The sequence below is a fragment of the Phoxinus phoxinus genome (assembly GCF_949152265.1).
Source record: "Phoxinus phoxinus genome assembly, chromosome: 10".
Taxonomy (NCBI): domain Eukaryota; kingdom Metazoa; phylum Chordata; class Actinopteri; order Cypriniformes; family Leuciscidae; genus Phoxinus; species Phoxinus phoxinus.
Window position 1 is genome coordinate 2,808,882 of NC_136885.1, and position 72,089 is coordinate 2,880,970.

General features: G+C 38.0%; 2 protein-coding genes across 2 annotated transcripts; one reads left to right on the forward strand and one right to left on the reverse strand.

The window, feature by feature from the left end:
• The first annotated feature begins 1,016 nt into the window (after nt 1–1,016).
• On the forward strand, nt 1,017–19,235 carry LOC307005398 (uncharacterized protein). The gene is made up of 8 exons (XM_079625523.1): nt 1,017–1,188; nt 1,349–1,443; nt 2,403–2,478; nt 2,982–3,202; nt 9,132–9,264; nt 10,210–10,324; nt 11,011–11,250; nt 15,406–19,235. Exons 2-8 carry the CDS (start codon nt 1,372–1,374, stop codon nt 15,461–15,463), a joined length of 915 nt encoding a protein of 304 aa, XP_079481649.1. The 5' UTR covers nt 1,017–1,188; nt 1,349–1,371; the 3' UTR covers nt 15,464–19,235.
• A 1,098-nt stretch (nt 19,236–20,333) lies between these two features.
• zc3h12aa (zinc finger CCCH-type containing 12Aa) lies at nt 20,334–33,633 on the reverse strand. Its single transcript, XM_079625517.1, has 6 exons — nt 33,523–33,633; nt 31,604–32,037; nt 28,048–28,187; nt 26,244–26,478; nt 26,041–26,147; nt 20,334–23,508 (listed from the first exon to the last, which is right to left on the reverse strand). Exons 2-6 carry the CDS (start codon nt 31,945–31,947, stop codon nt 22,601–22,603), a joined length of 1,734 nt encoding a protein of 577 aa, XP_079481643.1. The 5' UTR covers nt 31,948–32,037; nt 33,523–33,633; the 3' UTR covers nt 20,334–22,600.
• Nucleotides 33,634–72,089: the final 38,456 nt, after the last annotated feature.

The following is a 72,089-nucleotide window of genomic DNA, read 5'->3' on the forward strand; positions in this document are numbered from 1 at the left end:
GTAAAAACGAAACTAACGAACGGTCAGTCAGTACACAAACACAGTGTCCCCGGTGTTATAAATGTGCCCGCCACCAAGCGCCCACGCTTATTCACAAATATGCCCCGCGCGCTCTCTCTCAACTCAGAGAGCCGAGCGCGCGCGGGATGCATACTGTGTTAAACATGCCCCCCGCCTCACACGCCACGGCGTCCATGTTACAGCACACGGTTGCTCTCGTGTCGCCGCCATTTCGCGACCAGGGCCCAGATTACATTCAACCCCTAGTCACACGTGCAGATGCATGGGAAAGACTTCCCGGGGTCTCAGAATGGGTGCTAGAGACTATAAAAAGAGGCTATTCGCTACAGTTTCATCGACGCCCTCCCCGTTTCACGGAGAAAGTCGAAACCACGGTAAAAACAGAAGTAGCACATCTACTTCGAGCCGAAATAGCGAAGCTATTGAGCAAAGGGGCCATAGAGCCTTTATCTCAAGCTCAAAGCGAAGGGGGTTGGTACAGCAGATATTTCCTGGTACCCAAGAAAGACGGGGGTCTCAGACCCATTTTGGATCTAAGACGTCTGAACAAATACTTTCCCGTAGCGTTCTTCGACGCAGTACTCGTTCCTCTCCTAGAGAGAACCGAGGTTACGTTAGTAACCGAGTACGTTTTCCCACAGACTGTGGATGGCATAATAAGCATCCGTTTGCTTTATCATCGTGTTTGTGACACCTGCAATTTGATCTTTTAATATCACTGTCATAGTACAGATGAAAAACATACAGGCCTGTGCTGCAGTTCTATGGATGTTTTGCCCTCCATGACACTGGATACATCAGGGTTTTAAAGCTTATTTAAGTCAAGCAGAAGCATCTTGTTAGATTAGGGCTTGATTTAGAGAAATCTGAGGGTTTCGCTGCTTCCTGATCATTACCACTGCAATACACAAATATATGGACTTGGGAAAAATAGGATCAGGAACCAAAATTAGTTTGATGGGATGCAAGAGGAGAACGTAACCCCGTCACTAATCAGATTACACAGGATTATGTCTCTGGGCTCGGTGTGTCTGCTGAAGTCTTGGTCTGTGAACATGCCATCGGACGACCAGCTGAAGAGAAACAAACCAACACACACTTTTATATCCACTGAAGTTCAACAGGGATCTTTATTCAGACACTGAATCGTTCAACTGTTGTATCAAGGTATTTACCTGCTTCAATGTTTTTACAGAAGTAAAGCTGAATAGATTCCTCTCCACAGCGGTTGGCAGTCACTTTGGTTATGAGTCTTAAAACCTGAGTCAGAATTTAAGGACGTAATATACAGAATTATGCTTGAATTAATTTCATGTGTGTATTGCAGGCACCATGTGAAATCTCCATAAAATGGCTACGTGTGTGTGGTCAGCAGTCGCCTGGACTCTCAAGGGCCTGTTGTGCACATGGAGGTTTTTCTGGGTGATTGTGTACTCTTCAGTTAAAGAAGACCTATTATGCCCTTCTTCAAAGTCTTGATGTAGTTTTCAGGCTCTACTAGAACAGGTTTTCATGATTGAATATTGATTATTTTCCTCATATTATCCATTGTTTAAACTTCTCTCTTCCCAGTCTGTCCAACCCGATCTCACGGCAATTCGTACGAATTTTACGAGGTGGCTAATTCGTACCAATTCATACGACCTCACTCGTACGAATTTGTACGTTTTTTGCTAAATCGTACATATTTTACGATTTGCCAAAATCGTATGAATTCATACGAATGACCTACTCCTGACCCCACCCCTAAACCCAACCGTCACGTGGGTTTAGACAAATCGTACAAATTCGTACGAGTGAGGTCGTACAAATTCGTACGAATTAGCCACCTTTTAATCACTCGTACAAATTCGTACGAATTGGTCGTGAGATAGCGTTGGTCTGTCAGTAACACTCCATTTACTTCCTGTCTCTATGAAGCCCCTCCTACTGAAAAGCACACTGTGCTCTGATTGGTCGGCTGGAGTAGTGTGTTGTGATTGGTCGAGCGCTTCGAGTGTGTTTGGGAAATGTCCCTTACTAACTAACTCAACCAGACCCCGCCCCTTTATTCTGCATATTAATGATTTAAATGAGGAATATTGTGACATGTTCGTTCCCAGAAAAAAACTCAAGACTACAACTGAAGCGTTTCAGAAACAGTGAGAATAACTAAAAAATATTAGAGATATATATAAGAGAAAATAAAATATATCCGCTGGAGGAACTTTGTAACTTTGTAGAGCTTTTTAATGCTCAAACAGCAACATTACACACTAAAGAAAACACGGAGAAAAGCAGTATAGGTCCTCTTTAATGCTAATGTAAATGCATTGTATAAGTTTAGCCTATTCCAGTTATTACTGGTAAATTGAATCAAATGTTATTTGTTTGTACTGTAGGTCAGCCCATATTGTGCTCTAAAGTCTGCCCCCTGGACGGAGCATGCCGCTGAGACCGACCACAAACTGACCACAGGTAAATCCAAACATCAAGTCATGATCATGCTGATTTAACTCTACCAATACATCATAACATGTGGATAAGGTATCTGTAAATGTTAAATTATGTATATGCAAGAAACATGTGATGTGCATACCTGTCCAATAGATGGCAGGCTAGTTTTGTATGAAAAATAGTCTGAGAAAATCACATTGCAGAACTCATAAATGAAGGGCCTTAAAGGGAAAATGAACATGCATTCCTTGGACCTTATCTTTTACAAAACCTCTTTGACTTTCTTTCTTCTGTGGAACATTATTGTGAAGAATGTTTTTGTCCTTCCAAAACAACACTGACATTCATTGTATATTGAGGCGTTTAAAACAAAAAAAACTGATTTTTGTGTTCCACAAGAAAACCATAGAGGTTTCACACGACATGCAAGTGAGAAAATTATCATACATTTTTTTTAGGTGAACTATCCTATTAAGCGTTTGATTTGCATTTGTCAAAATATTAAGCCTTTCATAAATCTGTAGTTGTCCAAGGTGTCAAGCATCCCGCAGGGTCAGATGTGAATCCAGCCTCTGAGAAGAAGGCCAGAGCAGAAAACTGTGTTCAGCGTGAACGCCTGCACCAGAGACTGTTGAAGGCTGAGGGCGAGATCCAGGAGCTGAAGATCGAGATCGCAAACCAGAGAGCATCATGGGAGATGCGGTTTGTGGAGCTGCGAAGGAGACAGTATGATCTGAGAGACCAGGTGTGTGCGTCTAACAATGTTTCACAAATTAATCTAACTCACAAATCCATCATAACGAACCACCTGTGACTCCTGATTGCTGCTTTGATCGCCTGGCCCTTCGTTTAAATGCAAAATGTAGTATGCACGTTTTTTTGATAATGAGTATAACTGCTTCATTAGGTAATTGATGGGGTTGGCAACTGGAACTACAGATGGTACTCAACCAGAATGCCTATTACCGCCGCGACAGGCACCGCGGCAAAACTACCGCGGTAAAAATAATCCAGTCGCATTTCAAAGTCATTCGCGAAATGACCGCCAGGTGGCGCAGAGGGACATTGTGCAAAACAGCAGCTATTGCCGTATTTTGAAATGTAAGCGGGGTTAATGTCAATTAACAGATGAAATAGGCTACTATAGAACATTTGTTTAGGACAGAAAAATAGAATCATAATTTAAAAATAGAGACGAGAACAATATAGCCTTTATTTCATATTGTAGCCTAGACGTCGGTGGGCGACATAAGCATTGCCCGTTGGGAGCAGCGTGATAAAATAATAATAATAACAAAAATAACGAACAAAAATAAATTAGGTGCAAAGAAGCTGATTATTTGTTTACTAGGCTACTCTATTGAGGAATAAGACGAATGATGAGCGCTTCTGTGGAACAGATTGGATAAACCGGGCATTTCTAAATGAGTAGCCTACATTCATGGCCGAGTGATAGAACTGACGTATCGGCCATTTGGATGACACGGGTTCGAATCCCGAACAAACATAGACTATTGTACATTTTAGACTATTAATGCATGTCATAGCCTGTTATTAATGCAGACAATCAAACAAACAAAACATTTTTTTTATACAGGATTGCCTTTTTTTTTTGGTTTCTATAAAGAGTTTGTAAAACATGGTTTTAAGCAAGGTGCGATTTGCCAGGGGGACGGGGATTTCCTTCTGGTCTAAACATCCCTGCTTCTGCTGAATTATTTGAATCCCCCGTCCCTCCACAGTAACCAATTCTATAAATTACTTCACCAATAGACCATTTAAAATATATAATGTAAAGATATGCAACAGGCACGTTTAAACGACAAACAATAAAATCAGAACCAGTTTCAGTTCATGGTTCCAGTGCCTTAATGCATGCACGGCTTTCAAAATGTCACAAAGCTTTTTGAGATTGTTTTGAATGAAATATTGAAGTTTATAATTAAGTATTTTGGCACACCACGCCGAGTGGCGCTATCCATTGTTCTAAAGTCGGGTTTTATTCTGGCATGTTGAATAGTGTTCGGCAGACGCGGCTGCGCGTTCATTTGGATTTATTTTTCTCATAACAGACAGCTATAATAACTTAGGCCCTTTAGGCTACTCCGTAGTTTTTTAGTCATACAGATCAGAGTAGAGTAGCCTACATCGTTCAAAACTGTAAACTTTTATTCATATTCAAACTTTTATTCAAAAGTTTATCTGTCGTCTCTGTCTCCAGGAACTGCGCGTCACAAAAATGAACCGAAAGCCACTTTCCTCCGCTCAGTCACGATAAGAAATCGGCTATGTCTAAAGCCTTTAAATGTCTAAATATTTAATAAATGTTATCTGATTAGGTAATCCGTATGAAACCGAGAGGTGTAGATCTAGCCTACTCAAAAGCTGTGAGCGCATCCCAATGATGAACGGACAAGGGTGAAAATCTCGCTATAATTAAATGTAGTCTCTAGGCTAAATCACCCTGAATTAAATTGTAAAAATAGATCAGATAATTTATTTGTCGAAATGTTGCGATATTGTTTCATTTAAGTTCATAATTATTATATAAATGTTATTTAGTTTAGCAGCAGCAAGCACTGTGGTTCGAGATTTATATATATAAAAAAATAATAATAGCTAATTCACAAATCGCGCACCCTGGTTGTAAGGATCCAAAGATCCCCGTGGAATTTAACATTGAGTTGAACATTGTATTCATGACAACAAATGAACATGCCTTTGTATTTAGGTTTGCTTGGAAAAAGCTGGCCCAAACCGAGGTAGTGTTTTATTTCTTCAATTATTGAAATAATTAAATGTTTATTAATAAACTTTTATGACAGAAACATTAGCCTACATAGCCTAAATAATTTAATTATTTCATTATCAACACTTTACTATAGCCTAATGCTAATGTCTAGTGTGAATTCCGACTTCTCTTTGTCTTAAGTCGGTCTCAGACTCAGATCGCCTGTGGGGGGTTGGGGGTTCAGGAGGTGTTAATGTTCTGTCTTTCATATGCAGAGTGAGTCTGATGACCAGGCAAAGGCAAAATACTTTTAAAGATAAATCTCTCGATGTGTCCAAATGTAGGCCCTTAAATTATAAATATTGTAGTTTTATGTATTGTATTTAAAGAGGTTTCACACACACTTTCAGTTGAAGTGTTCAACCCATTTGTTTCAACTGGTTTTGTATAATTTTAACACGTTTGAGTAGTGTGTTTGTCAACAATCTGGCATTATCTAAACATGAACTATCGACGAAACGCGTTCTTGCCAACTAAACGAATGCGATAAGCAGCAGATACAGAGCGCTTATTCACGATCCACCTCGTTTTATTGTACGGTGAATTCAACCAGGCATTCTGTTTGAAGCAAGACTCAATCATTTGTTAGTTTTTTTTTCGTGATTTGTATGGATGACACACAGCGACATCAGTAGCCTATTATCAGCTGTATAATGGGGTTTTACCCTGAAATCTTGTTTAATGTAAAGAGAGACCCCGGCGCGCGCAGTGCAGGGAGACTAAATAAACTAAAATAAAAGAGTTCCAGCGCGAGAGAGAAGCAAAGAAAATCTTAATTAATGTTGCTTTGAACTATTTTCGTTTTGTAGACTAGCTTACTGTTTTAATTGTTTATTTAGCTGCAATTTATTTGGCAATACAGATTTAAAATGTCGCAAGAATAAGATTCTGTTTCTTACTTAATAAACTCTAACTCGATGCAACCCTGTTTTAAATAAATAAACTGCCCCCGACACTTTATTTAAACCTTGAAATGTCCAGGATCTGTTTTTAAAAATTTCTTCCTTTGCTATGGCTGGTATCAATTGTCAGTCATCTCAATTTCGTGGATGATTCACAAAACAATAATTTAGCAGATTAAAGATAGCTTCGTCATTTTCTGACGCCATCGGCTGATAATCTTCCTTCATCAGTTTTGTCGTCTGTGCAGCGGCTCTACTGGAATCTAGCAAATGTATGTTGTAATGTGCCATTGATAATTAAACAAAACGCTTGACTTCAATAAACAGTTACCTATCTAAGCATCAAGAATGGTAAAACATTTAACGCTGTCAGCAAAAGCTAGTGAGATTCGATCTCATCGCTGGAAGCTCCGTGAAGCTCGTGCTGTTGCGTTGTCCACTGCGCTACCGTCGGTCCGCTGATAAGACGTTGCTCTTGCAAAGCATCATTGATGTAGCCTAATATTTTTCTATCGCAATGTTTTGTGTTGAAATGTTTTCATTATTTATTCAATGTATTAGGCCTACATTTAATTTCAGTCTTGTGATTATATGAATTCATTTAACTAAATGTTTAACTTGAATTGATCTGTTACCACATTTCAAACACTCTCAATGAGCGGCGGCAGATTACGCAATAGAGAGAATAAACTGACACTTTTCAAAGTCTGCGATTGTAGCGCCTCTTAGCGGTCAAAGGCAGCAAATACACCCCCGCAATTTTACCGCCGCGGGAACGGCGGCGGTAAAAGTCTCATTCTGGTTGAGTACCATCTGTAGTAATACTCACGGGTTGCAGTAAATACTCTCCTCCCATAAATGTTGTCTAAGAGGCAAACTTCTACAAATGCACAGGTCCCACGTTATGCTATGTGTACAGGTCCCACGTTATGCACTAACATTTAAATGAATCATTTGATAAAATGCACCTATTGTGTACATACATGGTTTTACATTGTTCTATTTAAAAACTACCCACATGTAATTACATCTGTAATTATTTTCTATAATTGCATCTTTAATCACTCTGTTAACCTTTCCTTACACATTAACTCACACTTAACCCAACCCATACCAGCAGACCTGTCCCTAACCGTACGTATTCACATCAATACTTCACATCGTTCACAGCAAAAAACAACAGCTTTACAAAACCATATCAACACAATAAGTGCACTGTACTTATTTTTAACGTAACTACATAGTTTTTAAAAACACCTCATATGAAGTGTGAGCAATAGACATGCAATAAGGTCAGCCACAAAAATATCTGTGTCCAGATCCAGACCTTTTCAGCACAGATTTTTCACTGTGTGTCTTTAATAACGGCAAAAGAGAGTTTGTAAATCTGGAAAACAAGACAAAAACACTATAAGAAAAACCTTTTTTTGATTGTTAGGGCAATATGACCAAAGTCTCATTTCACAATCTGAGAAATTGTATTTTATGATAACGATATACCGCAATATAGTTATTTGTGTTATTTTATCTAATATTCTATTATTACACATTATTAAAAAAGCAAATTACAAACAATATGACAAATACAATATAACAAAAATATTACGTTTTTCAGGTACAATAGGTTTATTTAACATGTTAGAATTAGTACAGAAATATAATAATCAAATGTAAAAATTAAATATTGCAAAGACATCACTGTATGAATTAAATATAAATTTGTTTCTTATTAAAGCTAAAACAGTAATTCAGTCAAGAGCAGTGTGTGATTTTCTCTTTAGTTTGATTCATATTAATGACACGGAGCAGCAGGTTTATTAGGCTGCTGTCCCTTTAAGACCGAATACACAGATCCGTTATACTGATACACATCCAGTCTACACCCAACCGTTCACTTTCACTTGACACATAACCGGCTGTGTTTACATGGATACTCCACACGATTTTGACATAATTGCGTGTGTATGCGACCATTCAAGCGCAATAAGACGTGAAAGAGAACTGAATTCGCAATCTCATGCTGAGAGACTTTCTGTGCACGTTGTCATGTATAATACGTATTGTAATGTAATGGAGAGAATGCTGTGAGGCGCTATTGCATCACCATCATTATATCATAGGCAGACATGTAAAAGCCAGTTCAGTTCAACCACATGCGGTCTCCTGTCATCAATACATCACACACGTGTCAGTCAGCGCGTGCACCGCAGTGAGCTCTTTTACACTGCTTAGTAGAACTTTTACCATCGAGCACGTCCCAAATTCGCGATCGACTGAGAGAGGCAGCTTTCTGTGTGTGTACTTTGGCACATCCCGCTCTTTATATTCTCATTCATGCATTTCATCACTCTAAAGTGTCAAAAGAGCTATATATTTACATACCATAATATAGCAAAATCTCAGACATTTTATACCGCGGTAACGATATATATCGTCATACTACCCAGTCCTATAATTGTTTGTTTGTTTTTTGCAGTGTGTGAACAAAAGGGGTTCAGTGGGGTAGAGAACTCTGGATTCCTTGACCCCAAAAATTTACACTTTGACACCAAATTTGTCATTATAGCGATAATAAACAGAATATGGGCTCTAGAGTATTTTCGCCGCATTGGCGGCCATTTTTGAAAAAACCTGTTTATTTCTGATACAAAGTGTGATCTCACTTGTGTCTTAGGATAAATTTATTTGTATGACCCTAAGGTACTTCCATACCAAAGCCGACCTTTGCATCATGACTTGAAGTCAAAAGCCTATTTTTTGGGCTTAACCTCCATACTAAACCCTTTATGCCAAAATGGTTTATATAAGGAGAAATGTCTTAAAATATTCCAGTGATATAGTATGTTAACAAGCTGTTTAATTGTATCAAAATAAAAAAAATGAATTAAAGCTAAATTATTTAGGACTAAATGGGAACCCTACAGTATATGAAGCGCCTGACGGAAGCCCAACCTTTTTAACTTGTGATGTGATCTTTTCAGTTGAGCGCTGAGATTCTGGTGAGGTCTGGATTGCTGTACAGAGACACCGACTCAGATGATATGAACGAGGTCTTTGTAGAGTCCGGGTTGGAGAACGGACTGGATTCTGAGGAGAAGGAACATGAATGTTCTAGTAAGAGTTTCATATTCCTTTGGTGGACTGGATGTCAAAACTGCCCTGTTGTTACACCGTGTCCGAACCAGACGCCATGGGATACGATTCCAGCGACAAGCATTTTAGTCTCTCCGCACCAGATCATGTGACACGACTACCAGACCCCAATCAGAGGAGCGTGTGGGCGGAGCCTCTCTGCAAGCGCACTGCATATTAATATTACACTTTTTTAACATTATTAAAATGACCAACCGAGTGACAGAAGTCGAACTTGTTTGCTCACATTGAGTGAGCTTGAATGTTCTTGTTTCCTTTAATTTAATTTAAAGGTGAAATTATTATGCCCCTTTTCACAAGATGTAATAGAAATCTATGGTGTCCACAGATCATTTATTATAGCTTGTCAAATTTGACCCTTTTTGGGTGTGAGCAAAAACGTACCGGTTTTGTGTGTGTCCCTTTAAATGCAAATGAGCTGTTGCTCCACCCCCATTCCGAAGAGGGCGGAGCCTTAAGATACTCCAGTAATAACAAAACAGGCCAATACAAAATCTCAGAAATAACCTGCAGCCTTACAGAGACTCAGGAAGAGTTTCACTTTTAGACGTTTCTGAATGTTTGATCTCATCATTGAAAGCATTGGTCTCATCGTCTTGCATGTACCGTCATGTTGAACGTTTACACAAGTGTCCACAGTTCCTGAGGTGTTTATAAGACAGCGTGACATGTTCTGGTCAGTAGTGTTCAGTGCTCGTCTGTGCTCGACCACAGAACAGTTTCATGCTTTGCTGGATCTTCTGCCACAGAAAAAGTCAGATTTTCATGATATGTCCCCTTTAACATCTGAAGTATCATGGAAAAGGCGCCTTTTATCGCGTCACCGCGTCCTGTCTGGTAAGCACACGGTGTAAGGAAAATGGAAATGAATGGAAAAATTAGACCATCTCTTCCAACTTTCCATAGGTGGTCTCAGCCTCAGACAGATTCCCCAGCAGAAGGGACCGGACATGGGATTGCTCAGTTATGGTGTTACCGGCCCATCAGACTCCAGAGCCACTTCTGCCATGTCTAACATCAGGTCTCGTTTATAATGTTTTAAAGGTGCACTGTGTGATTTTTAGCGGCATCTAGTGGTGAGGTTGCGAATTGCAACCAACAGAAGTTACGGTGGCCGAAAGGAAGTGATGTCGTGTGAGACAGAAGAGAGTAGCCAGTTAAGAAATGAGGTTTCTTTACAAAGATAAATCAAGAAAGTATGTTTACTTAATTATTCAGTAAAACAATATGTTATTGCGAATATTATTGTTACTTGTTCATCATTGTGTCAGTGTTTTATTCGCTGACTTTAGCTCGCTTCTTTGCATGAAGAACAACATAGTGACGAAACGCGTTTGTCCGTTCAGGGCCACCGTAGAAACATGTTGATGTAAGCGGACCCGCGGTGTGTGTAGATAGAAACGCCTCATTCTAAGCTAATAAAAACATAACGTTCATTATGTCAGGTCTTTATACACCACTGAAAACATAGTTATGTTTATGATATTGCATTTCTTCAACAGATCCTCCTGAATATTACACAATGCACCTTTAAGCTTGACATGTTCATTCTTCCTGTCATTGTCACAATCAAGTGTTCCAGAGAACTGTGTAATACATTGACTCTGGAATGCAGTGATTGGCCAATCAGAATCAAGAATTCCTGTGTAACAATCAGTGATTTAAAGAGTTGTATTTGTGTAAGTGATGTTTTGGCTCTTTCTTCAGTGTAAGGTCTTGGAGGAGTGGAGGTGGACCTCATCGAGTGTTTGTTCCCCACTCTCCCCTGGATCTGAAGATCGGGCACAGGGTCCGAATCATGTTACCCTCGGGCCGGATCAGCACCGGCACCTTACGCTACCTGGGCAACATGAGGACCTCTCCCGACTACCATCTCGGCGTAGAACTGGAGTCTGCGGATAACGGACAGCATGACGGCACCAGTGGAGGACACTGCTACTTTCACTGGTATGTTTCTGGCCTTCAGCCATTTGGTTTTATACTGATGAAAAGACTAGATAATTCTGCATTCATGCTGTAATTATCATAAGTGACATTCCGTTCCGTTCCATTCCATTCCGTTCCGTTCCATTCCATTCCATTCCGTTCCGTTCCATTCCATTCCATTCCATTCCATTCCATTCCATTCGGAATTATGTGTTTCTATACGGCAACAATATCAACGTCAAAATGAATCTGCAGCAGTCAGTTTTCGGGAAATTACGAGTTGGCAAATTCTAATTACGAGTTCTACGAGGACGTGAATCTCATTATTACGATAATTAAAACATGCTGACAAGATTATTTATAGATCAAATATCATTAAATTATGTAAAGCGCTTTGAGTACCCCCCAAAAAAACGCGATATTAAATGTAAATATTAAAAGTTTCAATGAAGAGACTCAGAAATTAATGAACGAATTTGACCATATTGAAGATTTCTGATAATATATTTACTTTTTAAGTGTTATTGTAGCATTATTAAAATACTTTTCTAGGTTTTTCAATATCATTTGAATTAGTTTTTATTTTTGTATTTACCATTTCCACTTTAACTTGAAAGTTTTTTTTTGAAATTCTGTTATTTATTTTTTTGTCGTTTTTATTAGTTAAAATATGTTTTATTTCAGTTTTAGTTATTTTAGTACATCAAGTTAAACTAAATACAAATTAGAAATGTTGCTTTGGCAACTATAAATAAAATATTTGATTTTATTTCAGTTAACATTTATTTTATTTAAAGTTACAAAAATTATTGTTTCTATGGCTTTAGTTTTAGTTGTAGTCAACTATAATAACCTTCTTTTAATTTGGTAGTTCTCATAATTTTTCGGCCAACATTGATTATTTATATCCCTCACCACTGCAGCAAATTAAATGGTCTTTCCTGAATATTAATGTTAATTATTTTTCTGTTTGTTATTATTATTATTATTATATCACTAAAAAAAGAATGTCACTGAATGCCAAATACTTCGCTGTCCGTCTTTGGCAATAAAGTTTCTAATTTGAGTGCCCATTTCAAGTCTCCGATCAAGAAATACAGACAGAGATGAGTTCACCCCCTCTGGACCTCCTTCAATCCTGTCTCTCTACATTCTGTAGAGGAAGTAATGTTTAAACTTAAACCTTCCTTTTGTACGTATGACACTTTACATCCTCGTTATCTGAGACAATTATTTGATACTGTCGGCCGGTTGGTGTCGTTATTGAATAAATCCTTGCTTGAAGGAGCTATACCCTAGAGTTTGAAAACTGCCTCAATTACACCCGTACTAAAGAAACCCTCACTTGATGCCTTTATCTTATCAAACTTTCGTCCTATATCCATTGTGCCGTTTATTTCCAAGGTATTGGAATTTTTATTTAATTTTTTTACAGCTTCAAAACCTTCTTAAATGACAATCATATTTGAACAGTTTCAGTCTGGGTTTAAATCTCTGCACAGCACAGAAACCGCTCTTATTCTCAATGATATTTACATGGGTACAGATTCGGGAGATTCACTCATTTTAGTAATGTTAGATTTGTCTTCTGCTTTTGATATTGTAGACCATACGATTCTCGTTTCTAGGCTAGAGTCTGGCGTTGGCCCAGGGGGCGAGGTTTTAAACTGGTTCAAATATTTTTTAACAAATAGACGTTTCTCTCTAAAAATGGGACGTTTCTACTCTTCGTATCTTGCGGTGTGCCTCAGGGTTCTGTCTTAGCTCCTGTCTTATTCTCCCTATATCTTCTTCCTCTGGCTTCTATTTTTAGGAAACACAATGTCTCATTTCACTGTTATGCTGATGGCATGCAGATTTATACGCCTGTGTCTAGGAAAAATAAGAGTGCTCTAGACAGTTTGACAGCATGTCTTGAGGAGGTAAAAGCTTGGCTTGCTTGAACTAAACAGAAGTTATTATTTTTGAACCCTTAGAAACCAGGCCAAGACATGATCTTAGATCTCTAGATCTATTTATCTCTCCCCTAAAAATGTAGGTGTGATGTTGGACAGTTCCCTAAAAATTCAATAAGCAAATTTGGATCTAGCTCTTTCTATCTTCGCTCTCTAGCGAAAATCAAATCTTATCTTCCCGCGCGCTCGTTGGAGACTGTGATCCATGCTCGCATTACCTCGGCCTGGACTATTGCAACTCCCTTTATTTTGGTGTATCAAAGTCCCAAACGGCACGCTTACAGATTGTTCAAAACACTGCGGCGAGATTCCTGAAGGGAAAGAGGACATTTGACCATGCCACCCCCCCTTTTGAGATCCCTTCATTGGCTACCGATACATTTCAGAATTGAATACACAATTTTAATACTGGTGTATAAATCTTTAAATGATTTAGCGCCTTCTTATCTGACTTACTCCATCTATATTCTCCCACTAGAAGTCTTAGATCCGAAACGAAACTTCTCCTTCAGATACCCAGAATCCGGCTAAAAACAAGGGGTGACTGAGCTTTTGAAGTGGCTGGCCCCACACTGTGGAACAAGCTCCCAGTCAAATATCATTAGTTTCACAGGGACATTTATGACTGAACACTGAAACTGTTCATCTGTAGCTTATCACAAACTGCAGTCAGTCAGCAAACAGGAAGCTCTCTTTTTATTATTCCAGAAAAAAAGAGCTGAAGGGATTGTTTAGTGATGTCCGTTTTGATATCATGTCTGGATGTCATTGTGAAAGCTAACAGAAACAAACACTGAATTAAAGACTCACCCTGTCTACAGCAGACGAGTCACGTCTAAAGCAAACAGAACCCGTTCTCATCAGTGACGCTGTCTAGCGCAGACAGTCAACAGATGCTCAGGGTTATTTCTGATGTAATCCGTGGGATTGTGACAACAGTTTTGGAAAGTTTGCCTTTGATGCGTCCAGCCAGTGTTACAATGTTGCAGCCATTCTCTTCTGCAAGTACAAGTCATCTCCTCTCGCCGTGAATCTTCGGTGTGAACTCGACACACAAGAACACCTCTGTTCTCTGACTACCCCCCGTTGAGAAATACTCTTGGGGTCATCGGATGCAAAATCTACTTTTATCTGGTGTTTGCATATAAATGTGTCTTTCCAGTGTGTGGACACAACCAACATACTGTACAATGAAAAAAATCCATTCACTCCTTTTTTTAAATCCTCAAAAAGTCTAAACACTTTCAATAATCAAGCCGTTTGGATTTTCTGAGCAATATGATGTAATAATGCTCCGCCCACGACTGCTGACGGACTGTCCGGTATTAGCATATTTGCAACTGGTATACTGTCCGCCAAGGCATTACTTCATGTGTCTTGTGTCGAGTGAGCAGTTGCTCATAATCATTTAAAGAGACATGCACCTCATTATCATTTAAAGAGACATGCACCTCATTATCATTTAAAGAGACATGCACCTCGTTATCATTTAAAGAGACATGCACCTCATTATCATTTAAAGAGACATGCACCTCATTATCATTTAAAGAGACATGCACCTCATTATCATTTAAAGAGACATGCACCTCGTTATCATTTAAAGAGACATGCACCTCGTTATCATTTAAAGAGACATGCACCTCATTATCATTTAAAGAGACATGCACCTCATTATCATTTAAAGAGACATGCACCTCATTATCATTTAAAGAGACATGCACCTCGTTATCATTTAAAGAGACATGCACCTCATTATCATTTAAAGAGACATGCAACTCATTATCATTTAAAGAGACATGCACCTCATTATCATTTAAAGACACATGCACCTCGTTATCATTTAAAGAGACATGCACCTCGTTATCATTTAAAGAGACATGCACCTCATTATCATTTAAAGAGACATGCACCTCGTTATCATTTAAAGAGACATGCACCTCGTTATCATTTAAAGAGACATGCACCTCGTTATCATTTAAAGAGACATGCATTGAAATGGGGCGCTGTGAACAGAGCTGTTTTTGAGGAGGTAAAAGGGTGTTTTTTACACAACCATTGAGGAATTTTAACCAAAGTATGTTACAAACTTTACACGAAGATCCTAAAGAATCATACCAACTTGTGGAAAATGGGCATCCGATGACCCCTTAAAAAAAAAAAAAAATCTTCATTGCTGTTCTTTTCTTCTGATATTTCTTTTTCATTTCCTCTTTCTCTTCAGTGACCCTGGACATGGAGCATTTGTAGCATTCAGTAAATTGTTGATGGCTTGGGAGTAAATCAGGGACACTTGAGTGAAGAACTGCAGGCGCACAACAGTTCACCGAACGGATCCACTGCAGAGATGAGATATAAGTTAGCACCATCCTGAATCCCTCGACAAAAACTCAATGGGATCTCTCCATTGGCTTTTGGATTATTGCCGATTATAAGCTCTGTGACTAACAAATGTTTGTGATACTCGCATGTTATGTTCATCACGATAATCTTCATTAATGAAAACAAGCGCAAACAATATTTATTTATAAAGCACATTTAAAAACAACCAAGGCTGACCAAAGTGCTGTACAGAACCGAATAAAACTAAGAAAAATATAAATAAAACTACCAATAAAGGAACACACAACAATGTGATTGTGCCGTCCGTACTCCCAGTTAGACAAGACAAGTAAAAGCATAAAAAATGACATTACAAATATCTTAAGCATGTGTTCACCGCACACCTTATGAACCAAAAACCCCATTCAAAAAACCCATTGACCTCAGGAACAGTAAGTGTTAAAATGCAAACACATTTTTGTGGGCTTTGGCTTACAGAAATATGTCATCCCTGCAGCACTATTCACGTGTGTGTAGTCTAACTAGTACAGTAACTTCTTATTTAACAAAGTAGTGACCTTATTGAACTCCTATAGTGTCATCAAGTGAAATAGCAAAAACGATGACTGGTTTCCCGAACCCTCTCAAAAACAGTCCCAGCATGCAATCGTGCAGTTAAGCGCACAGAACAATGTTTTCAGCGAATCAATCTATAAGTAACCTGTGTTTGCTCATTTAGCTAGAATAGGAGACCTTTTGGGAAATCTTTTAGGAAGGAATAAGACTTATGGGTTACTCTGAGACCTGTTACCAGAATCTGCTAACCTGATGTCATGAGGGGGTGATTATTTATACGAAAACTAATGGATTTTATAAGAAATATTAACCCTCTGGTGCTCTTCGTGTGTCGGTCAAAAATGACAAAATTCAAAGAAATTAATGTACTATATATTAGTTTGATAATGTTTTTTATTTAATATTTTATATATTTTGGGGATTTTATGGTACTGAATTATATTTCCGCTGTATTTATAATCCATTTATTCACTTTTTGAACATAGACCTGAACATTAAATTTCCAAATTAAACTGTCGTAAATCTTGAATGCTTTTAATGCACAGACTGAAGTTTGATCTCTTTTTAAAGTCGACACTTGGCAGATTATTGCTGAAGTGAAAAAAGTTTTAAAAAGTGAACTTGAAAAAAGTAATAGAATGTTAAGTGTATTGTTATGAAAAATGCACAAAAATATTATTTAAAATTTTTATATGAAAGATATATTTTCAAAATCACTTTTACTCTAATGGCGCTTTTCCATTAGACTACCAGTACCAGCTCAACTCGACTCGTCTCGGCTCGCTTTTCGCTCTGTTTTCCATTGCAGATATTACCTCCACAATAGTACCTGGTCGTCATAGCGACGCGACACACACACGCTACCCACACACACACAGGACAATGGAGGAAATCGAGTGTATGCTGTTATACGTACATATTATGTACATCATATTAGTAATGGGTATCACGCAATCTCTGGCCAAACTATTTAAAAATGTGGGGGTTATTCAGGATACTCCGTCTGTGCAATGATGACGCAGTGAATAGTGACGATTCTCTCTGACCAATCAGCAGTCTGCCGTGTTTCACGTCACATTTTAGTATCGCTCAGAACCTCGCCGAATGTGTTACGAAAACAAAGTTGTGTTCCAAATTTGAGGTTGATATCTCAAAAAATGAGCTTTCAGTGAGATTGTGTTTGGCTGCAGTACCAAACGCTTCCACTAGATGAAATTAGTCTCCCATTCATTTCCAATGCGCTCATTTTTTACCGCGATTAGAACAAGTGTGACTATTTTTTTCAGGACCATTTAACCTTTTCGAATCATGTCCATGATTTTTGTTTTTGTGTTCACATAGCAAATGCCAAAACCTTTGCGTACCAAGTTTCGTAACATTTCGATGAAGTAAAAAATTTGAAACAACAAAACGTACAAATGTTCGGTCAAAATAACCGAGCACCACCACAGGGGGTCCAGCCCTGACCGTCAGCGGGGCGTAAGCAGGCCGTACAAAAATAAGCCACCAATCCTGCAGAATTCAGTGATTTTTTTTTTTTTTTTTTACATCAGCACATTCTCAACAGTAGTTAATAGAGAATGATACAATCTGCCAACATATTTACATTCAAGGATCAGACATGTGTAGAAGTGTGATGAATGATGAACAAATTCTGTGGAATTGAATTCTGCAGACACGCATTCCAGACAGGAATCTACTTATTGCCAATATCCGCTAATGCAAATCAAAGAAAAACCCTATTGAACCGGGACGAAGTTGACTTCTAAACAGCCATATGAGGCAAATATCAGACACCGCTCATTTGCATTCTACTATTTCAGGTTTAGGTTCAAAATACCCTGTATTTACTGTACATCACAAGAGGCCAACTGGGATCTGCAAGTTATCTAAAGATTTCCCTGTAAGTCGAATGATGATGTGTTGATGTTTCACTGCTTTGGACCTTCATGGAAACTGAGAGGATGTTAAAAGCTTTAATTTAGTATTTTACCCTAGATAAACTATAATGCTCATGTTACCAAATGTTTGTTAAAGATGCAATAATGTGACACACGTCTTGTGCAAAAGTGTTTGCTTTGGGTTTAGCCTTTTAAGGTTATCATTTTAGTCCCCTACTTCCTCTTACTAAGAAAGGAAATAACATTCCTATGGATTGAGATAAAGTAATAAACAATGATCACATGGTTTACAAGGAGCTGTTTTGCATATTCATAATGAACTTTTTGTTGCTTGTGAACTTCCTTCTTCCTTGTAGAGGCCGATGAATATATAGTCAGAAAGGCTGAGAAGGAAGGAGACCAAAAGCCACATGAGACATTGAATGATACATGGATTCACCATTCAAATTCAAACATATTGCCTTGCTCTATATCATTTTTGTATATATTTATGTGAAAAATACATGTTTTATTTTAAAGGTTTTGCCCCACATAATGTATATGCAGGTGGATAATTTAACATCAGGTACAGAAATAAAAAAAATATTTGAAAATGGCATATAATAAAAAAGCATTGAAGTATAACAAAACTTTCTGTTGAATTTAGAGGTGTGTCTATAGTAATTAACTAAAATTAGAGCTCAAGAACATACTTTAGATGCCATTAACTTAGCCATCAATTAAAATCAAAACAGAAGCTATTTGACACGTTTTATTTCCTGACAACATGGTTCCCTAGCATGTCAAAACACAGTCAACATGAAAAACTCATGTTATTACTTGTTAATCTCTATCTAAACCTGTTAAAACACATTTCAATAATTGTTCTTAAATTGTTGTGCATGCAGCTTTTTTAGAGCAACCTATTTGTATATACTTGCATATTTTAAAACGTATTATATAAGATTGCATGATTATATAAAAGCTCAAGTTATAGTGAAACCAAAAAAGTGAACACGTGAACAACATTATATTGACTATTATTACTAAACTATTTATGGCACCACTGGTTGAATGCAGAGGACTTCTGAAATGAGGAGGCAAAGTCTGTCTCTATTTCTGTCTTTCTTTTAGACTTATAAAATTTCAAATTTCACCCTCCTATTTTGAAAAAACCCCGGATGGAAACGGCAAGATGCGCATAAAGTCTAAAAATGTAAGCGCTCATTTAAAGGATTACTTTACTTTCAAATAAAAATGTTCTGATCATTTACTCACCCAAGATGTCCATGTCTTTCTTTCTTCAGTCGAAAAGAAATTAAGGTTTTTGAGGAAAACATTCCAGGATGTTTTTTTTTCCCATATAATGGACTTCAATGGCAACCAAACATTCAAATGTTCAAAAAAGGTTCAAATGTGAGTTTCAATGCAGCTTCAAATGCTCGACACGACCCCAGTCGAGAAATAAGAGTCTTATCTAGCGAAACTATCAGTCATTTTCTAAAACAACAACAATTATTTACTTTTTAACCACAAATGCCCATCTTGTACCATCTCTGAGATGCGCCACGCATTACGTCATCACGTTGGAAAGGTCACCATAAAAGATGGTTGCCATAAAAGTCCATTATATGGAGAAAATCCTGGAATGTTTTCCTCAAAAACCTTAATTTCTTTTCGACTGAAGAAAGAAAGACATGAACATCTTGGATGACACGGGTTGAGTAAATTATCAGGACATTTTTATTTGAAAGTGAACTAATCCTTTAAGGCAGATATTTTTTATCCAGAAAGAAGACATGTTTGAAACACATTTACCGAAATAAATTCCTCGTCCCCCTGTGACTTTCCGTCAGCTGTGATTGGATAACTGGACTAACCAGCGGACCAATGGCATCGCAGCCTCTCAAATGTTGGTTTGGTGTTTCTGAAACACGGGAGTCAAAGTGTGTGATCAGAATGATTTGGTTTAATTCCCTCCAGAAGCGTCTCGAGTGTGTTCACGAAAACCAGCATCCGAACGCAAGAGAACATGACAGCGTTTATTGTGTTTTTTTCTGACGCTGTGAGACACACTCATGTATGATGGAGGGGAAAAGAGTCACATTACAACCACTTCCATTTATTTTATATGGAAACGCTGCTTTATTCGCAAATGTTTTTATGTGATATTTCAATTTGCGCATAAGTTAAATTCACAATTTTGAATGGGAACAGCTACTGTCTCAAGATTCTCACACATATTTATTTTCGTTACTCCTTTCTCTATTTTTCTATTATTGGTCAAGTATAATTATTGATAATTTCATCTTTAAGTATAGCATTTTAATTTGTGAGATCAATGAGATGATGTGCACCAAAAAAGAAAAAAGAAAAAAAAAAGAGCCAAATACACATTTATCATTTCATTTTAATGAATGTTGAAGGGACAAGAAGCAGGAAGTACATCTTAATTCATTGCATTTGCCAATGCACCTCTGAGAACTTAATTCCTGTTCACATTAATGATTATAAGGCACTGGCAGGTAATAAACATGTTGCACGTTGCGACTTAGACACCTTGAACTAAACGTGACAAGCTGTTACAGCTGAGTATGATATTTTAAGAACTGAAACATTAAACAGAATGACAACAACATAATGCACACAAGCTCATGTTAATGGAACATCTTTGCAAACAGATGCTAAAATTAGACTGTCTCCTCCGAAGAGAAAACATGAAACTGGACAAACTCATGCTCACTGACAGTTCAGATAGATACTAGCCAATCAAAGACACAAGTGTGATACAAATTACACAAATAACTATATGCTAATTTGACAATGGTGGATAAAACATCAGTATAATTATTATAATAATAATGATGTCATCATTATGTTGAATTGACAGATCTAAAGCCAAATTCTTTTCTGATATATTTTTATGTCAAGGCTTTGACACGCATATAAACGTAAATCATGACTAATTAGTGCAAAGAATTCACAATTCTCTTGTTTGAGAACAGACGTTTAAACATTGAGATTAATTAAGTAAATTTTGCATAGCAGGAAATATGTGAGATGTCCTTTGTACATTCAAATTGTCAAAATCCACAAGCTCAACATTACATAACTGAACCAGATTGATACATGTAACATTAAAGCACAATGAAATATCATGTCCAGTACTGTGGCAAGATTCAGAAAATGCAATGTCAGAGTCAAATTGTAGTGCTTGACATGAGTACTACTATAAAAACTTATCAGGGGATTCCCATCTCTATCAACTGAAACACAGATGTACAATAAAAAGTCTGCAGGAGACAAGGAATCACATCATTTACCATTTAAAGTGATTCTGTGGTGGAGTAGAATTGAATAAACAATTAGCTGCAGAACACAATTACTCTGAACATTGAAAACAGGGTTGGCCCTTAATTACTGTAATTACATACAACTACATTTACAGAATGCTCAAATTACATTTCAGCTTCTGTCCAAAACAAATCTGCAGCCTTTGAGACAAGGTACAGTTTGCTACACGTTAGAAGTAACAATTGATGCAATGTGCATCAACCTCTTTAAAAACAACTAGACACACATTTGACTTTGTAGTCATACGTCGTTACCACATGTACTATGTGATAAGTCATTTAAGTTACCGAGACTTTAAAGAGCCAGTCTGAAACCTCCAAAAAACAGAAAATATGAAATCAAACACACCTGAAACAGCTAACCAAGCTCTTCAGGGTCACTTGAAAATACACAGGCAGGTGTGCTGAAGCAGATTGGAAATGAACCTTGAAGGGTTGAAGACATGTGAAGGCCAAGTATGGTAACCCGTACTCTTGAGTTTGCACTCTGCAAACCATAGACACACACACACACACACACGCGGAGCAGTGGGCATCCTTTTTTGCTGTGGCACCAGGAAAGCGATTTGGGATTATTGCCTTACTCAAGGGTACCCGAGTAATTTCCTGCAAGTATTGAGAATCAAACCCACAACCTTTGGGTTACCAGTCTGACTTTCTAACCGTTAGGTCACAACTGCCCCCTAGGCCTCCGCTTTAAGGGTATTGCCCCAGAGACAAGCTGTTGTACCCATAAAGGTAAAATTTGTAGGCCTTTTTTTCTGAGACTACTTATTGGCAGGGTGTTCTTTATTTTAGCCATTTTGCCTTTAATGAGATAGGATAGTATAGAACAGGGGTGCTCAATCCTGCTCATGGAGGGCCACTGAGCTAGGGGTAACATGGTACACAGTTGTCCCCTTTTAAGGCAGAGGTCTTAAACCCTACTCATGGGGATCTGCTGTCCTGCAGAATTTAGCTACAACCCCGATTAAACAGACCTGAACCAGCTAATCATGGTCTTACTGGGCATTCTAGAAACGTTCAGGTAGGTGTGTTGTGGCAATTTGGAGCTAAACTCTGCAGGACAGTGGCCTTCCAGGACAGAGTTTGGACACCCCTAGTACAGAGAACTGACAGCAAGTGAGAGAGAAAGGGGGACAGGATCTGGAAAGGTGAAAGACAGTCTGGACTCAAACTCGGGTTGCCGAAGACTTACAATGAAGTTATCGGCTCTAACATGATTCTTTCTTTTGAGAGACTATACATGCATTAACTTTTTTGTGGTCCCAAAGTTTCAAATAAATCATTATAATTCTCCCTTAGACTTGAGTTTGAGAATCTTTGCAGCCAGCTGTTGTGGGTCTTTCAGCTTTGGGAACATTTCCATAACTTTGTTTACGTGATGTGGGTTAAATATTGCATGAAGGTTCTTCCTGACCTCCTCTCTTTCTTCCTGGAAAGCGCTGAACTGTGGCATGGCTGAGTGCTGCTGGCTCCTGTAGCCATCGGGAGACCTGTGCGAGCTAGGGCAGGGTAAGTGTTCGGGTAAACTGCTCGCCTGTGGTAAGTAGAGAGGGTACGACCAACCCCCAAAAGCAGGAAGACTGTAACTCTGGACAGGGTTGGAAAGAGGTAGGGAGCTGTAGGCACCATAGTTGGGATGAAAGTTAGAGTAAGGGCTCATGTTGTCATAGTAGCGCTGGTCACCTGCAGGTGCAGCAGATATACCGGACAACGGCAGATGACTCGACCTCATCCTATGCAAGTCGTCAATGCTCTGGGATGGCTCTGAAAACGGGCTATCATAGGATCCAAGCCCAGAGTCGGAACTGAAAATGGACGAAGGGTTTGTTTGGAAAGGTGCTTGCAGACATGTACTGTCAACTAGAGGACTGCGCTGTCCCACTGGGGGTCTATTTAAAGGCTCTTTCATGGACAAAATATCATCCCAGTAATTGAGCTTGACACCCCTGCTCTCAGAGTGCTCGGGCTCCAGTTTGAGCTTCTGTTTAAGTTCTTGCTCCAAGGAGGGAGAGCTGGACCCAAACCCATTGTCATTTCTTGGGTACATGCCTCTCCCAGTTATTCTGCTGTCCTCTTTAGATCCAGACAGTCTGGCATTCTCTCGAAGCTCGTCGGCTAGAGAGCGCTGTGACTGGTTAGTGCGCTCCGGGTGGTAGAACTTACACTTGATCCCATATGTGCACTTTTTTCCTGAAGAGTAAAAAGACAAAAGTGTTGTAAGGTCTAATTTAGGGTTCTTCAAATCCAAACCTTTATCAATTGACAGCCCTAGTATTTGACCCAACCCTATCAGAGGTCTTCAGTCCAGTTCCTGGAGACCCAACGCCAGGCAGAGTTTAGTTCCAATCCTAATCAAAGACACCTGAGAAAGCTAATCAGGATCTTCACAGCTACTAAAGGTCATAGCACTTACATACTGTTGTCCTACTGCTAGTTTAATTGCTTAGGCGAGTTTGATCAGGATTTGAGCTAAACTCTGCAGAGCAGTGATTTGAGGAACCCTGGTTCTTCCATTCATTCACTTCGAATGTTGAAATAAGCTGGATGTACTTTGGGCTGGTTCTCTGTGTGTTTACACCACAGGATCAGGGTCTAAATGAAGTTCCGGGTAAATATTTCCCCCTCGAAAGTCCCTGCTTGCGAGGTAGTACTTTTTCAAAGTTCAGGGACTTTCAGGGGTGGGACTTGGGCGCTGAACATGCTGATTGAGTTCATGCCGCATTTTGATTGGTTGACTCCATGCAGCATTTTATTTCAACCACCATTTTTTTTTAAATCGGTTGCTATTCTAATTAACAATGGAGGTTAAATAATAGACAGATGGACCGACGACGAGGTTCAGGCTTTATTAAGCTTAAATTCAGAGGATAAAATCCAGCGGGAACTGTAAAGTAGCATGCAGTCCTGTGTCACTGGACTAATTTGCCTAATCTTCAACTACAGAAGTTTGGATTAGAAGGTTTTAGACTGCGGTGGAAACGCAGACAGCAACAGGTCTGGGGAAAAAAAAAATTCCTGGGACAAATTTTTTTGGGTCATTTCGGTGGAAACGCGACTATACCAGAGGTCTTCAATCTTGCTCCTGGAGATAGACTGTCTGTGACACACCTGCCTGGGTTTTCAAACAATACGGAAGACTTTGATCCAGGTGTGTTTGATTAAAGTTGTAGCTAAACTCTGCAGGACAGTAGGTCTTCCAGGAGCTGGACTGAAGACCTCTCATACAGGGTTAGGTCTATTACTAGGGCTGTCAATTTATTAAAAGTGTAGTGACTTAATGAATGACATAAAATGCAGATATTTTAAGATATTATGCTTTTTTTATTTTAGCTTTCCTTTCCTGAAGGATTGCTGTTTGTGCATGTAAAGGATCTGCAAATTTACAAAGCACAAAGTCCACACTAATGGAGGTTAATCTATCCAGGAAAAAATACGTGCCTGAAATGCCTTGTTTGTAATCCTGCCTCTATTTCTGCGACTTTGCTACATCATCATGTTACACATTTGCACAATTCCCACATACTAGCTGCTTTGGCCCACCCTCAATAAACTATTGGGTGAGGGATTTCACTATGTCGAGGAGCAAAAACATTGGCCAGCTGGCCAATCAGAGCAGACTGGGCTTTTCGAAAAGGTGGGTAATATTAAAGATTACAATTAACAACAGAGCTCAAATAATTATATTTAGTTGCTATTTATTTTTAGATACAATGATCAACACACACACACACACAAAAATACTGTAAATTGTACATAAGGCAGGTTTTGCATTAACTTCTAAATCTAATTATAAAGTTAATTTTCTACTCCAATTCATTTTAAAAATATAATAATTTACATAGTGGCTGTCTTAACCTGTTAGTAGTGTCTTGATTAACATAAAACATTAATGCATGTTTAAATAGATTTGTCATGAAAACAAGTTAAGTAAATATAATGAATAGGCTAATATAGTGCATTTACGAAATGCTTCTAGAGTTAATTTCTCTAGTGAACTAACCTGCTGTTGACACTAAATGCCTGAGGTAAGTGTAATGCTACGTGAGATATCAATAAAACAGCTTGAGAATAATATCTTTCTGCAGTAGAAACACTGGTTAAGAGATGTAAACATATCAATCATCGTCTCTTCTTCTGTGCTTTTTATTGTTAGCAAACAGTGTTGCATTACCGCACACGCCCCCTTCTGGATTGGAGTGTGAATCGCCTGTGATGGATTGTGTTCATTGTGCGATCGCAAATAAGCTAGTATTTGTCCCAAACCGTGACGTCCCGTAATCTTTGGGACAAATACATGTACCCCTACACATCCTAATATCGGTATAAGAAAAGCCCTCCGACTGGAAAAATGTCTTGAATAATACTTGCATTGAATACTATAGACTTTGAATAGTTGTTTTAGAAGTCAATATATTGTTTGTTTTGTTTCCATATCATTAAACAGATTTCACCCTCAAGATTATCACTGGCCTACAGAGTGTTACTTTCGGCTTCAATGTCTGTGATGGCAGGAAAATCCCTTATTATGAAATATGTGATTGATTGATGAGTAATTGGGCATGATTGATGACATCCATTTATTATTGGGCTATATTTTTTTTAAATTAATTTCAGACAACTGACACATTAACTTGACAGCCCAATACACATATTTCTATCAGTAGTTTGTGGTTAAAAATTGAATAACAGGATTCTTAGTGATAAACAGGGATAAATATTTACCATATGGACATAGTTGGCGCTTGTGGTCAAGCAACAATGTTTTTTTCCGAAGAAAATTATCCAAGTTGGGTCCGTGACGGCCGAGTGGGTCATCAGGTGGCATGAACCTGTGCAAGATAGAGTTATTATGGTTAGATTAATGGATAGGAATAAAATGACATATTGCCAAAAGCATTAGAAGAAATATTGATGTAATAACATACTTGTCATTTACAAAGGAGTACATAAGCAATTTCTCCTCAATGCAACGCTTCCACTCCGGACGTTCACTTTGCAGGTCCCGATACGTGTCGTTGGACACTATAATGCCATCCAGGTCATGAGCTAACTTGATAATAAAGCGATCGTCATAGCAGACCACGCGCTTTCTTCCGATCCTTCGTGAAGGGGTAAACACGAGAAACTTCTTCCTTTCCAGCTCTTCCAAAATATGCTGATCTGGAAATAAAGACAAACACTCATTTTTCATTGTCTTTGTGGACAATTTTAAGGAGTGGCATAGGAATGGAGGCTCAATAGAACATTATTTAGCAATCGCTGACAGAATGATCACACCATAACACATATCAAATCAACTTCCATAACTTTTTTTTAAAGTGCTGTGTCACAGTCTTGAGACTCATGTCCTGTTTCATTGTTACGTTACATTTTCAACTGTGTACTTGATCAATGTGCACTAACTGAGATGATGACATAAATAATCAATTAATTTGATCATAACAGTGTTAATTTGTCCAACCCTCTTTGGGCCATATTTGTTTATGTAATTACCAGTGTTGTAGTACCCAAGTCTGGTCAAAGCCAAACACAGACTTAAGTCTGTCTCAAGATCATATTTTCTATAAGTTTGTTCAGGTCTAGGCCAAGTACAAATGTGAAAATATGGTCTTGGATTCAGACTTGAGTTCAACAATACTGATTCTCGATATTACAGATACAAAACAAATGGTTATTTCCCTACATTAGCTTTTAATATCCACCATAAGTGACCATATCAAACGCTGCTATGGGGAAGCTGAGATCCCATATAACACAGGCTATCAGTTGTGAAACAGGAAAGAGGCACGCAGCACTAGACTCCATTAAAGATTCACAGTCAAACTGTGGGTAATAGGGAAAGCTCTTGAACTTCCTGGTGGGGAATTCCCAGTGAGACCTGCAGGAAACTTAACTCTTCCTTATTATTCTAGTTTTGTTATTACTGTTCTTGCCCGAATTGACTTCAGGAATCTGAGCAGAGGGCGTTCTCAACAGCAGAGAGACAGTCCAGGGACATAAACAAGTAGATTATCATCACCACTACAACAACACCTCAGGGCATGTTAAACTAAACAAGAATGTTTCTAAAGTCCAAAAACAAAGGTCATCATGTTGAACTATAGTACCACATGTACAGAGGGACTGTTTTGCAACAAACTAATGAACAGAAAATAGTTAAAATTTGACAAAACACTGCAATAGTTGAAAATACAACCAGCCGAGATGTTATTTTTTGTGATTTTTAAAAACTTAACAGCAATGTATGCAACAATGTATAACAGTGTCAAAAGCTTCAGCTTTTTAAACAGCACTTAACACAATATAAAATAAGGACTTCTACACAGGAATGAGTCTTTTGTATTATCATTATCATTTACATGAACTGTCTGAACAAACCAATACATATAGTTTGATTATTGCTTCAGTTCACTTCTGTATTTTTCTTCTTACTCTTTCATCAAAAATATAACAAAACTTCACAATCATTCTAATATGAGGATTTGATGCTCAAGAAACATTTATGATTATTATGATTTGAAATATAAATATTTTGTTACATTATAAATGTCTTGGCTATCACTTTTGATCAATTATGATGCGTCTTTTATGTATACAAGTGTGAATTTCTTTAGAAAAAACTCCCTGACCCCAAACTTTTAGTCTGCAGTTAGATAGACTGGTTTCTCGGAAAGCGAAAACACCCGTGATGACTCATTTTTACCAAAGGTGCTGAGGGAGTGTCTCTACCTGAAATAGGTACATCAGGCCTGGGCTGCTCTTTTCTCCAGGAAGGCACAAACACAGTGATATTTCTGTGTCCTCGGTCAAGGAAGTAGTTGACTGCCAGCTCAATCCCTCGGCATGAAAACACTTCCTTGTTCCCATGACTGAAAGAGAACGAGAGAGAGAGAATTAGTCTGGCATATGGGACAAATCATTAAATATGCATTTCAAAAACTGCTGGTCTGTGCACACATGTTAAAGGCCCTCGGGGGGTTGGTTACGTATTGCAGCTTTTTCAGCATCTTGCACCATGAATGTCACGTTTCAAAGATGCCATGTGAGATTAAAACACATTTACACTAGTGTCTCCTGTGTGTGTGTGTGTACAAATATGTATTTATTTATTATATATAAAACAATCTCGTAATAGTTTTAGCATATTTATTGAATTAATAATGAAAATATTAATGTATTTGGCTAGCCTGGGTGCCAGCCCGAACCCCGCACACAACATTTTTTGGTCGGGAAGTTCGGTCTGGACTCGATCCGTTGAGGAGTAATAATGCTCGGCTCCCAGAAGGCCGGCCCAATCAAATTGCCAGAGCGGGCTTTAATCGCTGATGGACAGATGATCCGTGGTTACGTAATCACCACGTCATCAAAGAGCGGTTGGGTTGAATTGGTTTTCAACAAAGATGAAGACGACTGCAGATGGAGAACTGAGATGTTTAGATTCCGCTATCGCGTCTGTTATAAAAGAAATCCACAGCGCATTCATTTTAAAAGACGAACAGAGAACCGCAATCAAGGCATTTGTCGATCGGAAAGATGTGTTTGCCGTCCTTCCTACGGGATTCGGCAAAAGTTTATTTTATCAGCTGGCTCCGATGGTGGCTAAGAAGACGGGACGCAGTGAAAACCAGTGGAAGGGATGCGCTCACGATCTCTGTTCCCTAAAGCCTCAGATGAACACGCTTCTTCAGCCGGCTCTCTTTCAGCGTCTTTACATTTTAAAAAAATCAGTCAAGTCGCGTAGCAACCGTGTTATAAAGTTGAGACAGGGCCGACAAATGCGAGAAGATTTATTTGCTTTATTGTCGAGATCTAATCCTAAACGGAGAACTTGTTCGTATATACACACACCTTTTGTATTTCTCTCAAAAATGTGTTATTCGTGATTGTAAGTGCTCCGCGAATACTTAAATTCTTTACATCAAAGGAGAACTCCGGTCAATTTTAACATTGAGCTCAATTTTTAGTAAATTTGGAGTGCTGTCAATACAGAGAACAACGACAAAAATCGGTGTTGCCTACACCGTGTTATCCTCTTTTTAAAATTTGCACCCTATTGACTTGAATGGGGTCTAATTTAAAACCTGCTTTTATTTCTCTTATCATCCTTGATGTGTCATTACAAGTGCCCAGCCATGTTGAGTGATTCCTTCAGAGTGAACACGAGTGAATCTGACTGCAGGAGATGTGAAAGATATTAATAAAAATGATGTTATTTCAGCCAGCGCACAGACCTGTATTTAGTTCCTGTTTTCGGTCGAAGTCCAAAGTAGTCAATTGTCGAGTTCACGCGCGTGATCTAAACCTATGCGCGTCAACTCGGCAATCGACTACTTTGGACTTCGACCGAAAACAGGAAGTAGAAAACACTGCAGGAGATGTGAAAGATATTAATAAAAATGATGTTATTTCTAACATCATTTTTATTAATATCTTTCACATCTACTGCAGTCAGATTCACTCGTGTTCACTCTGAAGGAATCACTCAACATGGCTGGGCACTTGTAATGACATATCAAGCATGATAAGAGAAATAAAAGCAGGTTTAAAACGTGCCCCATTCAAGTCAATAGGGTGCAAATTTTAAAAAAAGAGGATAACACGGTGTAGGCAATTTTTGTCGTTGTTCTCTGTATTGACAGCACTCCAAATTTACTAAAAATTGAGCTCAATGTTAAAATTGACCGGAGTTCTCCTTTACATTAACGGCAAAGATAGTTTACACTCATTAATTTACTACTTCTTCCAGCGTGCGTGCAGTTGAGCTCTGTGGACAACTATGTGTCGCTCAACTTGCGTTGCTCTGATTGGTTGTAGGTCTATCCAATTGAGTGCAGATTTTTTTTTTTTTTCTGGTTCGGTTAAGACACGCCTCATAATCAAAGCCCTATGGAGCGGTATCAGACTCACATTCTGCCTAGAATATGAGTATGACGAAGTCAGGCTAGTATTTGGTCTTTACGGATTCGATCTGCTACATTGCTGCTGTTGATTATTGATTATTGATACACAGATATGCTGCTGCTGCATAAAGAGACATACATAACTCCCAGATCTCTGCAGGTGGAGCTGGGGAGGTGGAGGGGATCATTCAGAGGAACTCACTGCAGGACTAGATTACACAAACACTGAACCAGACTATTTAAATCTTGAGCAAGAATCTCATTGGCTGAAGGATCAGCAGAGGCCAATCAGCTTGTGCCATGCTGTAATGATGTGAAGCTTGCAGATTGCATGTAAAGGACCGATCAGCCTGCGTGCACTTGAGTATTCAGAAGACTCAAAGAACCAAATAATTAATTTCACTCAGGAAATTGGAATAGCTTAAGGCGATAATGCAAGTAGAAGCAAGCTTAAACACAAGATGATTTGCATAACCTCAAAACAGACAACTGGAAGGCGCACTGCAGTTGCTGAAAGATGCCTCAGAGATGTTTGATAAAGAAAAACCGAGATGGAAATGACAGAATTGTTTGCGTTCACTGGGAAGCTACAACTAACAATACATACACAACAGCAACTTCCATTACATCATGATGTTATAACAAATATCAATGCATCAGCAGCCTTTCACATACAGTAAAGTAAAGTGTTGCAATTGACAACTAAATCTCTTTCATTCAAGGAGAAAATGTCTTCCACAGAAAAAGCACAGAAGAGCTTTGCAGAAAGCGTGAAAAACCAAAAATGTTGCTGGGTATGTCGTGTATACCTAGCTTACTGGAAGTGAAAAGGTTAAATATTATTTGCATATTGCAGAACAGAAAGACACGGACAAAGAGGAAGTAAAAACCTTTTCAGAAGAAGCAGGTTTAAGGTTAATGCCCTGAGGCAACGTGAGCAATTCAGTATGGGAAGTGGTAACTCATATTATAATCAACAAACAAACTACTTACTACTTTTGATCTGAATTATTCAACAATTACAAACGATGAGCCATCAACAATTTTGCATGTGCATTTATACAATTATTTGGATGCGATATTCCCTTTTTTAAATGCTTTTTAAATGGTTACAACGATCTGAGGTGGAGCGACGTTTAAAACAAATGTGTAATCAAAGTAAAAGCCTTGCATAGTTCGGGAAAAGTTAATTCACAACACATTTATCCTGAACTTCCCTTTGTAACCGCAACTTGTTGATACTTGTTAAACTGGCAAAGACTAAGATAATTCTCTTCCTACGGAAAGACTATTGAAATAAATAAAAAAAACTGGCAAAGACTCAAGCCTCATTAGACAATTCTCTTCCTACGGAAAGACTATTGCCAGCAGAAGCGACTCCTCACCTCATGGCCACGTTACTGCCGTCAATGACTATAGGCTTCAGGTCACTTTCGGGTTCATTGTTGTCCTCCAGATTTGATCCCGGTCCCCTGGATGAGCCTCCTCCCCACTGGACCAAACCATCGTCACTGTCAGAGCTGGAGGAGGGCACGGCCTTGGCCCCGGACCGCACCAGTTCTCCCAGTACAGCGTTGGTGTCCGTCCCCAGTCCCAGCTTCCTCAGCGCGGCCTTCACCTCTTCCGGAGAGTAGCCCAGTTTACGGAAGAAGTCCACCTTCGTCTGCAGGTCGTGTGTGTCTCGGCTCAGGCCCGCGGGGGGGTGATGGAAACACCTCGGCTGCTGCATGCTGGCGTCTGATGGGTGTGTGTGTCAGTGGGAGAGCTCCAGTGTCGTGTGTGTGCAGCACACACATGTTGCGCTCGCTTCTGAATCAGGCTGAAAAAGCAAACATGCATGCAGTTAAACATGTTATAGTTATCTTATACATTTATATATAAATATATAGGCTAACACTAGATATTCTCCATGAACCTATTCATTCATTCTTTCAAGTCATCAATAATAAAATTGATTTTTTAAAATCACAATGGTCCAGTGCATGCAAAATACACATATTAAATGTAATAATTACATAAATTACTTTTACAGTTGATACAAAAGTTGATTGTACTTAATTTTGTGCAGCATTGATTATTTTGCTCATTTTATTTGAAATATACGTTCAATATAAATGCAGTGTCTTTCTTGATATTGCTTGGACAGCCTGACGTGTGTATAGTGGAATATATTCATTGCTAAATCTGCCTCTGAAAGAGAGTGAGACAGATTGAGAGTTAATTGTATTATTATTATTATTATGTTTATAATTATTATTAATTTCAATACTCATATATAACCAGCTGACAGGGCGCTAAACAATCCATAAATTAAATTAAATGAACAGAGGATCTTGAAAGCGTTTTCAAACTTTCCTTTTGTTTCAAAGAACTGCATAATTATCATATATAGGCCTACACCAGATATTCTCCATAAATTCATTCATCAAAAATAAAGATATAATGGATTTTTTAAAATCACAATGGTGTGCAAAATACACACGCCGTAAAGAAAATGATATAACCGATAAGTCATGAGAACATATGTTTTTACATTACTTTAACTAGTCTACCATTAAAACTTTGTGTAAGTTATATGAGTCAACTCATTTTTAAGTCAGTTTAATGTCATTTAAGTGACTCACACAGCTTAGTTGATTGTTCTTACACATGTAAAGCAGCATTGCCTTGCTATTTTGCTAACTTTTATTTTAAATATACGTTCAAATATACATTTATTGTCATTCTTGTTATGGCTTGGACAGCCTGACGTGTGTACAGTGCAATATATTTTAAATATACCTCTCCAATATAAAGAGGAAGAAAATGAATTTAAATCCATCCCGACTGTCTAAGGGGCTCAGGCAAAAAAAAAGGTGATTGTCTTCCTCTTTATTAATAATGTTTAACTAATTTGCATTCGATTTTTAAATTAAATTAATTATTATTAATAGCCTACAATTTTAGGCATTTGATGCTGATAGGGGTGAACTTTCTACGCACAATCAGTGATAACCTGTCTATCGGATTAAATAAGAGAGAGCATTTAACAATAGTAAACTATACATTTTAACAAACAATACTAAACTCTACTCTACTTGTCAACCGCGCGCGCGCGCGCTCGTGCTCGTGCTCGCGCTGGCCTTCTCCGGACTCTCCGGTAAAAACACCGGCTGGAATTTTGTTGAATGAAATACTAGAGGAAGCTAGTTTTAAAATAATAATAATAAATCATAGCTGTCATGTCAACAGATGACAGAGTTTACCTCGGTTTGTCTCAGCTGTCAATAAACACCTTTTCTATAATAGAGTAACCCAGACCTACCATACTCTCCAAACGACGAGTCCAGTGATCGATAACCCGCGTCTGTGAGGATCATGAAGAACTGACCTGAGTTCAATGACGTGTTTTAGTGTAACACTTCCTGTCAGGTGTGACTCGACCTGTTCTCCTCCCCCGGAGAGAGAGAGAGAGAGAGAGAGAGAGAGAGAGAGAGAGAGAGAGAGAGAGAGAGAGAGAGAGAGAGAGAGAGAGAGAGAGAGAGAGAAAGAGAGAGAGAGAGAGAGAGAGAGAGAAAGAGAGAGAGAGAGAGAGAGAGAGAGAGAGAGAGAGAGAGAGAGAGAGAGAAAGAGAGAGAGAGAGAGAGAGAGAGAGAGAAGAGAGAGAGAGAGAGAGAGAGAGAGAGAGAGAGAGAGAGAGAGAGAGATTACACTGGCAAATGTGACCACCCATTAGTTTACTTTTATATTCCGAATTTTTATTCTGTCTTTCATCTTCATCTCCTGTAGTTCTGTTTTAGCACATCATTCACTTCCTATATTGTCCTTTTTAGTGATTCATCTTTTTTCTTGACCAGGCTTTGGTAAAACTGTAAATGTGGATAATCAATCTTTACTGAATCTGCTTCTAAGAGAGAGTGAGACAGGTTGAGAGTTTATAGAGTTATCATTGTTTATAATTACCATTAATTACAAGACTAATTCTCAGATACTTGTTACTTTATTATTGTATTTTTGGCATCATTTAAAGCAATATGAGGATCTTGAAATAAGTTGGAAAGTGTTTTTTTTCCAACTTTCTTTTTGTTTCAAAGAACTGCAGCTTTTTGCATACAATTTACATTGATTTGTGTGGAACCTGTCCAAAAGAAATATGATCATATGGTAAGTGTTTTTATGAGCATGCCTTATATCATATTTATGAGCATGACATTTTTTTTTTATCAAAGCAACTGCGGGTTATATTACACTTATGAGAGAGATAAGTATCAATTGCATTTAAGAGATGATCTTATAGGGTGATTTGAGTCTCATGTGATTTCCCTCATGTCTCCTAAATAAAGACCAGGAAACAATATCATCGGTTGTTTCCTCCTCTGTCTGTGAAAGCGTATTATAGTGTTTATTTGTATTCGTACAGTTTGTAACTGACAGATATCAAACAAAAATGTTTCCAATGCCAATAAGCATGTAATGTTTAGTGTTTTAAACCAAAATATTTTTTTAGTTTGCTTTTTTTTTAAACACTAGACCATGGAGCAACTTTGAATCATACCCTTATATGGACTGAATGTGATGTACATGATGAGTCATATTTACAAAAATAATTGATCATAACTTCCTGGATTTTATTTCAGGAGCATCAATATCATGGTGCTTATAAAACCTTAGACTTCACTGCATTTAAGAGTGTTACAGTATTTAACAGTATTTATAAGTTTTGGCGGTTTCACCATATGACAGTAAGCTCTTTGTTTCTTTGCATGACTTGGTCTTTATATAAGTTTATAGTGTCTTATTTTACTGTCAGAAGTACATAAAACGACTCCATGACTCAAGCGACTTCAGTTACACCAGTAGGTGGCGGCAAGTGACTGTCTGAAAAGTGAACTCATTTCGATCGCCCCCTGGTGGCGGCTGGCAGCAGTACAGGCCATAAACCCCGCCCCTTTCCATGTCATCCAATGGGACGTACAAAAAAAAAACATCCCAATACACTTCAAATACTTTTTCCCCAACGTTTTCAGGTAGTTCTTATCAGTATGTTCAAGTGTTCATTTTTCCACTATACGTTTGTTTTTTAGTAAGTTTGCTGCTATAAAAAAGGGGTGTGACATCATGATTGACAGCTGTGCTTGCGATGCCTTGTAACAATATATCGTGAGACAATATATCGCAATGAAAAATGCAACAATATGTATTGTGGATAGTGACAATCTGTATTGTGAATTTGCATTGTGAATAACTGTGCGAGAACATTTTTACATAAGAGTTTTAGTGTCAGTACATTAAGATAATGTTGAATTTAGGCCTAATGTATAATAATGCAATGGGGGAATATTAGTGGGTCCTGATAATGCCAAATGTCTGATGTTACCAGTAAAAAGTGTCCCGACACTATTTTTAAAATCAGTGACAGTGAAAGCATGTCCGTCTTACACAATTCTGTATTTTCAGCTTCAGAATCATGAATATTGTTATTATGTTGTCTATATTGTCCTGCATTGGGTTTCCAGCACCAAGTCCAACACTATTCATTTACACACACACAATGAAACACCAAATTTAGCATTTTAATCAACAGTTGATCCTCTATCGTATGTGTTATGTGAGTATCGCAATAATATCGTATCGTGAGGTCAGTATCGTGATATGACATATTGTTACACCCCTAGTACTTTTACATGACAACAATATACTAAAAACGAAAATGTTTTTTCTTTGAGTTTTTCGAGTACGGACAACGTTGTCAAAACTATGGCATTATTCATGCCAGGCCAGTAGATGGCGATGCCACTTTGTAAAGAAACTAACATATGGACTGAACACATAATAAGCCAGCGCATGACCCCCGCACATGACATGCAAGTACATTTTAAAATTTTTTTTATTTTATTTTGCCTTCATATTTCCAGTGAAGGAAGTGGAGACACGCTGACGCTGTCGATCCTTTTTTACAGTATATGGTCGTGTCTGCATGATTGAGTCCATGTTAATTATGGATATACAGTATATCGTGTTGTTTTACTGCCATGTAACAGATCTAACAATGTCACTGTCGGTACACTTGTGTATGTGTGACAATAAAGAGAATAAGAGTCATTCAAGTGACCCTTTATAGAAACCTATTATATGGGAAATAAGTCATAAATCTTTGAAACCTGTAAACATGCAATAGTTGTTGTTCTCATGACCAGTGTTGTGGGTAATGCACTACAAGTAACTTGAGTTACGTAATCAGATTACTTTACTAGCAACTAAAGTAACGCATTACTTTTAAATTTACAACAAAATATCCGAGTAACTTTTTCAAATACGCAACGGAAGTTACTTTGTTTTTCCATTGACGGACTGACAGCTCTCCTGTCCTCGTGTTGAGATGAATGGTAAGTTCACAGGGTTTGTGTGCGCTGTGTAAACATGATCATGTGTGTACTCATCTCACTGGCAAAAAAGCAAAACAGATTTAGCATTACTCAAGATGAATGAAAACAGTGAAATACAATCGCAGAACATTACACAATCCTGCAATAATTCATGTTAAATTACACAAATATACTTTATGTATTTAATCACTTTATTAACCAATGCCTTTGCTGCTGACCTTCAGTGATCCACGTCTGGCTTAACAATAAACAAAAAAGACTTTTAAACCTCACGTCTGTGTTATTGCTGAAGTGTTGAGCTTTCTTCTGGTGTGTCCTGTTCTTCAGTCCTGAATGGCTGAACAACTGCAAGGTTTAGTTAACGGCGCCCTCTGCTGTACAGGTGTGCATCTGCACTTCTTCCAGCCTGAGGCTTATTCAGGTCACTTTAGGTGTGAAAGGGTCTTTACATGTACCAAAAAATAACTTTTTGTTTATAAAAAAAAAAAACAGCCCAGCCCAGATGAGAAAAAGTAACGCAAAAGTAATGTAACGCATTATTTTCCATTAAAAGTAATGCAATTAGTTACTTTTTACGGAGTATATATAGGCTATTAATGGTAATGCATTACTTTTTAAAATAACTTTCCCTAACACTACTCATGAATGGTCTCAAGATAAGTTTTTGAAGCTCTTGATCTTGATGGCATTTGTACTCGGTCTAGTCCCAGATTTTATATCAAGGCCGGTCTAGTATCAGTAAACGGCCTGTGTGCGGGTCAGTGTGTGTGTGTGTGTGTCGTGAGGAAGTTCTCATGAGTGAGGTCACTGATATGTCCACAGGTTAATGGTGTGTGTTGAGCGGAGGTCCGGCGCTGGAGAAAGCAATCACTGGGGGTTTGCCAGTCCACTGCTCTCACTGAGGTCCTGTGTCAGCGGGCACAGGTGTCTCCGGCGCTCATATTACAGCGGGGCAATGAGCTACAGCAAACAGAGATGGGTTTCCAGCGGCACACACACACACACACACACACACACACACACACACACACACATCACGCCGCTAGCGCTCGCCTCGAAGGCCGGACTCAATGTCACCTTCAACAATTACACACTCCGGACGTCAAACACTGCAAACTAAAGCATCTGAGATCTAACAGAGCAAATCACACTGTCCATCCAATACCAGTGCATTTGATTATTTTTGTGATGTGCATATGATAAACTATGTTTATTATGACATTATAGAATCATCTCTGTGCCCTTAAAGTCAAGTCACCTTTATTTATACAGTGCTTTTTACAATACAGATCGTTTCAAAGCAGCTTTACAGAGGACAATAATACAACAAAGACTGTTTCTAGAATGAAAAAAGCATCACAAAAAAGATAATTAATGTTTATTATTAACATTAATCATTTGTAATCTATCTCCGTTCAGAGTTATTTTATAGTGAACACAAGAGGGCAGTACAACCATACGACACTGACTCGACTGTAAGTCCTAAACAGCTTGTGTAGAAGAAAAGGAAACCGGGGAGATTTCCAAGTGCAGAGGTCAAAATCTCACTGAAATCTCACTGGTTATTGTCTTGGAATTAAAAAATAGGGACAACATGTCTTTTGTTATAATTGTTGTGGGTTATATATTAGTTTTATAATCAGAGGCGGACAGAGTACACAGCTTCATTACTTGAGTAAAAGTACAAATACTGCTAAATTTTACTCAAGTACAAGTAAAAGTACTACAGTCAGATGTCTACTCAAGTAAAAGTACTGAAGTACTTGTTTTTAAAAGTACTTGAGTATCAAGAGTACATTTTCTAAATATTGCAGTACTACTGCCACAGTGCTTATGTACAGAAACGTCCTACATGGAGTTATTAAAAATGTTAATGTTAATACCTTGGAGAATGTAAAAGGAATTGAAAGTAAAATCAAGCAATTTTCATCTTTTTACCATGTTGCTTTTTTAACATTAAATAAAGGCAACACTAGGCAATAGCACAATGGTAACGCTCTGACAAACCTCTGCTAGAGCTTTAATGGATATTTTGCACCCACATTTGAACTAACAATTGTGTGTACATGTGAGTTTCTCTGTTTTTTCATCAATCAAATCAAGAAACCTAAACCAGCAAAGAAGGCAATATAGCAATGTTCTGACACACCTCTGAACCCCACCTCTGAAAGCTGATTGCTGATAGGCTGTCCCGATCAGTGGCGCCTGCACAATCCAGTCACGCTTGAGAGGGAAACAATAAATTGAGGGTTTCCACGATTTTTATTTTTTCCTTTTTTTTATTTTTTAGAAGAAGTGACGGGTACTCAGTACTCATGGTTATGGATAGAAATGTAGTGGAGTAAAGAGTACAATATTTGCCTCTCAAATGTACTTGAGTAAAGTCACGAGTACTCCCCAAAAATGATACTCAAGTAAAGTACAGATCCCTCAAGTAAATGTACTCCGTTACTGTCCGGCTCTGTTTATAATTCATAATTATTATGTGGGTCTTAAATGCACCCTCTATATGGTTTTACAAGCATCAAAAATTACACATTGAAAAAACTAACTTCATATAGCAAAAGAGTACACACACACACACACACACACACACACACACACACACACACACACACACACACACACACACACACACACACACACACACACACACACACACACGGTATATTATTTTGCATTTTAGGCTCATATTAATCACAAGGAATTGTTATGCTTTCTGCAAATGTAATTGTTTAGATGATTATTTTGTCGTTCATTTATACATTTCATTGTGTACTTTCACCCATTTGATTTGTGGATTTACTGCGGTGTATTGGTGGAACATTTCGGGAATGTTTAAAACTATTTCAGGAAAACCCTGTGCCCTGTTCAGGCGCTTGTTTACAGTGCACTACAGACACACAGTGTTAGTTTCATTTCTCGCTTTGAAACGCAGAACAGTGGATTTTATAATGCTCTGCTGTCGTCCAGGTTAAGTTCTCCATGGTTAAAATCGGCATGATACGAAATTTGCGTTGGTCTTTTCTTCTATTATTTCGTAGTGTAACTCTTCTGGAACAACAGCAAATGTGGCCGGGGCTTGATTTTGTCTGTGGGGAATTGATTGGCTGAGTTGATGGTTGTGGTTTGCTATTGGCTGATCTCATGTGAGTGACAGGTTATAGCCCCGCCCTCATCATCAGAGAAGAGAAGAGATGTTGCAAGAGGAACTTATTCTGATTCAAGATTATTAACACAATAATGATGTTCACCGATATATCATCATTAACAGCATACACTGCAATATTCCATAATACAATAAAATATGGTCACATATTAAAATGAATTGAGTATTTAAATGAAATATTTGCAGGTATTATGTGTGAGTGCGCAGTGAACATGTGCAGGGCAGGTGTGTCAGTGCTGATGCTAATGGGTTGTCATGGAAACAGACATTGGAGATGTTGTCATCACAAGAGACATTGGGCAGTCTGGTGATGGGACTGGTGGGACTGGAATGATGAGTGCAATGAGCAGAAGACTGTATTATGGTTTCCATGCCAACCTGGTTATCTGGGTATCTTAGAACCAACAGGTTCTCAGTTGCAATTGACTGTTCGCAAAGCCCCGCCCCCCTTAGTTACTGTCGCTATGTCCGACAAGCTACGCCGCTCTCACACACACACCATGTTCTCATACAGTGAAAAACACATCGTGGAGCAGAGAGGACATTGACAACACGCTGACAGACAGGACAGACCAGGTTACTTTTGATATTAAACGTATTAAAGCTGCAGTCCGGCACTTTTTTGGGTTTAAAAATATCAAAAAAGACATATTTGAAAAAAAAAACCAGCCAGTGTTCAAAACGATCTACTTGCCTTACCTCGATTCAAAACGGTAAGCTTGTAATAATGATTTTAATTCCAGTGGTACTGGTGGATTTCCGCGGGAATTTTGATCATGTCTTTGCGCCATTACGTCACTTCTGTACACAGAGAGAAGGAGTCCCGGCTAGTCGGCTATATAGCGTGTGTGGATGATGGAGGTGGAGATTTGTTGGTATGACAATTAGAATTTATACTGCACAGAAATGAACACTGAACTACAGGTAGCCCTAATACACACTAAATGTAGTCACGCAATAATAATGTAGTTAACATTAATAATTTGAGAACAAAATATATTTTTCACGTTTTGACGTGATATAAGCAATCGTTAGATTTAATCAGCATGATAAAGCCTAACGTTACTGCAATGCTTCCCCCCACCCCCCGAATTTGGTCAGAACAAAAGTGAATGTTACTTACTTGTTCAGATGACATTTACCGATGAAAATTCTAATGTTGGTTATACACTTTCAAAAAGTATACTCTGAGATTGCTGATGACAGTACAGTATCCACAGCGACGCGGCAGCGACAGGTTCTCCTCAATACATAGTGTTCATCTGCGCTGTTTCATGCCGATTTACTACCCACGCACAGTTAATAATTCCGCGAATAACTGCAATTGCAGATTTCGAACAGAGATGGCGACAAAGAGGAAAAACGACGGACTGCAGCTTTAAACAAAGTCTCACCTTTCAAATTTGGTCATTTTTTAAAAGAAATTTAAACAATAAATAGCGTTTTGTGTCTCTTTAATGTGTGTGACAGATCGCTGTGTCGCCTCAGTTAAAGCCGCTCGTGAACCGATCATCTCTTCCTTCTAGTTCATTTATAGCATCAAATAAACATGAATGAACATCAGAAGGAATGTTGTTTTACCCGCGGAAAGACGTCAGTACACTCCGCTTCTCAAGCTCAAATTCTCCCATGTTAATCCACTAACTCTCCTGACTGCTCTGTCGGACAAAATGGCGGATGGCGAAGTATGATTGGTCAGATCACCTGTCAATCAAGCTCCCTGCGAAGGGTCAATTACATTTACATTAGAGAGCCATTTTAGAACCAGTACTGAAACTGAAACTGAAAAAAGCAGTGCACCTGAGACCCGCAGTGACGCAGTGATTGACAGCTGCTGTCAGACTCGCTAAGATGGAGAGTGACTGGAGTGACGCAAGTAGCTTTGCAACAGAGCGGTCATTTGAAGTCGAGGACTTTTCTCCCCCACCTTACCCTGAAGTGGAGGAATTGTCTGTGGACACAGCCAGAGCCATATGTCGCATCGCATTAACTCCCGCATCGCGATCGGCATCCGACGATGCTAGCGAAGCAGCCGCGCAAGAGAGAATGGGGCCAGTATCTGAGTGGATTATTATTACTATTGACCTACGTTAAGCATATTTTGCTGCTATGTGAAAATAATATCCAGCAGAACGCGCCGGCGGTGGTGGAGTCCATGCAGGAAGAGCAGCGTTTGGCACACAAGTGCATGTAAACACTGGCGCCTAATTTCCAAGTCTGGTGGAAAGTTATGCAGTCCAGCAGCGGTTGCAACCGGCAACACTACACCTATACCAGCCTAACCACTGTACTAAACACAGATAAAGCTACGCTAACTTGAAGCTATCCTTACTGATGCAATACTATGCTACTAACTAACTAACTATGCTTCTAACACACTACACTATCAACTATGCTAATTAACTACCAGGCTACACGAAATAATCTAAATAACTATATATAAATGCTACGCTAAATAGATGCTAAAAAACGATATCCTGATTAGGGCTGTGTTGAAAAAATCGATTCACCAATTCTGAATAGATTTTCATATTAATTTCTAAAGATCGATCCGTAACTCAGAGGATCGATTTAATAACAGGCCTACATTTTCCCCATAAACACACCGAGACATGGCGACCGGCGGCGCTGCTAATGCGGTTTCTCTGAATCCACTTGTTGACAAGAAAGGAGGAAAGAGCCGTTCACAGCGAGTTTTTCACATAGTGTTCATGGTTGCATAGCAACGGCAGACGCAACGGGAAAGCACGCGCTTGTGGAGAGGAGAAAGCGGTGCAAACTGCGCTCTCCATGATGACGAGGAAGTATCATCAAAAAATGTATTGATTTCTAGCCCTTGCATTAGCTTTACTACTAGATATATTCATTGAGATGAGAAATAAAAGGCCGCCCTGTACAGCTATGATCAGCTGTTCGGCCGAGCTTTCCATGTTGTTACGGAAAGGCCGCTGGTTTTTGTCACATGACCTGTTGAGATGCATTGAAGTGCTTCTCACTGAATTTGCACACGCATAAAACGCGATATGTGAACGGCCCCTAAAGTGGTATCGTGTGCGGTTCGTTGTATCTAGTTTAAAAGGCCTTTTAAATATGAACGCAGTTTTGGATTAAATAAAAGGACAGTCAAGTCAAATAAAACACGTTTTATCTCCTGTTTAGTTGGTAACACTACATTAAGATACCATTCATTAACATTAATGCCTTATCTAACATCAACTCATTGAGTGAACAATAAATTTTTACAACATTAATGTATGTTTGTGAATGTTATGTAGCAACATTGACAATGACAGTTGCTTATTCAAATTAATGAATCGTGATTCATAATCGTGGTCTTTGTCTCTTTCTCCAGTACAACACATACAAAGAGACTCGTAACGTGACACCCCAACATTCCTCACGCCAGGACACTCACATACCATAAAACAGAGAAACAGAGTTTCTTCTATCACCACACACACAAGAGACTTTTCTTCAAACAAATCATATTTAAAACATTACCAAATGCATTCTGTGTTGCCATTTATATGTCATGACAGGTTTTGGGATTTAATGTTTGTTTTAAAATGTACTAATCAAAATCTAAATGCTTCTAATCTGTATATTTTATGTAACTTTGTTATTCCTAAACGTAACCGGAATGTGTTTCATATCATTTTAAATCTCTAAACCTAGCGGAGTTGAATCTCGATAATAGACTGCAATGATATGATTATTACTATGTGAATCCTTTCCAGTCATAGAAATGATTAAGCCAAAGCTCTGTCATAAACTACACAGACTGGGGTCTTTGACAGGACAAAAGGGATTCTCCTGCTCCCCGATCACTGAAGGTGATTGGATGATCCGCCATGAGAAGGCGTTATCCTTACATTCCTTTAAAAAGAGAGACAAAGCTCTTCCTGTCTCTCTCGCGTCCTGCCTGCTACCTAGTCATGTGAACAGTCTGCGACATCGACTCCTCCGGAGTCCGTCTGTTTTTATTTTCCTTTAAGTTCTTTTGTTTAATTTTCAAATTCCACTTTGTTCTTTCCACCTACGAGTCAAACGAACGAAGCCTGAATTCCTTCAGCAACTACCCTTCCAAAGAGACCTTCTTCAAAACTCCCGCGAACAGCTTGCTTTGGCAACAAGCACGCGCGCCTCAGCACGAGCGCGCGCACTCTGCTCCAAGAACACGCGCAGGCTGAACACAGCTCCACACAAACGAACTTTGCAAGTATCAAGCTCTAACGAGTTTTAATGTTTTAAGGTGTTTTGATTGATGTCTCTCTCAAAGGTCTGTGATGTTGCTATTCCTATGATCATTCGTGATTTATTCTCTCTTTCTCTCATTCTCTCTCTACAAACTCAGCGCGTGCTTCGGCACGGCGCGCCCCTCCTCAGAAAACTTTATCTCTCTCTCTTTCTCTCTCTCATCTGTTATTCGTCTTGTTTGTCCACATGTAAGATATGTACAAACCTATAATAACCGCGTGTAGTCCGTTATATTCTGTAGTTTGCATTTATTAAAACAATATATTCAACTGTTTCTGTGAAAGGCTTGTAAAAATACAAACGTCAATGAGATCAGATCAGAGCTACCGCGCTCCCTGTTTACTACATTAAGTAGTTTTAATTTTATGAACACCAGAAATATTAATGTTCACGGCCAGAAGGTTAGTGTTTCTTGGAGTTTATAAGAAAGGATAACTTTATTGAGAAATTAATCACTTAATCTAACGGTTGGTCACGGGACGAACAACGATTTGATAATTACATTAATTTCCCTTAAAGATTATCTCATAATCGAAGTTAAGTAAGATTATTGATATATGAATGAGGAATTATAATTCGTTGTGATTGATTATTCATATATTCATATAATCCACTTTCACTTTCGACAATTTAATGTAACTGTACTATGCAAAATATTGATCATATTCATGATTAGTTATTAAAATTCTCTATGGATCATTTGAGCTAATTCATCCGGACCCAGAGTCCGAAGCATAAGGCATATACACTACAGTTATTTATTTAATAAAAACACTTGATTGTTCATGAACAGTTAAAACTTTTGATTTTAAAAATATAAGATCAGATCGGATCGAATCGAATCGAATAATGATAATCGATTCAAGATCTTGAGAATCGGAATCGAATCGATTCTTGAAATTTTAATCGATACCCAGCCCTAATCCTGATCGTTTTCAATACTTGCAATTCCAACTCCTGACTCGCTACAGTGGTTTTGACGAAACAAGTTGTTTTTTTATACTGCCAAGGGCATGGTAGCTCGTACCAAGGGCGTAGTGAGCTGGAGCCTGCTTGCGTCACCTACCACCGCTAACATCCAATAGGAAAATTCAACTGCAGTACCACGTTCAACCTGAAGAGGGCAGCAGGCAGACGTTTTTACACCATATATTGTAGAAATAAAACACTTTATACCCAAATGTCAAAAAAGTTACTTGAATCAATGAACAGCATTAATAAAGCCCCATTCTTACAGATCATTAACTAAAAAAAGTTGGTTTAGGGTTTAGTTACCCTTTAAGATACAATCTGTATTCTAAAAAGCGCTATATAAAATAAAGACACGAACATAGTTTGTGTCAAGTAGTGTTAATTCATGATAGCCAAATGTTTATAATTACCTCTCTTACATAATGTAAAAACATTAAAATAAGAATGACCACTTAAAGAGAGTTTAATATTGTATTGGCGTATCAGCGTCTTTGATGTGTGATCGATGTGCATGCATAATTGCATATTAATCAAATTAATACAAAAAATGAACTATATTTTATAACATTATCATAACATTTTCACAGGTAACAATAATGAATCTGTACTCACCGCTTAGATCTTCACTCAAGAAATAGTTAGAAAAACAGAAGATTCACGTCATGGTCCTCCTGACACTGATGATTGCGTTCAGAAAAACAAGCTCGTCAACATGAGAAGATTTTAGGATGATTGGTCTTTGCAAAAAATGATGTTACTGTATACTGGTTCATGGTTTGTTCATTGCGTCTGTCACGTGACATGAGCGAAGACTCGGAAGGTAAAGTAAATGTTTATGTTTCCTGTAAATGATCTATGGCTGCATTATAATGATTTATTAAATCAGAATATAATCAGGATTGCGTAGATGGATGTGTTCGAATAATTTGGTTGTTAAAAGTATAATATTTAAAGCCACCTAAATGAACGAAATGACTCGAAAACAGATCCGTTCATTTTAATGAGAGATGATCCGAACTTCCATCATGCGGATCGAGTCAGCGCCGCCTAGTGGCTGAAGTTATCCACTACACACATGCAGGACTAGTCTAAAGCCCAACTCAGGGCAAAGCTCTGTCTGTGTGTGTTTAGGACAACACGGATGTGTCTGTTGCATTGACCACATTTTAGTCTCTTGTGATTGCAGAAATTTAATTGAATTCCTCTGCAGAAAATAATGAAATAAACTCAATATCATCAAGATCCATTAATCCCAGATCAAACTGATCAAATTATGGATGTGCTGCTGTCCTGATCTTCACATAAAATATTAAAGAACTGTCAAAAGTATGTTTCACATTTGTTTCCATTTAATGGTTTAACTAATTAATGTTACCAAATCACCCATAACATTTGTTTGTGCATATGTGTGTGAAAACGAGTCTGCATGGGTTTGAGAGCCCCACTTTATTTAATTCATGCAAATCCTGTGATCTTGTGATGCTAATTAAATTATTAACATGATGTCTGAGAAAAAAATATTGCAAAAAAATATTGCTTTCATAGAAACCATGGCTGATATTGTGCAACTCCAGTGGCTGTTATTATTATATTATATTATATTATATTATATTATATTATATTATATCATACTATATTATATTATATTATATCATAATGAAAAAGTAATTCCAGATTTTATTAAGTTTTTTTCAAATTCATCATTCTTTTTTCATAACCCCCCCCCCCCCACACACACACACACACACACACACAAAAAAAGACCTAGACAAGATATATTAATCAAAAGCAGAAAAGAAAGAAAAACATTACAATATATTAAAAAGTTCTAGATTATATTTATCAAAACAGGACTTTTGAGCATATCAGATTCTTAAATGATTAGATTTTTTAATGACCAATGCCGATATCTTATTGAGCCGATGGTCGATATAAAGCCAATACCCTGTGATATCACTCTATTCAATCCAAAGAGAGTGAGTAACATATACGCATAACAATTGCTGCAATATATATATATATATATATATATATATATATATATATATATATATATATATATATATATATATATATATATATATTACATATTCAATAAATTAGAAATAATTAATTGGAAAATATCAACATTTCAACTTGATAAATAAATAAATCTTTAAATTTTTCTGTAATCGAATATTATAAATCCTATTAAAGTATTTTTCACAAATAATGAAATAGTTAAAAACATGAATAAAAATGGGGAAAACAACAACCTAAATTGTTAATTACTCAGTAATCTGGTTGAAAAAAATGAAATGTTTGGTGAAATATCGATTGACCACTACACATCTTTTCATTTTATTTTCTGCCTATATCACAAACTGTGTTGTTTTCTGACATCTTTTAGGTTAGGTTAGGTTAGGTTACGTTAGGACTGCTTCAGTGTCACAAAACCAAATTTTCCCATGATATCTTAACAAAACTACATGACAAAAGATTGCAGTCTGAACCCGAGCACACTGCACGGCCTCGTGATTCATCGCTCATCACAATGGGTCTGCTGTTTGATTTCACAGGGATCGGGCAGGGCTGCTCACTTTACTACAGCGTGACTCACACACAGTCCCTCGTCTCTCACTCCCAACATGTCTTACATCCATCACACGGCCAACTGTGTCTTTCTGTCTTTGCACAAGCAAACAGAGCTATGCAATAGCATTTATTATATACAGTAATCACGAGAGCTGAACTGAGGCATTTGTGAGACAGAGAGCAGATTAAACATTCATTGCTGAGCCAAACGCACAATGCTTTATTTGTTCTCTTATCACTGTTTGCATAATTGTATTACATTCGGTTAAGAAGCCTATTTTTTATTTATGTAGTGTACTTGTGGCATATACTGAACATTAATACAAATTCTGTTAAATTACGGTAAAAAATACGGTAGCAACATGTTAGGTTTTACAGACTTAACCTTTTTAATTTACAGTAAAACATATATTTCACTCTCTGATATAATGTTATTTACTGATCTATTGAAGTAATATCTGTATAGCACCACTGTAATACACTGACATCCACCAATCACAGCAGAGCTGAGAGTCACATGATAAACCAAAGCTCATCACAAGCTGAGAAAGTTATTACTATTACAGTATATAGAAACTGCACAGTATCATTCACACACACACTAAACACCATAATGGTGACACACATGACATTTAAAAATACAATACACATTAAGTTAACAACAATAAATGTAACATAAAACCCTAATGGACATAACTGATTAGAGAAAACTAAGAAAAAGTTAGGCTATTACAACAAAAATACATCAAATGTGAATTGTAGGAATGTCAATTTATGTTTTTTTTCACTGTAAATTATACAATTCTTTTTCACTTCCAAAAACTGTAAATATAATGGTATTTTACTGCAAAATTACATTAAATTTACAGTTAGATCTATCACAGTTATTCACCAAATAAAGTAAGGAAACTTTCTGTTAACCAATTAACAGTTTTCTACCGTATCATTTTTACAGTCTTTAACCGTTAAAATCATGATAATGTTTTACAGTGTATATACACACAGAAATACACAGTGTGTGTTTAGGGGAAGAGTGGGGTAAAGGTCACAGAAATGTGGCTTATTTCTAAGACGTTAGGTTTTTGTCTTTTTAAAAACACGAATATATTAAAATAACCAATTTCTAATTTAATTTAAAATTCAATCAAACGAAAAACCTCAATGAGGGGTGTTTTTGTTTTTTGTTTTTTTTGTAGAAAAATCATCTGACACCATACAGAACCACTGTGGGAAGTTCACACACATGAATGAAGCCATTAGCACGCATCTCTCCTCTTTTCCCAGCATGCATCTGGACTAGGACAGAACAACAGGAGAGGTTTACAATTAAATTGCCAGTAGCTGAGATGGATGAATACTGCGTGTAAGTCTTTGTACAAGAGAAAGATAACATTTATTGACAGTCATTAGAAGTGACAACTCTTCCTCAATTCAGATGCTAAAGGAACAGATGAAATAAAGGAACGGAAAGAGCCTCATTTTCTGCGGGATAATGTGCGCGGCTTCAGGCAACATCACATTACTGTGTTCACCTAAAATAATTGATTGATACTGAAGACTTCTCGGTTAAGAAAGCAGCCAAAACCACAGAGAGCGCTGTAATTCTTTCACTTTATCAGCCTCACAATTCAATATCCAGCGTAGCTTCCTCTCTTTTGATGTTGAAACTACGAAACATTATCGGCTCTCGGCAAGCACCGCAATCATCCACCACCTTTTTATCTGTGCCTTATTTGTCATCGTCATTTATTGATGTCTCATAAATGGCAGGCGTTTCAAGCGGATCAAAGAACAGCCTAAACATTCATACTTCACGTGGAGTCGTTTCTGTTTGTTTTTTTGCACTGGAAAGTCTCTCTTTTCAACGGGAGGCTTTTTGAGGTTTTGACCAAACGCTTTCATTCGCCTAGACATTGAATAGTTGAATCTTCTTTGTGATCACCAGAACAAAAGCTTAAAAAGTTGAACTATGGGGGTGAGCCTTCCATGCAAAAATTAAATTTTCAAAGAACATAGACGTAGAGAATGCCAGAATGAATGCCGAACTCAAAAAGACCTTCGAACAGGTAGACTATATCTCTACAACCGCCGATATTTGGATGGCACATAATAAAAGCTATCTTGGCGTAACTGCGCATTGGATAAATCCACACAGCATGGAGCGAGGAAAGCAGCGCTAGCATGCAGAAGATTCAAGGGTCGGCATACTCATGACATGATTGCAATTGAGCTTGACAACATTCACTCATCCTATGGCATATCCCATAAAATGACATCAACTGTCATGGATAATGTCTCTAATTTCGTCAAGGCCTTCATAAGATACCAGCCAGTCGAAGAGGAGGAGGACGAGGATTTGCAAAACAGTGGTGGTGATGATGGTGAAGTTGTGATCACTTTGCACACACTTTAAAACTTGTTTCATGTAGGTTCATATGAAAAGTGGTTACTGTCAAAACATCAAACAAAAGCTATATACAGAAGCACTACCACAAAATGTACAGGCTTATGAAACAAGGCTAGTCGTTCAACGGTGGCTGCAGAGACCGTGGTACGAGTAGTACGAGATATAATTTGTTTTATGATGCCCTGGCTCAAATCTGTGATATTCTTATGGCCGAGCTGAACACCATCTCGTCAAAGTTTGGGATGACAGCCATTACAGAGCAAGAACATAAGTTCATCAGGGAGTACTGTACTGTCATGAGGCCTTACACATTCTTCAGGGAGAAAACAACTGTTCCCATGGTACACTCCTACCCACACTGGAGACATTGATTTTCAAGACTTTGGAACTGAAAAGTGGCCTGCAAATCCTAGTTGACCTTCCAGAAGCAGTTGTCACGGTAAGAACTTTAATTTATTTAAATATCTTTAACCAATGGATGGAATGGATGGAAAGGGAATACCTTTATATTCTAGACTTTACAGTTATAATATTTGACTAGAGATGATGGACCTGTAAAGTGTTTTGTTGTAAAGAAATAGTACAGGCTAGTCATACACAACTATAATTTTAAACTGATAATATAATGTATGATGCTCTCTCTCTCTCTGTGTGTGTGTGTGTGTGTGTGGATATAGACAAATAGTATAATATGTTCTTTGCATTCTTATTATTTCAGGCAATCAAAACACGATTTGCAGAGGTGCAGGAAAGTGGTCTTGGCTGCGGTGACATTGCCCAAGTTCAAACTACGTTGGCTTCGGACACAGGAGAGGAAGGACAAGGCCAAGGCAAGTCAGCAAGCAGGTACCAGCACATCAACACGAGTCCGCTCCCGAATCCACTCACTTCCCCGAGTGCAACTTCCAGAGTCTTTTTATATATAAAGCATTATACATTTTTAATTATGCATTGTAACACATTGTATGGTCTCATGAATAATTGTTTTCAATGCATTAGTAGATTACATTAGGCCTACTTATGTTAATCTTTTAGAAAGTATAATATATTAAAACACGACAAACAACCAATTTCAGATGTAACAAGGAATCTGCAAATATCATAATGCATTTAAACTTGAAAAGATATAATGCATTTATAATGTACAGATGGCTTCCAAAAAAATGTTTTTACCCCATTTTTTTATGAAGTGTCCTATGGAGTTATATTTAAAATCCACTTGGCTACAATATGTAAAGTGCATGTCCTTTTGGACAGCGTGTTGCAGTGTGGTTTCCAAGGCATTATTAGATCGGTATGTGCTGAGATGTTGCTTTGTTTAAATTCAATTCAATTCAAGTTTATTTGTATAGCGCTTTTCACAATACATATTGTTTCAAAGCAGCTTTACAGAAAATGCATTTCAAAAATATACATACAAAAATACAGTTAGTTAATCATAAAATTTAGGGCATAACATATCGCCGGCGTTGGGTCGTCTCTTCACAGGCGTCGAGTCGTCTCATCACAGGCGTTGGGGCATCTGAAGTCTCCATGAGAGACTGGATACATAACTGGAGCTGACGAACTCTATTTGAGTTATAGGGACAGGCGTCCCGAGATAACAACAAAAAAGGCAGATGGGAAATAATTAGCGTAGCTGCTGTTCATAATATGAATGCATTTGATCTGATTTAACTGTAGTATAAAAGCTATGAGATGCATCATGTGAATGCTTGGCTAAAGAGATGCGTCTTTAATCTAGTTTTAAACTGGGAGAGCGAGTCTGAGCCTCGGACAGTATCAGGAAGGCTATTCCAGAGTTTAGGAGCTAGATGTGAAAACGCCCTCCCTCCTTTAGTGGACTTAGATATCCTAGGTACGACCAGAAGCCTCGAATTTAGCGATCTTAAAGAGCGCGATGGATTATATGGCGATAGAAGATCTCTTAAATACACAGGAGCTAAACCATTTAGGGCTTTATAAGTCAGTAACAATACTTTGTAATTGATACGGAACTTAATAGGTAACCAGTGTAGAGATGATAAAATTGCTGTTATATGATCATATTTTCTTGACCTAGTAAGAACCAGCTGCATTTTGGACTAACTGTAGCTTGTTTACGGAGGATGCAGGACAACCAGCTAATAGAGCATTACAGTAATCTAGTCTCGAGGTCATGAATGCATGAACTAACTTTTCTGCATCAGAAACTGATAGCATGTTACGTAGCTTAGCAATGTTTCTAAGGTGGAAAAAGGCTGTTCTTGTGACATTTGAAATATGATTTCAAATGTATCATATATGTATCATAAATCCCACAAGGATGATAAACTCCACACATGTGCAAAGGTGATTCTTGCAAACCCCGCTAATAAAAAGGGCCAGTTATGATGTGGACAAGCTGACTGTGATTAAAGCAGCTTTGCACGTTAGGCTAAACGCGTCTCCGTCTCTTACCTGGGTCTGTGTGGGAAGGCAATGTTTCAATTACAGATTACATGGAAAAAGGGCATTTGAGCGGCGAGACTAACACGCCAGTCTAACAGTGTCCAATTAAAAAGGAGAATTACTCTATTATTGCTTTGATAGATCATCTGCTCCCGAAAACGGCAAGCTTTCGCTGGTTAAAGGTGGTGGTCTGTCAGGCGTGAAATCAATACAAGGCACATATCATAATTCATGCTTCCCTGTGGTCTGAATAATAATGGTTTTACATCACATCGCAAATATTTACTTTTCTTCTAAAGGTGAAAATGCTGAGTGATCTTCGGCCTCCAGTATATAATACTAATAATCTCATTATGAAGCCGGAGATTTTCACGCATTTCCACAAAATTACACTACCAGTCAAACGTTTTTGATCGGTAAGAAGTCTCTTCTGTTCACCAAGGCTGCATTTAATTGATTAAAAATAAATTCAAATAAAAAACTGTAATATTGTGATATTATTACAATTTAACATCAGTTTTCTATGTGAATAATATATAGTAAAATGTAATTTATTCCTGTGATCAAAGCTGAATTTTCAGCATCATTACTCCAGTCTTCAGTGTCACATGATCCTTCAGAAATCAGTATAATATGATGATCTGATGCTCAAGAAACATTTATGATTATTATCAATGTTGAAAACAGTTATTTACATTTTTATTTCAGGATTCTTAGATGAATAGAAAGGTAAAAAGAACAGCATTTATCTGAAATCGAAAGCTTTTCTAACATTAAACACTACCGTTCAAAAGTTTGGGGTCAATACGATTTTGAATTACATTTTTTTGGGGAAATAAATACAATAAATCAATACTTTTATTAATCGAGGATGTATTAAATTGATCAAAAGTTACAGTAAGGACATTTATAGTGTAACAAACTATTATGTTTCAGATAAATGCAGTTCTTCTGAACTTTCGATTCAACAAAGAACCCTGAAATAAAAATGTAAATAACTGATTTCAACATTGATAATAATAATGAACCCGGGGATTTTCACGCATTTCCACAAAATGATATGTATTTGAAAAGTGTCTGCCCTTTGTCTGAATGGTTCTGAGTGCCGAATGAGAGCTACTGCTGGAAATAGCGCATGCTTTTCACTGGCTAGTGTGAACTTGAACTTTAAACCAGTGCTGCTTTGAAACTCAGCCTAAATGAAGAGCTCTGTGAAACGTGGCCTTGGGGGCGATGGGGGTCTGGCTATGACCCAGTTAAATCCTCGTGGACGGTGGGCACCAACACGCTGAAGAAGAGCTGGAATACATTAATACCAATGCAGCGCTCTCGGACCCAACTCGCAAATCAATACAACATTCAAATATGTGAAGACGCATATGAACAGGGCAAAGCTTCATTTAACCTCTTCTGCTACTGCTGTTAAGAGTAGAGTTGAGAGTAAATGCGCATAATGATGGTGTTTCCACCCACCCGCTCTTGCTGGCTGTGAATATTGTGTGCATAATTATTCAGGGCTGAAAAATGTACTAAAGGCTGCAAACGCAAAGTGTTTTATGTCTGATAAGTAGTACACATGACTTAATGGTAGGGGTGTAACAATATATTGTGTCACAGTATATCACAATACGAAACTGCTACTATGTATTGTGTATACAGTAATTCACCCACAATAAAAATTATTGTGGGAAAAAAAATCTAGTTTTTAGAGTTTTAGTGTCAGTTACACTACTATATATTATGTTGAATATAATGTATAATAATGCAATGGGGGAATATTAGTGGGTTCTGATAATGCCAGATGTCTGATGTTACCAGTCAAAAGTGTCCTACATTATTTGAAATATATCTAGTCAGTGACAGCACAAGCATATTCGTCTAATATAATTCTGTATTTTCAGCTTCAGAATCATGAATATTGTTATTCTGGTGTCTCTCCTAAGTCTAAGCCTATTCATTTACACACACAATGTAAAACCAAATTTAGAATTTTAATCAACAGTAATTTTTTGTTAACCTTTTATTTATGTCTTAGAGAATCGCAATAATATCGTATTGTCAGTCCAGTATCATGATATGCATCGAATCGTGACATGAGGGTATTGTTACCCCTCTACTAAATGGAAATGATTTCTGCCATCATTTACACACATTTATGTTGTTCCAAATCCATATGATGTTTTTCTTCCAGGGAACACAAAAGGAGAGTTTCTGTATATTGCAAGTCTTCTCAAGGCATGATCCTTAGAAAATCAAGCCAAGAGTTTTAGTGAATCATACATTTTTCAGTGATGCACAAAGGAAAAAAGTATGGGGTGTGCGATGTGCATCGTCTACAATTATATCATAATTATAGTTTTAACCATGTGTTAAGATTTTTGAAATAGTTAAACCCTATTGTAATTGTTAGATTTTCCAGGGATCAGCATTCTTCCCTAAAAGTGGTTGGACAGACCAAACCGTAAGTCGTAGAGACTTGAAACTTTGATAGTACCGAAATCTCGGCTATTTTGGATTTTTCGAAAACCCTACTTTTGCAAACTAGTCCAATAGGTTTTTCGCCCGATTGAAACCAAACCAGTGCAGAAAGATTCGCTGCAGTCTGATTATCAAAATTGTTATGTTAAAAAAGTCAAAATTTCAATTGATGTCCAAGACGGGACGCCAAAACTCTCAAAGTGGGCGTGACTTTTACTAAAAAGGCTAACACTTTTTAAAGGAATGAAATGTTTTTACCAAACTCAGTACACATGTGTACGGGCTCGGTCTGCGGTCGTGTACAAAAGGACGCAGCGACTGGCCACTTGGTGGCGCTAAAACATTTAATAAATAAAAACACACAAAAAGGGCTATAGCTACGCAACAGTCAGTCCGTTTGACTTGTAAACTGGCGTGCGGTGTCTTTGTTCAAGGAGCTGTGATTGTTTTACGATGTAACTGTCTTGCCTTTTGTTTCGTAGACTATAAATGACATAAAAAGGAATTCACTTTTGTCAATAGTTGTGTTCAATAACTAAGAGTCTCAATAAGGGATTGAAAACAAATAGTATATATTGAAACTGAATGACCAATAACAAACATACTGATGAAACCCACGACAACATTGCAAATAATCAAACTCAATACTGTTAACAAACAAATAAACAAATCAAACTCAAACAAAAATAAACAAAAACAAGCAAACTTAGGTAAGGAAAGTGTAACGGCAGAATGAGAAAAGAAATACAGTCTAATGCAAATCTTCTTATCTGAATGTTGTAGAAAGTCCCAGTCTTTGCAATGTCCCAGCAGGCAGTGAAGATATGTAGACACAAAGAACAAAGGGAACTATAAATAGACAAACATAATGTGTGTGACACTGTGATGACATTTAATTGTGAGGATAGTCTGGTGACAGTGACCTGATCATATTACAGCTGTGGATATGACACAGATGGATTGCTTCTTGAATGCACTGATTTATCAGGGTTGTGACTGTGACAGTCGTTCTCCGTCACATATCCTGCTAGATATCAAGATTATTTCAGTATTGTGGATAACATTTTGCCTGAATTTATCTCCAATTAATGGTTCCAGCAGGACTAGGCTTTGCTATGTGGTTTTTAGATGATAAATAGATTAATTCTTGCCAGCTGTAAATCTGTTTTTGTGTTTTTCTTTTCAGTTAATGACAAACTGCAACAATTACTGCTAATCACTGTAACCTCTTCAGTAATATTGTATGGCTTTATTCAGTTTCCTTTCTCTAAAGGTCAGACAGGTCTTTCTCATCAACTCACAACCATAATGGATCACATTAAACAATTGAATATAAAATGCATAAAGCTTTTTCTATTCGCAGTGTGGCAGTTCAGGAGAGGCAGAGGCAGAGTTTCACATTTTTTTGTAATTAAAATGGATAACGTTGGTAGGTTTGGTCAGCTTACACTGCTAATGCAAAGCAAGTCTGCAGATTTACTCTGTGTCTGTGCAAATAGACATACAAAAGATCCCACCAACAAAGCATGAATACGAAACTCAACCCAATAATGCAGATCTATACCCACTAAGACGTTTATGCTGCTTCTGCACAGATCCATGTTAATCGTGTGTATGCAAGCTATGTTTGCCAGGACCAGCTTTGCTGTAATGCTAATGGACTGACTTGCTACAATGGATAAAAAAAGTCTACACACCCCGGTTAAAACAGCTGGTTACAACTCACACAACTCACAATGCCACTGAAAAACCAAAGTGACGTATCATAGAAAATAAAATAAAAAACTAGTAATTACTAACTGCAAAAGTGTTCACCCCCCTGAACTGATACGAAGCGTCTTTTGATTTTATTACAGGACTTTGTTTTCTCTCTGTTTGGACAGGAGTCTGGCAGCTTGACACATCTTGACTTGGGATATTTTCCCATTTTTCTTTGCAGAAACATCCCAGATCTGTTTTTGTCTGGGCGTTTCCGGTGCTCGACCATCTTCTAGTTTATGCATTGACGTCAGTTTCCCGCAGGAACACACTCCCTCAGCCGGACTGAGTGGCAGTAGAGCTGCTGCATGACTGGATTTAATAGGAGAAACTGCAAAAATGGCAGTAAAACAAACTATTATCAGTTTAAACTAAAGGTTGGACTCAATATAGTGTTCCTTACATCTTACCAAAGATCTAGTGATCCATGGATATTGACATGCAGACAGAAATTGTGTTTCCTGACATTTATATGAGCCTGATTTCCACGCCAGGGAAATACATAAAGTGCTTTATCAAAATACAATATAGGTCTAAATCCATGTGATCACTTATATCAATTTTGAGAGACTGCAAATATGTTTTTGTAAAGTTTAGCCAGACTTGGATGTTTTGTTCAGTCAGAAAAGGCTTGCGTCTCATAAACCAGACAGATGAAATGTCAAGTCAAGTCAAGTCACCTTTATTTCTATAGTATTTTTACAATACAGATTGTTTCAAAGCAGCTTTACAGATGTAGTGAAGTCGTGTGACGTCAGTACTATTTGGTAGGTGGCCAATGAGCAATCGCCCATTGGGGGATATAAACCGTTCATTCATGCCTCCTGGGGTGCGTCATGGTTGAAAGCCCGCCCCTTCCGTCGTAACTACAGATTGTGTGCCGCTGGGTTGCTGAGGGTTTGTGCGCGTTGGTTGCTGCTTACTCCCAGGTAGGCTTAAGGGCCGTACACACTGGGACGAATATCGGCGCGCATTATTCGTCAGCGTTTTTTCAACGCGTTTTTTGTGTTCACACCCAAGCGATTTTCGCTGACAATGAGCCGTGTGAACATGCAAATTCATTCCCTGACATTAGATGGCGCTTAATGTAAAACAGAAATACCCCGCGTAGTCGCTGGCACGTTTGTCATATAGTTCTTTATGTTCCGACACCAACGAGACCAACAGCTCTACATTCATCTCGTCTTGCATCTTCCTCGTCTTATTTCTTCCCGACACTGTAGACCCATACTGTCTATGCTGTAGACGCATATACTTGGCGTATATCTTCTTCGCGTTGCGCTCGGCAAGACCATTTTGTGTTTGAGCGCCCCCAAGTTGTGTTTACTGTAACTTCAGAAGCTCCAGACACGTGAGCAAAAGCGCCAATCTCATTGGTCGGATAGTTTTTGACGCGTTAAACGTCGTCCCGGTGTGAACAGGCCTTTAGTATCATCTTGGGGCGTAGTGGGAAGTTTTTTTTTTTGTCCTGACTTGGGTTGTGACAATTTGTTTCAGTACGGTGTGCCTTCCGGGCTTCCATTGGTGTGGCATCGCAGCTTAACTGACCGGAACACCAGCTGTTGCAGTCAAGGCTGTTAAATGATCCTCTTATGATATTTGAAGTGTAACTTGATCGTATTCTCTGGTAGGTAAACTGGGATAGTACTTCATTGTTTTATTGGGTGGGTAACTGGTCGATAACTTTGTTAGTCGTAGCCTTTCTTGTTTACTGTTTTGAAGGTCTTCATGGACGTTAAAGCGGGCTAAGTGAGCAGTCACATTGAACAGCGCGCGCGCTCTCTCTCCGCACTCGCTCTTTAAAGCCACGCTGCTGCTTTCTCCACACCGTTACGTTTAAGTCAAGTATGTCTATGCGAGCTTGAGGGATTATTTTGTTTCTTATTATTAGTTGGCATTCTTTTACTTTTTTTGTGTTTGGTAGATTGGTTTTCTAGTTATTATTTTGATTCGGAGTGGCTGTGTCTGCCTGAAATTACGGTGTGTACGGTGAAATTTGGTGTGAGTTTCTGCCGCGGTCACGGTATATTTGATTATTGTTTTTGTTTGAACGTGAATGTGAGTGTTTAGTGTATTTATATTTTGTTTGTCTTGGCGTGCATTGTAAATTGTTTTCGTCACGTTAGAGTTAGTAAATTAACTTTTGAATGTTTATTTTGTTGTTTCTTTTGTTTACTTAAATTGTCTAGTTTATTAATTATCTATATTTTTCTTTTCTTTCCTCGCTTTAGGAGCTGAGGACTTTCTGGGGCGGGCTGGTGCGCTGTCGCATTGCAGGTTTTGCTTCACTAAGAGTGTTATTGCAGTTTCATTATTGCCGTGTCACTATTTTTGGCTATTTGCAGTGAATTTGGTGGGTGTATGTTGGGTTGGCGTGCTTCTTATGGTAGACTTGCTGCCAGCACACTAGCCTGCTCCTGACCGGAAGCCTCAGCCCCTGTGAAGGTGTATTGTGAATCTGTGAAGGTTCATTGTAAAATCTTGTCTATTTCTTTTGTTTATTATTTCTTTGCTTTGTTCACTTCAATCATGACCCATGTGAATTATTGATTTTAAATCATTGTTGATCAACTTTTAGCTTTAATAAAAACAAAGTTTGTTTCTAGAGGAAAATAGCATCATAGTCCAGCTTAAGTAATTTCAGTGATGGTTCATTTTTGTTGGAAAAAAGTTATTAATTTAGTTAATTTATATATATATAGCCGCTCTGGATAAAACTGATGTCATCGTTCAGCTCAGTCCACTTCTCATATAATAGTGTCACATGTACAGGAGATCAATGTAGGATCAACCAATACTTGCCAGAAAGAACTGCAACTCTTTTAATGTTGACAGCCTCCCAGACCAGTTTTCTCTTTGTCTTCTCATCCATTTTGGAGGGACGGCCTGTTCTTGATAATGTCACTGTGGTGCCACACTTTCTCCACTTGTTGAAGACATTCTTCACCGTATTCCATGTTTTATCGAATGCCTTGGAAGTGTTTTTGTAGCCCTCAGTGATCATGTTAATGCTTCATGACACTTGAACAAGCAGAAACCAAGAAGATGTCAGAAAAATCTTACAAGAACAGCTGAGATATGTGGAGTTAATCAGAGTCAGTTCAGGTGAAGACATGTTTGCATTATTTCACATGAGCTTGATGATTAGTTTTAACAGGAGTGTGGAGACTTTTTATATGCGCTGAATGTCTATCTGGCTGGCTTGACTTACATAGCTTGTGTCTTTTCACATAATATGTCCCTGGACCAGGATAGCCCAAAGCCTATGAGCCTGGGCTGGAATACCCTTAAAATAATAGTTCAGGGTCAGTAAAGGGTAAATGGTTAAAGAAAAAGAAAAAATGCAGGGCAAGACAGAAAATGCAGTGAAGACAGTTCAAGACGAGTTTCCAGTGATGGTTTTAAATGCACCAAAAGTCCTGCATTCATCAAGATCCAGTTATGACATTTTGATTAAAAATTACAGGGTCAATTTAAAAACAAACAAAACATGATTTGTTCACAATAAGATATATAACATGCATTTAGAAAACAGATAGAAAGGATTTTCATGCAATGACAGCATTTGTGGCATAATTTGTTTGTGACCCTCATGTCACGATTTGATACATATCACGACCCTGAACTCACGATACAATATTATTGCGATACTCAAAGACATACGATAGAAGGTTATCAAAAAACGAACTGTTGATTAAAATGCTAAATTTGGTGTTACATTGTGTGTGTAAATGAATAGGCTTGGACTATGCACAAGACAATAGAGACACCAGAATAACAATATTCATGTTTTGAAGCTGAAAATACAGAATTATTTTAGAAGAATTTGCTTGCACTTTCACTGACTAGATATATTTAAAATAATGTAGGCCACTTTTTACTGGTAACATCTGACATTTGGCATTATCAGGATCCACATATATTCCCCCATTGCATTATAATACATTATAGTTAACACACATACATTGTATTTTGGGTGAACTATACAAAATACATATTGAACTATTCACGATACATATTGTTGCATTTTTGTATTGCGATATTGTGACACAATATATTTTTACACCTCTACCGTCAAGCATCTGTTTGAATAAGAATAAGATCAACATAAGCCTATGCTATTTAAATAATGTAGTGGTCTATGTTTTTTAATCAGTTTTATTTTGATAAACATGACACAATATATAACATTGCGACTACATGAAAAGAGATTTCACTGTTATGAAAAAAACAGATTTGTGAACATTAGTGAAACTGAAGGTGTTGTAATAAACACGAAACACACGTGATCGTTGTCATGTGGTGAATCCGGCCAATCGTGGAACAGCCGTGTCTCCATCAGAGCTTGTGAGTCGCTCTGGAGAAGCTGCGCTGGATGAGTCCTGCGGCTGCTCTCGAATCGCTCTCGCGCTGCTCTGATGGTATACGTCACAGTCACGTGGCGGCGCCACTGTATCCAGTCGGACAAAATTTCTAACCAGCATGCACTGCTTCAAGTCATCGGTCTGCGCAGAGCTGCATGAAGTCCAACAAGCCTATTCTCTTGTCATATGATTCCCTGTTTGTCATGTGATCCTACCATGTGTATTGTCATTGGTTAATCGTCTGATCATTGTTCACAGGTGTTCATTGTCTTGTAATTAGTCTGTGTATTTAAGCTCTCATGTTTGTCATGTGTCTTGGTCTGAAATGAAGGAAATATTACAAATGAATTCAGGGCATGTAGGGTATAGAGCAATATTTGTGTTTTTGAATAAAACAGGGCTTATTAGAAGGATATGAGTTTAGGTGTTTTTGAAAGTTGCATATAATAATGATGTGAATGATAATGTTTTAATATTAATAATGTTTTAGATATTTATTGGTTTTATTTATGTATTTATTTTTATATTTAAAGAGTAGTGAGTAAAGGCTATTGTGATCCACACTCCATATCAGAAGGTGGCGGTAATGCACACTTAAAAGTTGTTAGCCAACCGCCATTAAAAGAAAACAGAAGAAGAATGTGTCTTGGTCTTGTTTTTTGTTTGTGTAACCACTGTTGGTGAGTCTTATGTTTCATGGTTTGACAAGTCTTTGTTTTGGATCTTTTAAATAAACTGCACTTGGGTTCTACAAACTTGCCTCCAGTGGATCCGTACGTTACACAGCCATGGCTGAGCGGGATTTGCTTAAGGCTTTACTAGTTTAAAAAAACATGCTTTTACAACCCAATCTCACAGCAATTCATACGAATTTTACGAGGTGGCTAATTCGTACAAATTCATACGACCCCACTTGTACGAATTAGTACGATTTTTGCTAATCTTACATACTTTATGAGTTGCCCAATTCGAATGAATTCGAATGACCCCTGACCCCGCCCCTAAACCTAACCATCACGTGGGTTTAAACAAATCGTAGCCATCTTTTAATCACTCGTACGAATTCGTATGAAATTGGTCATGAGATAGCGTTGGCTTTTATGTGTGCCATGGCCGAAAGGCCAGAGCTTACCGTTACCACACCAGGATACCAACGCTGAGAGAGAGAGAAAAGAAAAGAGAATGGTATTCCCGCAACAGTTTAAATGAGGTAGAGGGAGTACAGCTGTTTGCTGCTGTGCTGACAGACACTGAATATTAAAAAATCCTTATAAATAAACGACTGGTAAATTGGCCACTGAAGTATGATTTTTCTTGCTCTTGGTGCTTGACAAGAGATAAATGTTCGATCTTGAGACTTTTAAATGCTGAAATGTTATGTAGAGGGTAGATCTGAGATATTAGTTGACTTTAATGAATATTGATAAATTAGTTTAGTTCATATAATGAGATTTTAGTTAATAACACCATTCTACCAACAACCACAATAATGTTTTATTGGTACCACTTTACAATCAGGTTCATTAGTTAACATTAGTTAATGTATTAACTAACATGAACTAACCATGAGCAATAGATTTGTTAAATTATTTATTCATCTTTGTTAATGTTAGTTAATAAAAATACAGCTGTTTATTGTTTGTTCATATTAGTTTAGTGCATTAACTAATGTTAACAAATACAACCTCTGATTGATTTAAATAACATATTAGTAAATGTTGAAATTAACATTAATTACAGTAATAAATGCTGTAGAAGTATTGTTCATTCATGTTACCTAAGGTAGTCAACTAATGTTAACTAATGAACCGTATCGTAAAGTGTTACCGTTTTATTATATAAATATTACAGATTATTTGTATTTGTTGTATTGACACTCTCAAGCATAGATAAGTCAGTTTTGGCTCTGGCCTCTGCCTCTGGTAAACAAACCACAGGCTGATGGTGTTTTCACGGTGTAAAACCCTTTTAAAATGTAAATTGTTACTAAAGGATCTCCCTGGAGTCTTTTCCTTTTACAGGAAGCTGAGGCGCATTAAGTCTGAGTCATTCATGCCCAATCCTGCCAATGATACAGAATTTATGTTCTTGCCAGCTAGTACAATTTCGGTTCCAAAAAATATTCTCTAACATTGGTTGGCAATGGCCACAGCGATCTAATTCTTCATTCTGAAGCCTACAGAATGTGAAGAAATAAGTCATGAGAGACTCATGGTTAAATCAGCGTCATCCAGTGGACTAACAGCGTTATGATAAATTACACCAATGTACGATAAATAGTTATATTTATTATTCATTTTGTATTCGCTCTGCTGTAGCAGCACTGAATGTGCAGTCAAAGTTCGTCCAATCACATTGAGTTTCAAAGTTCGTCCAATCACATTGAGTTTCAAAGTTCCTCCAATCAGATTGAGTTTTTAAAGTTCCTCCAATCAGATTGGGTTTCAAAGTTCCTCCAATCAGATTGGGTTTCAAAGTTCTTCCAATAAGATTGAGTTTCAAAGTTCCTCCAGTCAGATTGAGTTTCAAAGTTCCTCCAGTCAGATTGAGTTTCAAAGTTCCTCCATTCAGATTGAATTTCAAAGTTCCTCCAACCAGATTGAGTTTCAAAGTTCCTCCAACAAGATTGAGTTTCAAAGTTCCTCCAATCAGATTGAGTTTCAAAGTTCCTCCAGTCAGATTGAGTTTCAAAGTTCCTCCAATCAGATTGGGTTTCAAAGTTCCTCCAATCAGATTGAGTTTCAAAGTTCCTCCAATAAGATTGAGTTTCAAAGTTCCTCCAATCAGATTGAGTTTCAAAGTTCCTCCAATCAGATTGAGTTTCAAAGTTCCTCCAATAAGATTGAGTTTCAAAGTTCCTCCAATCAGATTGGGTTTCAAAGTTATTCCAATAAGATTGAGTTTCAAAGTTCCTCCAATAAGATTGAGTTTCAAAGTTCCTCCAATCAGATTGAGTTTCAAAGTTTGTCCAATCAGATTGAGTTTCAAAGTTCCTCCAATAAGATTGAGTTTCAAAGTTCCTCCAATCAGATTGAGTTTCAAAGTATGTCCAATCAGATTGAGTTTCAAAGTTTGTCCAATCAGATTGGGTTTCAAAGTTCTTCCAATAAGATTGGGTTTCAAAGTTCCTCCAATCAGATTGAGTTTCAAAGTTCCTCCAATCAGATTGAGTTTCAAAGTTCCTCCAATCAGTTCCTCCTAAGTCTCAACTAGTGTCTCATAAAGTCGCCGCCGAGTGAACGCACAGCATTATACCAACTTTCAACACACTCAAATGTGTCTGATGTGATAAACAGCGCTGCGCTTCCCCACATATGCATGAACGGAAGAAGAAGAAGAAGTGTCTGCGGGATGATAAAAGCTTGAGTCTTGTGTCGCTCTCGTCTCTCATTAGCAATCGCTCTCTTGGTAACATTAATAAATCTTTACATTACCGGTCATCCATGAATATGATTTCTGCCCGAGTCCCGCTGTATTCTCCACCGGCTGTAGAGATGAAGACAACAACTCCCATGATTCCTCCAAATCAAGGCATCTTTGTTTTGAATAAACAACCTCTAGTGGTGAAAATTACACAGTGTGCCTTTAATGGAGAAAGCTGATTTTAGAGCCAGATGCTGTAGTTGTGGCATCTCTACCAGACGCTAACAGAAACTCTTCATAATGACCTTGTTTAAATCATATGTTGCTTGATGCATATTGTGTATAGTGCTACTTTTGGGGGATTGGGAAAAAAGTATTTTTGCATAGAGAGTAGTGTACATACAGCATATACACACTTTAGCCAAAGCTTGATTCGAATATGATTATTTTATGTCACTTGAGCAAAGGACAATTTTTTTGACTCTTTGTTTTTAATCAAAATTTTAAGTGCATTTGAAATCAGATTCATATGAGAGCTTTTGAGGAATGCTTCAGTCTGAACAGTGTATTTTCTCCCCATCGTTCAGAAGGTTGCATGATTTTTCTTTGTGCACCAGTGTACAGATGTCTTGTTTTCTGTCACCTCTCTCCATACCGCTAGCTTTCTGCACTCACAGTTGTAGTAGATAGAAGAAAGTGACAAGAACTGGGGCAGCGTGTTGACGCCTACGTTATTACTATAGCAACCGATGTGGATACACCAGAGAATAACCATACAAGTCACACAAAAACAAAAAATATGAACAGTGCGCCTCAAAGATCAGATTGGAAAATAAGTTAGACACAGCGCGGATGCAAACTTAATCTAGACTCGGTGTGCAGTCCCTTTCACTGACACAGTGACACATTTCTGATACTCAAGAGGAACGTGCAAAAGATCAGCTGAGAAATGGTAAAAACATATTAAAGTAAATCAGTCTTTTATTACAGCTGTAGCCCTTTCTGTGGACTTTACCAAAGTTGGTCTAATTATTACTCAGCCCAAAGGAATAGTTCACCTAAAATGTTTAATTTAAACATAATCATTTTAATCGTAGAATCATGATTCATCCTCAAGCCGTTCCAAACCAGCATGACTTTTCTTATTGGGTAAAGTCTTATAACAAAAAGTATTTTTCACACAATGAAAGTCAATCCTTGAGTTGAATTGAGAGTTCAGTCACAGAGCCCATTCACCTTCATTTGCAACAGACTGAGGGTATTTTACAGGACCGATCACAGCCGCAGATTTCACTCATTTCTGACACTCGTTTGTGTAGTCACAGCTTATTGCTTTTGTAGGATACACTCTTAAAAATAAAGGCTCCTAAAGGGGGTTTTAGTGATGTAACAGAAGGAACATTTCTGGTTCCCCGAAGAACCTTTCAGTGAACAGTTCGGTTACACTTTATTGTGATGGTCCCCTGTAGACATTCTGTTGACTATAAGCGGTGTTGAACTAACAGTAAAGTCAACAATCTCTCGTTAGACTATTATAGAGTCAACAGAACGTCTAAAGTGGACTATCAAAATAAAGTTTTTACAGCAGTTCTTAAACCTCTGCTACAGGTCTCATGTCGGCCAAAAATCACCAATTTTTTTGTTTTTTGTTCAGTGAAATGATTGTACGATAGATTTAGTTCAATAATATATATATAAATCCATTTATTTACTTCTTGAGCATAGACCTGGAAATTCAATTTCCAACTTAAACTCTCATAAATCTTGAATCTTTGGAGCACAGACTGAAGTTTGGTCTCTTTTTAAAGACAACATTTGGCAGATTATTGCTGAAGTGAAATTTCTTTTTTTAAAACATTTTACATACATTTTACATTTATGGTTATGTAATGCATAATAATTTTTTTTAATGAAATATATATTTTTCAAAACATGTTTTACTCTTAAACTGTGCCATTATAAATGCCATTATAAATCTAAACACGCTGTTTTCAAAATGTGAGGTTGATATTTCAACAAAATGATCTCTCAGTGAGCTGTTGTTCGGCTGCAGTACCAAACGCTTCCACTAGAGGAAATACGTCTCCCATTCATTTACAATGCTTTTAATTTTGACAGCAAACAATACAACTGTGAGTTTTTTTAGGACTATATCATCTTTTAGAATTATATGTCCATGATTTTTTTATTGTTGAAAATTCCAAATCCTTTACCAATTTTCACACCATTCCAATGAAGTAAAAAATTACATAAAACAAAACGTAAAATGTTTTGGTAAAAATTACCGAACCGAAGGGTTAAAAGGACCATTTATTTTTATTTTATTATTCTAAAAAAACTTTTGTGCAATGGAAAGGTTCTATTAACATTAATTAAATGCTCTTCCATTGATGCCAATAAAGAACCTTTATTTTTAAGAGTGTAGAGTAAATATCAGTCACTATTAATTAATTTCTATTTCAAAGTGCACGATCATTTGTTAACACACAAGTATTCATTACTTCAATGAGCTCATTGTTTCTGCCTTAAATTAACTGTGATTTTGTATATTTACATGTATGCATAACTTTTCTGATATCAGATTACAATTTAATGTGGACTCATGCATTTTCTGTAAAGCTGCTTTGAAACGTTGTTTATTGGGAAAAGCGCTATACAAATAAATGTGAATTGAATTGAATTATTAAGAAAACAACACATTCTATAATGCTAAAATAACACTGAGTAACATCAGCGTGATGCTTCTTGCTTTACTCTTTACTGCTAGTATTACTTCTGAGACAGATTAATAATTGCTATTACCATATCTTTACTGTCCTTAAAAGCAGATTGACATAGTTTATTAATGATTTACTTGCACTTTCTAAATGATCACCAGTGACAACTCCTAAATAACTGGTTTATAAATCATGCAGTACATAATTTAGAAATTATAAATTGATCATTGATTGATGAAAATACAAATAAACACAATAGATTATAAAACAAGAATAAAGCATTTATAGCTGTATTTATAAACTGCTTATTAATGTCTATTAACACTTTATAAATGATGAATTAACGATTTACTAATGCTTAACTAATGACTGAGCATGCAGTTGTTAAAGTGTTACCAAAATGACTGAGCAGCACCAGAGGGTTTTTTCTTAGTGTGAAGAACATTTTAATAATCTAAAGAACCTTTTGTGCAATGGGAAGATTCTGTCATGGAACCATTGATGCCAATAAAGAACCTTTATTTTTAAGAGTGCATAAAAAAAAGTCTTAATTTTTCAGTCACTATTAAGAAAATAACAAATTCTATAGGCTACTACTAAAATAAGACTGAGTAACATCCCTGTGATGCTTCTTGCTTTATTACGTGTGTTACTCCTTTTATCTCCGCTGAGACCGGTGAATAATAGCACATCTGTACTGTCCTATGGGTTTGGGTCTGTAAGAGAGCGGCTCTGTTTCTGGAATGCAGATGTGAAGTGTGTAAATGTCCAGGCGTGCGGATCACGAGCCTCTGAGCCGAGCCCTGTGCGGTCACATCCCTCGGGTTCAGGGCTGTTCGTGGACACGGGTCCCAGTCGGACCAGCCGGCCAGTTCTCAGCGCTGGGAGGCACAGATGGTCTCGGGACGAGGCGTTGGCTGAGGGCTCAGAACCGGTGCCAGAGTGATTTCATGCATGGTTTCTCTCACAGCAGTGGAGCGTGGAGTCGCTGTCCCATTCCTCACCAGCAGGGGGCAATCTGGGCCCAGAATACACCCCTGACCGGGCCAAACGACCACAACAGGAGGGGAAGTTACTGTGTGTGTGTGTGTGTGTACGAATTGCAGAGAGAGCAAAACAAAGAGAGAGAGAAAAGAAACGGGTTTAAAACAGTTTTAGAGCACGCAGGGAAGTGGAAAGCTCAGAAGTCAGCAGCGAGGAGAGCTGTACATGCACAGACCTCGAGAGACAGAGCTATTTCAGCAGGACTTCATGCTGTGATGGGGAGCTGTGTTGGAGACGGCACTGATCGGATCCGTTGAGGAAGCTTGGATGGATTAGTCCAATTTTTCAGACTGCTAACCCAACCATCATCATCCTCTGCTCATCAATCTTTCAGATTCCCCATATTGGGCCACGGCTCGCTCGCTTCACTCAAGCGCTGCTCGTCCCGGTGAATCTGTGCTTCACACCGGCAGACACAACCTGGACATTAAAGATGAATGGGCTCTCGGCCACCAATGGCATCAAACTTTCACAGTTTCATTCTTGACTTTTTCTCGTGGCCTGACACTCTCTGGGGTTCACACGTTGACCTTTGGTTACTTAAAGAAGAAGCGTGTCATATTTTAAATGCGTTCTCCTACTGCATCCCTTTTCTGTTTGTTTGAGTGTCCTTACCTAATGAAGTCAATAAGAAAGCTGTTCATTGGTTCTCCCATCATGTTTCAATAGCAGTTCTGCCGTCTCCAAAATCCAGATATATTTGTGACTTCATACTGGGTTAAAAACAACCCAATTTGAGTTGTTTTCAAGCCAAGGGCTGGACAAATATAGGACAGAACACATTTTATCCAGAAAATTGGGTTGTTTATTTAGCCCAGCATAATGGGTTGATTCATTTTTACTATAATACTAGCCCTTTTTTTTTTACATCATTCATTAATTAATGTCTAAGTATTAACTAAAATCCTCTAAACTTTTTAAAAATACTCCAAATACAACCACTGGCTTGCACGACAACTACCAAAACATTGTGTTGTTACGTTTGACCCAGGATCTGGGTAACACAAACATGACCCAAACACTGGGTTGTTACGTTTGACCCAGGATCTGGGTAACACAAAAATGACCCAAATAATAGACCCAGGATTTGGGTAGAATAAATAACCCAAGTGTTGCTTGTAAATGTACTTTTTGCATTTTAGTTTGGTGAAAACACCTTTGATTCTCTGCTGCCTCGAAACTCATTTCTGAGCGCGATTTGAGTCAATCATCCGAGTCGTCATCCTGATTGGCAGATGTCATCACAAAAACACGAACAGTCCCAGAATAGAGACTATCCTGAACTGTGACGTCAACAGACCGGGAACAAAAGAGCATTTCATGCTGTCAGAGCCCTCCAAAAAATTGACATTTTAAGATACTTGTAAAAACAAATACAGCCACTTTTGAATAACATGACAGTCAACATTTGGAATTGGGCCGTTGGGTTGTTTGAGAGGAAAACCTGTTTGAAATTCACCTCTACCTAGTGTTATTTTAGTATCATTCTTATACTATTGTATACAGAACCACTAAAGGGAGATGGTGATGCAAAAAATAGGAGTTGGGAGGAAGAAATATATTTCAGTGCTTTTGCATTCGCAGAGAAACGTTTGTGTTCTTCGCAAGCGAAAGCAAAGTTTATCGGTTGAAGCAGAACGCAAAAGCATTGATGACATTTCATTATTTTTTATGTCCCTTTATGGGCTCCATTATTATAGTTTTGTTAATATTTTGAATTGTATTTTTTATTTTCTGTTTTCACTTTAATTTCTACCCCCTCTAAATCAAAGTTTGGCTGGGATTATGTTACATTGAAAGTTTTGGATTGACACACGGTGTGAGATGTGTGTAACGCACAAACATTTGCATTTTACACATTGACTAAAACTCCTGCCTGTGTCTTGCTGGAGATCCTCATCTTTGACGCTTACACACACACACACACACACACACACACACACACACACACACACACACACACACACACACACACACACACACACACACACACACACACACACACACACACACCAGACACCACACACACACACACACACACACACACACACACACACACACACACACACACACACACACACACACACACACACACACACACACACACACACGTCAGGGATAATCTCCGTCTCACATTTCCCCAAACAGCACAAAGGAATGTTGATCTCTGTAAACCGGTTTGTCTGACACACTGGTGATGAAATACAGCACTGATAGTGTGAGCTGTCACTTACTTTGAGCTGGAGCATCTAAACTGACTCTTCTGTCTATAAAATCATCTGGAAAACATGGATCAGAGGTGCAAGTAAACGTCTGTGTAACTTTGGATGCATATATTGTTACCCAGAGAAAATTTGGTTTTATTTTAAGGTGGCGTAGTTGCATTGTGCTTTCTCAAATAAGTACGGAGTAATATTAATTAACATGTACTTACTATAGAGTTACGGTTAGGGCTTGGTTTAGGGTTAGTTACTTGTAATTATTCATAATTTACTGTTATTACTATAGTAAGTTCATGTAGTAATGTATAACTACATCACCTTAAAATAAAGTGTTACATAAAAAAACAAACATTTTTTAGGGTTCCGAGCTCAGGAGAATTATTGGAATATTTCATTTAAAGTCAATTGATCAAATTGACATAATAGAGCAGACATAAATTAATGTCCCAGGTCTGATTGAGTATATTTAATGTGGTACTTTAATGTGGGGAGAGAGTTTGATGAAAATTATAATTAAATGGTAATTAATTATAATAAATGTTATTATATAATTAATACTATTTATAATATAAAAATAGTAATAATTAATATTACAAATATTATTATTATATGATTTCTTTATTACTAAATAAAACAATTACATAAAATTGTCACGGATAGTGATGAAGCAGACAGGCGAGTAAAATACTGAAGTTTATTTTGAACAGAAGCACGGTAACCAGCAGATGTGAATGGTGAGTTGACCACCGTCCTCTGGTCCATCTGGATGCCGTGTTGATCTCTGACGTACCCAAGGAAGTGGGCTGAGGTGATGTGGAACTCGCACTTTTCAAGTTTGAGATAGAGCTGATGGTTTCTAAGTTTTTCTCAGACCTGCGTAATGTGATGATGATGTTCTGAGAGGTTCCAGGAGTATATGAGGAGGTCATCGATGTAAACCACCACGAACCGATTAAGGAATTATCTGAATACCTCGTTCATGTATCCCTGGAACACGGCTGGAGAGTTGGACAGGTCGTATGGCATAACACGGTACTTGTAGTGACCTGTGGGTGTCTGATGAAGGCTGTTTTCCACTCATTGCTTCGACGAATACGGATGAGATTATAGGCGCTACCCTGGTCCAACTGCGAGAAGATACGGGCTCCTTTTAGTTGTTCCAGAGCAGTGGGGACCAGAGGAAGGGGACAGCTGAACTTGACAGTCTGGGAGTTGAGGTGGTGGTAGTCGATGCACGGCCTCAAGCAACCGTCCTTCTTGGCGACGAAGAAGAAGCTGGAAGCGGCAGGGGATGTGGATGGATGAATAAACTGTTGTTGAAGAGCTTCCTCGACATACTCCTCCATGGCCTTCTGCTCCGGGATGGACAAGGGATATACCCTACCCTTAGGTAAGGTAGCAGGTCGATAGCACAGTCCCATGGCCGATGAGGTGGTAATTTTGTAGCCAGTTGTTTACTGAAGACATCCTGGAACCCCTGGTATTCTGACAGAATTTCAACCTTGTGAGTGATCTCTGGACTTTCCACGGAGTTAGAGTTGATGGCGAGGTTCTGATGATTCCGGTTAGATGAAGACGAAGAGTTCCCAAGAGTTCTCTGAACAGGAGGTAGACAGGATAGGAAACATTCAGCACTCCATCGAAGTATCTCACCGGATCTCCAGTCGATGTGTGGTTGGTGTTGAATCATCCACGGGCGTCCCAGGATGAGATCTGTTGTGGATTCCTCTAGCAGCATGAAGGTAATGTCC

Bases quoted from the DNA above. Each gene is read 5' to 3' on its own strand.
- zc3h12aa (XM_079625517.1), bottom strand. From the start codon at position 31,947: ATGCAGCAGCCGAGGTGTTTCCATCACCCCCCCGCGGGCCTGAGCCGA. The intron at 26,148-26,243 runs GTATGTTATTAC...TATCTTGCACAG, and splicing joins TACTCCTTTGTAAATGACAA to GTTCATGCCACCTGATGACC. The intron at 23,509-26,040 runs GTAAATATTTAT...TTTACTCTTCAG, and splicing joins GCGCCAACTATGTCCATATG to GAAAAAAGTGCACATATGGG.
- LOC307005398 (XM_079625523.1), top strand. From the start codon at position 1,372: ATGGCTACGTGTGTGTGGTCAGCAGTCGCCTGGACTCTCAAGGGCCTG. The intron at 1,444-2,402 runs GTGATTGTGTAC...TTTGTACTGTAG, and splicing joins GCACATGGAGGTTTTTCTGG to GTCAGCCCATATTGTGCTCT. The intron at 10,325-11,010 runs GTCTCGTTTATA...CTCTTTCTTCAG, and splicing joins TCTGCCATGTCTAACATCAG to TGTAAGGTCTTGGAGGAGTG.